The sequence below is a fragment of the Ostrea edulis genome, chromosome 1 (assembly GCF_947568905.1).
Source record: "Ostrea edulis chromosome 1, xbOstEdul1.1, whole genome shotgun sequence".
Classification (NCBI taxonomy): domain Eukaryota; kingdom Metazoa; phylum Mollusca; class Bivalvia; order Ostreida; family Ostreidae; genus Ostrea; species Ostrea edulis.
In genome coordinates this window covers 101900977-101973065 of record NC_079164.1, presented here as the reverse complement: position 1 = coordinate 101973065, position 72089 = coordinate 101900977, and the positions used below count along the sequence as shown (strand labels likewise).

General features: G+C 36.3%; 4 protein-coding genes across 7 annotated transcripts in view; 2 read left to right on the top strand and 2 right to left on the bottom strand.

Annotated features, from left to right (window-relative positions):
• LOC125669292 (Krueppel homolog 1-like) overlaps positions 1-13213 on the top strand; it is a 39394-nt gene extending 26181 nt beyond the window's left edge. For both annotated transcript variants that reach the window (XM_048903787.2, XM_048903763.2), the window contains 3 exons: positions 6959-7231; positions 7816-8000; positions 9775-13213. In XM_048903787.2, the coding sequence (XP_048759744.1) occupies positions 6959-7231; positions 7816-8000; positions 9775-10491 (1175 nt within the window). In that variant the 3' untranslated portion in view covers positions 10492-13213. The remainder of the gene's footprint in view (positions 1-6958; positions 7232-7815; positions 8001-9774) is intronic.
• Positions 13214-21756: 8543 nt separating this feature from the next.
• On the bottom strand, positions 21757-40539 carry LOC125669368 (uncharacterized). 2 transcript variants are annotated; one of them, XM_048903837.2, is made up of 6 exons: positions 39885-40539; positions 36775-36828; positions 35546-36067; positions 25855-25901; positions 25550-25696; positions 21757-24050 (listed from the first exon to the last, which is right to left on the bottom strand). In XM_048903837.2, exons 1-6 carry the CDS (start codon positions 40345-40347, stop codon positions 23964-23966), a joined length of 1320 nt encoding a protein of 439 aa, XP_048759794.2. In that variant the 5' UTR covers positions 40348-40539; the 3' UTR covers positions 21757-23963. The 2 variants fall into 2 exon arrangements, with proteins under 2 accessions (XP_048759794.2, XP_048759795.2); XM_048903838.2 differs by lacking the exon at positions 36775-36828.
• On the top strand, positions 40532-44129 carry LOC125669458 (60S ribosome subunit biogenesis protein NIP7 homolog). Its single transcript, XM_048903960.2, has 5 exons — positions 40532-40641; positions 42050-42136; positions 42892-43030; positions 43328-43468; positions 43696-44129. Exons 1-5 carry the CDS (start codon positions 40586-40588, stop codon positions 43813-43815), a joined length of 543 nt encoding a protein of 180 aa, XP_048759917.1. The 5' UTR covers positions 40532-40585; the 3' UTR covers positions 43816-44129.
• Positions 44070-67745, bottom strand: LOC125669322 (DDB1- and CUL4-associated factor 17-like). 2 transcript variants are annotated; one of them, XM_048903829.2, is made up of 14 exons: positions 67613-67745; positions 66640-66701; positions 65177-65218; positions 64753-64846; positions 62631-62773; positions 58770-58845; positions 56331-56423; positions 53823-53930; positions 53450-53549; positions 50760-50896; positions 50436-50545; positions 46903-47086; positions 45406-45570; positions 44070-45023 (listed from the first exon to the last, which is right to left on the bottom strand). In XM_048903829.2, the coding sequence occupies exons 1-14, from the start codon at positions 67718-67720 to the stop codon at positions 44637-44639; spliced, it is 1809 nt and encodes a 602-aa protein (XP_048759786.2). In that variant the 5' UTR covers positions 67721-67745; the 3' UTR covers positions 44070-44636. The 2 variants fall into 2 exon arrangements, with proteins under 2 accessions (XP_048759786.2, XP_055997457.1); XM_056141482.1 differs by lacking the exons at positions 44070-45023; positions 45406-45570 and adding an exon at positions 45586-46040.
• Between the last annotated feature and the right edge of the window lie 4344 nt (positions 67746-72089).

Genomic DNA, 72089 nt, shown 5'->3' with positions numbered 1-72089 from the left:
CAGTTGATGCATCTTGAGTCTTTGGAGTGTGTCAACCAAAAAGTAGGTCACTGTGGCCTTCTTTTGGAATTTGATGGCTATATTTGAATACTATTTGACTTGTCAGTTGATGCATCTTGAGTCTTCAGTGTGTCAACCAAAAGTAGGTCACCGTGACCTATGTTTGGACAGTTACATTTAAATTTTCAGGTACTATTTGACTTAACATCATCAAACTTTGTTAATTGATGAATCTTGGTTAGTGAGAATATTTGCCTGTTCTACAATGTATCAGAAGAGCGATTCTAGGCCCATGGGCCTCTTGTTTTGTCAGTACCATAACTTTAGTTTTTTGACATAGGCCTTTGATATTTGGTATGTGGATATACCATGATAAAACAATGTATTACATGCCAATTTTGATGATCTTTGAACTTGACATTTTATTTAAAAGTCAAATAATAGAATTTTTTGGGCAAAAAAACTATGGAAAATGTACGTGGTAAAACATTTAGTTTCTTTAGAAATTGACATTGGTTTCATCATAGACAATTAATGTGTTTGTTGCAAACTAGTTTGATCCATTGTTTTAGTACCACATATTCATTACCAAGTATGGAGTGTCGTCAAGATGAAAAGGTGTATTGGCTGTTCCATTTACGTAAATAGTAACAAATGGGTCGATGATATGATATTTCAGTACTTAAGTCGAGTTTATATTTTTGAAAAATACATTAAAATATGAAAAATAAAATGTCTTTCTTTGTTGTTTAATCAGGTGATGAAGGTAACTTACAATCATTGCAGAAAAAATAGCATTCCCCACTAATGCTTCATCACCCAATGAAACAACAAAGAAAGCATTTTTATTGTTTAAATCATGAGAATATGCATATATATAAATCTGGGTGGATGGCTTTTGGCAGAGTTATGGCCCTTAGGCAGGGGCATTTGTTTTTGCTTAGACACATCCACTTTCATATTTTAAAAATAGCATATTTTCATTAATGAACTGATCTTGATGGTGAAAAAATAATTGTCTACCTCGTAAGAATGTGTATTGAATGCATGACATCATGTATAACAAGATGTCAAAACAGTAATGTTATTTAAGGTATTCCATGTATAATGAAAGGATAATGAACAATTTTGAAGGATTTAGATCAACATAAATGTTTATTGTTAAATAATGATGAAAGTGAAGCAGATGAAATTCACATGACTGGTAAATGATTAGAAGCTGACCTTTTTGCACTGACCTTTTTGCACTTAAGACTTTTTGGAAGAGTTGTCTGCCCTTTGTAAAAATAAGAAAAATCTAATTTTCTAAAAATGTGTGTGGTCAATGATTAATTTTATTTCATATTTTCATTAAGAGAAAGTGTATGTAACTTTCTACCAAGAGATTGGTATGAAAATATAATTTCTTTTTAAAATATTGTAATAAAACATGCTTTTCCCATATACTTCAATGTTAAATTCTAGGTGAAATAAATCAAGCAGTAAACAAAATTTTGAAAATTCCTATGGTGGATTATTTTTATTCGATGAACCCTTCAAAATGATACCATGATTACAAAAATTCCACCATCCATTTATTAGATATGAAATATGGTCATTATACATTGAATACCTCAGAGTCTTTAATCACAACTAACAATAATAAAATCAAATTATATACCATGCTGAATTAGTCACATCAATGTTATTATAGTTAGTTGTTTTTTCTGACGGTATGTAAATTCCAAAAATTAAATTGATTCCATGATTTAATAATATACAGTTATGAAGATTATTTTGAACACTTCAGATGATAAAGATTTCCCGAAAGGGAACAAACATTTTAAAGTGAAAAATAAATAAAAAACCAGTAATGTTTGCTTTCAAGGCCAACTATGACCAAAATTGCACCATGTCCTTTAAGCAGTTACCATAGTGATATGTGCTGTTGTTTTGAATTAGTGTTTGAAATGAAATTCTGTCTCGTGTCAATGATGTAAGAATAGGGAACTTTAGTATTGAATTTTATATTGCACTTTGTATTATGCAAATACAGATATTTGATTTTTTTCTTGTGTTGGTGAAATAGAATTAGATTTGTGGAATGAAAATGGATCAGTGCACATACTTCACACATTAAAAAGCATTTCAATATTTTGTCATTGTATTCCCTTACTTAAACAACTGTAACCATAGTAACATTGATATGATGACAATTTTTATCTCAATTGAGCTTTGTCTGATTAAACTTTGCCCATATAGTCTGTCATCGGTAACTTTTCACATTTTCATTTTCTTGAGCAAAATATGATCAATTTTATCCATTGGGAGATCAGTGAGTGAAAGTAAGATGGGGTGCTTAAAAATCTTCTCAAGAACTACTGAGGCATTGAAGGCAGAACTTGTAATGTGTAAAAGATTCCATATAATGAAGATTGGAGTTTGTTCAAGCCGTGGCATCCGAGGCTAAGGAGGGGCACCAAAGGGGAACAATGTATAGGATTATATATAGGAACATTCTTAAAAAAAATATTCTCAGGAACCACAGTGGTAGAATATGTCAAATCAACGAAAATCCTCACTTAGAGAAAGTTCAAATTTGTTCAGGGTCAGGGCAGGGCCACAAATGAGGTGAAACTATTTCACAAGAATTTTTTATAAAGAGTGAATCTTCAATTTTATCGAAAACCACAGAGGGCAATTTTTGAAATTGATTTAGGTTTCAGGTTTGTTCACAGCATAACCCTAGGCATTATAATAAGAAGGGGTACAATTGAAATTTGATGTTTTATGTGGGAATAGTAGTAGCTGAGGTTAGCAAAGTGCTCCGTGTAGTAGTTGAGGTTAGCAATGTGCTGTGTAGTAGCTGAGGTTAGCAGTGTGCTATGTGTAGTAGCTGAGTGTAGTAGCTGAGGTTAGCAATGTGCTATATGTAGTAGCTGAGGTTAGCAATGTGCTCCGTGTAGTAGCTGAGGTTAGCAATGTGCTCCGTGTAGTAGCTGAGGTTAGCAGTGTGCTCCGTGTAGTAGCTGAGTGTAGTAGCTGAGGTTAGCAATGTGCTCCGTGTAATAGCTGAGGTTAGCAGTGTGCTCTGTGTAGTAGTTGAGGTTAGCAGTGTGCTCCGTGTAATAGCTGAGGTTAGCAGTGTGCTCTGTGTAGTAGTTGAGGTTAGCAGTGTGCTCCGTGTAGTAGCTGAGGTTAGCAATGTCTGTGTAGTAGCTGAGTGTAGTAGCTGAGGTTAGCAATGTTCTCCGTGTAGTAGTTGAGGTTAGCAATGTGCTCCGTGTAGTAGCTGAGGTTAGCAATGTGCTCCGTGTAGTAGCTGAGGTTAGCAGTGTGCTCCGTGTAGTAGCTGAGGTTAGCAATGTGCTATGTGTAGTAGCTGAGTGTAGTAGCTGAGGTTAGCAGTGTGCTCCGTGTAGTAGATGAGGTTAGCAATGTGCTCCGTGTAGTAGCTGAGGTTAGCAATGTCTGTGTAGTAGCTGAGGTTAGCAGTGTGCTCCGTGTAGTAGCTGAGGTTAACAGTGTGCTATGTGTAGTAGCTGAGTGTAGTAGCTGAGGTTAGCAATGTGCTATGTGTAGTAGCTGAGTGTAGTAGCTGAGGTTAGCAGTGTGCTATGTGTAGTAGCTGAGTGTAGTAGCTGAGGTTAGCAATGTGCTCCGTGTAGTAGCTGAGTGTAGTAGCTGAGGTTAGCAATGTGCTATGTGTAGTAGCTGAGTGTAGTAGCTGAGGTTAGCAATGTGCTCCGTGTAGTAGCTGAGTGTAGTAGCTGAGGTTAGCAATGTGCTATGTGTAGTAGCTGAGTGTAGTAGCTGAGGTTAGCAATGTGCTCCGTGTAGTAGCTGAGTGTAGTAACTGAGGTTAGTAGTGTGCTCCGTGTAGTAGCTGAGGTTAGCAATGTCTGTGTAGTAGCTGAGGTTAGCAATGTCTGTGTAGTAGCTGAGGTTAGCAATGTCCTCCGTGTAGTAGCTGAGATTAGCAGTGTGCTATGTGTAGTAGCTGAGGTTAGCAATGTGCTCCGTGTAGTAGCTGAGTGTAGTAGTTGAGGTTAGCAATGTGCTATGTGTAGTAGCTGAGGTTAGCAGTGTGCTATATGTAGTAGCTGAGGTTAGCAGTGTGCTATGTGTAGTAGCTGAGGTTAGCAGTGTGCTATGTGTAGTAGCTGAGGTTAGCAGTGTGCTATGTGTAGTAACTGAGGTTAGCAGTGTGCTATGTGTAGTAGCTGAGGTTAGCAATGTGCTATGTGTAGTAGCTGAGGTTAGCAGTGTGCTATGTGTAGTAGCTGAGGTTAGCAGTGTGCTATGTGTAGTAGCTGAGGTTAGCAGTGTGCTATGTGTAGTAGCTGAGGTTAGCAGTGTGCTATGTGTAGTAGCTGAGGTTAGCAATGTGCTATATGTAGTAGCTGAGGTTAGCAATGTGCTATGTGTAGTAGCTGAGGTTAGCAATGTGCTCCGTGTAGTAGCTGAGTGTAGTAGCTGAGGTTAGCAATGTGCTATATGTAGTAGCTGAGTGTAGTAGCTGAGGTTAGCAGTGTGCTATGTGTAGTAGCTGAGGTTAGCAATGTGCTCCGTGTAGTAGCTGAGGTTAGCAATGTGCTATATGTAGTAGCTGAGGTTAGCAATGTGCTATGTGTAGTAGCTGAGGTTAGCAGTGTGCTCCGTGTAGTAGCTGAGGTTAGCAATGTGCTGTGTAGTAGCTGAGGTTAGCAGTGTGCTATGTGTAGTAGCTGAGTGTAGTAGCTGAGGTTAGCAATGTGCTATATGTAGTAACTGAGGTTAGCAATGTGCTCCATGTAGTAGCTGAGGTTAGCAGTGTGCTCCGTGTAGTAGCTGAGGTTAGCAATGTGCTATGTGTAGTAGGTGAGTGTAGTAGCAGAGGTTAGCAATGTGCTCCGTGTAGTAGCTGAGGTTAGTAATGTGCTATGTGTAGTAGCTGAGGTTAGTAGTGTGCTATGTGTAGTAGCTGAGGTTAGCAATGTGCTCCATGTAGTAGCTGAGATTAGCAATGTGCTATGTGTAGTAGCTGAGGTTAGCAGTGTGCTATGTGTAGTAGCTGAGGTTAGTAATGTGCTGTGTAGTAGCTGAGGTTAGTAATGTGCTATGTGTAGTAGCTGAGGTTAGTAATGTGCTATGTGTAGTAGCTGAGGTTAGCAGTGTGCTATGTGTAGTAGCTGAGGTTAGCAATGTGCTATGTGTAGTAGCTGAGGTTAGCAATGTCTGTGTAGTAGCTGAGGTTAGTAATGTGCTATGTGTAGTAGCTGAGGTTAGTAATGTGCTATGTGTAGTAGCTGAGGTTAGCAGTGTGCTATGTGTAGTAGCTGAGGTTAGCAATGTGCTCTGTGTAGTAGCTGAGGTTAGCAATGTCTGTGTAGTAGCTGAGGTTAGCAATGTGCTATGTGTAGTAGCTGAGGTTAGTAATGTGCTATGTGTAGTAGCTGAGGTTAGCAGTGTGCTATGTGTAGTAGCTGAGGTTAGCAATGTGCTATGTGTAGTAGCTGAGTGTAGTAGCTGAGGTTAGCAGTGTGCTCCGTGTAGTAGCTGAGGTTAGCAATGTCTGTGTAGTAGCTGAGGTTAGCAGTGTGCTCCGTGTAGTAGCTGAGGTTAGCAATGTCCTCCGTGTAGTAGCTGAGATTAGCAATGTCTGTGTAGTAGCTGAGGTTAGCAATGTGCTGTGTAGTAGCTGAGGTTAGCAGTGTGCTATGTGTAGTAGCTGAGTGTAGTAGCTGAGGTTAGCAATGTGCTATATGTAGTAGCTGAGGTTAGCAATGTGCTCCGTGTAGTAGCTGAGGTTAGCAGTGTGCTCCGTGTAGTAGCTGAGGTTAGCAATGTGCTATGTGTAGTAGCTGAGTGTAGTAGCAGAGGTTAGCAATGTGCTCCGTGTAGTAGCTGAGGTTAACAGTGTGCTATGTGTAGTAGCTGAGGTTAGTAATGTGCTCCGTAGAGCTCTTGTACTCAGTTTATCTGTCCTTAATGACATCTGCTACAAACAGAATTTTATTTCTGAAATGATGGAATTGAAAACTAGAATTATGCTTTTATAAGTAAATGAATATATAGAATGTAATTTATTCCCATGATTTCTCAATTAGTCCAAAACATTGGGGACAATTTGTACAGAGTGAAATTATGTATATTCAGGAGGGGTGATATATTTCAACTTTTGAACATTATTGAAAATTCAAAAATGCCTTAATTCTTAGAAATTTTACATTTGTACTTATTACAACCAAAATAAGCCAAAATTTATATATAGAGCCATGCCTCAATTATTTTATTTTTTTTATTTTGTATCAATTTCCTTTTAGAAGAGGTTAGATTTTCTGTGAGCCTAATTTAAAAATTATACACACAATTGATGAATGAAGACTGTAGAATGAGCTATCCATAAGCCTGCAGTGACCTTGTCCTTGAACCTTTGAACAGAAAAAAAATCAACAGAAACCACAGATCTTTGTGTTAAGAGTATTCTGAAAGTTTTTATTTAAATCAGATATTTACTGTGGAATCATCATTGTGGGTGGGGGGATTGATGTTCCTGGATTTCATGGGTCACTCTTACCCACGAATTTATGTGTACTCGAACATTTTTTTAAACCAAGTAGAGTTATCTCTCCTAGTGACATCACATCGTTTACCCATGAAATTACGTCCCCATGAACCAGCAATATTTTGCTTATCCATGAACATTGGCCCGCACGAATTAAAATGATTTCACGGTAACTCCTTAAAAATCTTGCCAAAATCTTCTTCATTAAACTTGAAGTTTTACCATGATAATATTACATATCTTTGTGCTAGGTTAGGTAGCTTTTCCCCAAGTTTCATAAAGAAATAGAGGAGAATTCTGGCTTGAGTCAAGTTCAGAAGGATAAACCAGAAAGTATGGTCGATATTCCCATTTGTAGTAAAAATTACTTCCAGAGTTTGTTTGACATTTTGATCTCACCTGAATGATAGGCATCCTGTCCTAATCTTGTAGACCTGAGCCTGCGTCACCCTGCGGACAGCTCTGATATGGCCACAGACAACCATCAGCTGACCTCAAATGACCAGCAATATATGGAGGTCAATTCCAGCATCCATCCTGACCGGACACACATCTGTCCTAACTGTAGCAAGGGCTTTAAGAGCAAGCAGCAGTTGGCTCAGCATACATTGGTGCACAGTGGGATACGCAAACACATATGTTCCTTCTGTGATAAAGGATTCAAGCAGCTCTGTCACTTGCAGCAACACCTAAGGATACACACAGGTAACCCATAGCAATGTTTATATACCATGGCAACGTAAAGGTTACCTATAGCAACAGAAAAGTAACCCTTAGCAACATAAAGGTTATCTATAGCAACAGAAAAGTAAGCCATAGCAATAGCAAAGTAACCCTTAGCAACATAAATGTTACCTATAGCAACAGAAAAGTAAGCCATAGCAACAATAAAGTAACCCATAGCAACATTAAGGTTACCTATAGCAACAGAAAAGTAAGCCATAGCAGTAAAGTAACCCTTAGCAACATAAAGGTCATCTATAGCAACAGAAAAGTAAGCCATAGCAACAGCAAAGTAACCCATAGCAACATTAAGGTTACCTACAGCAACAGAAAAGTAAGCCATAGCAACAGTAAAGTAACCCATAGCAACATTAAGGTTACCTACAGCAACAGAAAAGTAAGCCATAGCAACAGTAAATTGACCCCTAGCAACATAAAGATTACATATAGCAAAAATAAAGTAACCCCAAGCAACATAAAAGTTAACTATTAGCAACAGAAAAATAAGCCCTAGCTTAAGTTATTGATGGGTGTGAGTAGGTATTAGTGTATTGTATGTGTTGTAGGTGAGAAGCCGTATCGGTGTTGTTTTGATGGTTGTGAGCGGGCCTTTGCTCAGATGGCCAATCTCCATCACCACATGAGGAACCATGAGGACCATGTGAAAAAAGCAGCTAACAAACAGTACCAGTGTTCTGTCTGTAGCCGAGCCTACACCAATGAAAGCAGTCTAAAAAACCACACCATTAAGGTACATTTACTAAAGGGGAGGGCTCAAAAACCACATCATTAAAGTATATTTACTAAGGGGGAGGGCTCAAAATAAAAAACCACACCTTTAAAGTATATTTACTATGATGGGGGGGGGGGGGGGGGGAGCTGAAAAACCGCACCAATAAAGTATATTTACTGTTATTGGGGGGGGGCCTCAAAAACCACACCATTAAAGTATATTTACTGTTGTGGGGGGTGGGGTGGGGTGGGGTGGGGGGCTCAAAAACCACACCATTAAAGTATATTTACTGTTGTGGGGGTGGGGTGGGGTGGGGGGCTCAAAAACCACACCATTAAAATATATTTACTAAGGGGGAGGGCTCAAAATAAAGAACCACATCTTTAAAGTATGTTTACTGTTAGGGGGGGGTGGGGTGAAAAACCACACCATTAAAGTATATTTACTGTTACTGGGGAGGGGCGGGGGGCTTAAAAACCACACCATTATAGTATATTTACTGTTAATGGGGAGGGGGGCCTTAAAAACCACACCATTAAAGTATATGTACTGTTACTGGGGAGGGGGGGGGGGGGGCTCAAAAACCACACCGTTAAAGTATATTTACTGTTACTGGGGAGGAGGGGGGGGGGCTTAAAAACCACACCACTAAAGTATATTTACTGTTACTGGGGAGGGGGGGGGGCTAAAAACCACACCATTAAGGTACATTTATTAAGGGGTGGGCTTAAAAACCACACCACTAAAGTATATTTACTGTTACTGGGGAATGGGGAGGAGGGGCTCAAAAACCACACCATTAAGGTACATTTATTAAAGGGTGGGCTCAAAAACCACAACATTAAAGTATATTTACTATTACGGGGGGGGGGGGGGGGGGGGGGGGTTAAAAACCACACCATTAAAGTATAGTTACTGGGGAGGGGGTGGGGCTTAGAAACCACACCATTAAGGTACATTTTCTAGTGGGGGGGGGTGTAAAAAAAAAAAACCCACACTATTAAGGTAATAATACTAAGTCCTTTTAGAAACCACACCATTAAGATATGAAGGCAGATTTACTACAGTCTTATTTAAACCAGATCTTTGATCCACTCCAATATTCTGATGTCGGTAATACAAAGATCCGAAGATTTCCTGTATAGGGTTCTGTCTGCATGCACTTTGATGACCTAAGGTCATCCAATCTACAAGAACCAATCAAATTTATTCTTACATGTTGAATTCAGCATTTATGGTTCCTTCCCAAGTCATTATCCGGAACACTTGGGGATTCACTGTCACTTGTTCCTACCTCTGATGATTTCGCCAGCAATGATTTGATTGGTTTATCTAAAGTTCATTCTGATGTGACCCTATATGGAATGTCTTCAGATCTTTATGTTAGTGACATCAGAATATCAGAGTGGATCAAAGATCTGGTTTTAATCAGACTGCATTTACTAGGATGGGGGCCTCAAAATTGCTTACCAGTAACATAGTTTACTAGGGTTGGGCCTCAGATATTTACTAAAGGTAGTGAGGGGAGGACTAGCTGGCTGGCAAACTAATCCCCTATTGAAGGCATGAATATGTGTAAGTTAGTCTAAGAATGTGTTTTGTTCCCTCCAAGTTTTGCACCCTCAGAGGCCTCTAGGCATTCCGCTTTGAAATGACTTCCAACAGAATAGCAAATCTTGTAAGATACTAGTATATATCTGGAAAAGCAAGGTAACTCTGATGAACGATGTGTCACTTCATTATCTTGAATTTATTGTTTCATGTCTTTGTCAGTGAATGTTTCTGCTTGTAGATGCATGTAAATGTGCGTCCCTTTGAAGGCCCCTATCCACTTCCATACAAACCACGGAAACCACGCCAGTCCAGTACTAATAATTCCAAAGCAGATCTGACCAAGGACAAGGGAAGCTCTGTACCACTGTCCTTCATTAGTGACCCAAGGACATCAAACTTTAGTCGTTTTATTGACCTTCACAAGGACACTTTGTCAAGGCCACTTGAATCAAATCAACTTTCGCCCAACATGTCCTCTGAACAATCTAGCAATATATCGTCCACTACACTTCTGTCCTCGTCTCCTCATGTGCAGACGTCGCTGATGCCACCACATTCTCTCCCCCCGCTGTCTCTCATATCTTCCACCATGTCCCCCTCCCTGATGTCACCATCATTTATATCTCATCTTCAACATAATGCACAGAACAGTGCAGGACATCTGAACCACCTGCTGCCATCAACGAGACCCACCCCACAAGAACACCACCAGTCCTCGCCACATCTACCGCACACCAGCAGTAGTTCTCGTGTTACACCCACCTCTCAAGACCAGAGATCCACTCCCCAACAATCACCATCTTCATTGGCCAATAGTGAATCGACCTTACCACGTAAGGAAGCAGCAGAACCATCCTCCAGTCACAGTGTTCACTATCACTCTCCCCTACCCCACCCCCTCCCCTTACAACAAAACTCCCTCCTAACTCTGTCCACACGACTAAACATGTACTAGCTTCTGATGACCCGCATACCATTACAGGTCAGCTTGATGGTCTATCAATAGAACAAATTTTAGTCTGTTAATTTTGAATTTTTTTTGTATTGTGAACCATTGCTATGTACATACATATATATATATCAGCTTTGTAATTTTTACTTAGAAATTGGATTTATTTTTATGCTACTGGGTAGCATAGATTTGTGTGTTTACAAGTGTAACAGGGTTCAGAGTTTTGTATGCATTTGAATAGTGATTGTCAAATAACATAAATGTGATTGCGAACATGTTCGTTTGAGATTTGCAATTAAGCTTGTTTGTAAACATAATTTTTAAATGAAATTTGGTGCAGATGTTTCAGTAGTGCTGTTGTGTATTATTAATATTGTAGATAATCATGTTGGATGAAGAAAAATCTTAATATATTTGTATTTTCTATAGGAGAGGTGTGTACGGTTCTAAGGCTTGTAACGATCTTAAAATGATTAACGTATGAATTTTGCCTATTTTATATATCTAATAGCATATAAAATCAGCAATGACTTAAATACATCTTTTTCTTACAATCATCTTTCAGTGATTACATATATACATAACATTTTAATGTGGTCTAAACTAATGCAATTTTACTTAATCATGCCGTGAAGTCTTTTCATGTTCGAACGATGATGGAGACGAAGACTGAGCTCATTCTCGGTGTCCAGATGTTCACACAAGTTTTTGTCCGCATGTTTGTAAGTTTGGATAACATTTTGTATTTTGTGTTTTAGGAACCACTTCTATGCAAGACTTCTATAATTTCCACTTCTCTGTCGTTGAAAACATGATCCAAAATGTATATCAAAGAAGAGGTTTTTAATGTACACTGGGTTACTTCATCGTCATAATGGCCGACTTCCTTCTGAAACTTGAATGAAAATATAAATATCAGCAATACATGTATATTCCTTTTTTAAATCAAATAGCCTAGCTGGGTAGCTCAGTAGGGTTGTGTGATTTTTTTGTTTAGAAAAAGTACAATTATAGGTTGCATCCCATTCCAAATTTTCTGGACACCTCCCCCCTCCCTCCCAAAAATCACTAATTTAAAAGTATAGTATAAAATTTTTATGAATTTTGATTATATAAAAATTATGAATATGTTCCAGTCCTCAACTTTTTGAACAATGAACTTCTTATTTTCACTTAGTATCTATTTGGGGGAGGGGTGGGGGGTGAGGGGTGCTCAATATTTTATCAATAAACTTGATAAAAAATGGTTTAATCTGATCAGCTGGTACATTTTATGCGGACTGTATTTCAGGTTCTAACAACAGACCATCAGTCTCTATGATACACTATATGTACAGATGATGTGTGATGTGTTGTTTTATCGTTGTAGATTTTTATTGATGTTTTATTTATTCTAAATTGTTGACAACATTTTTGTTTTATAGAATCTCCTTGTTTTCATAATTGTCTGGATCAGATAGATCTAGTCGGCTCTGAGAGAGGTTTTCCTTTGTCTGGATCAGACAGATCTAGTCGGCTCAGAGAGGTTGTCCTTTGTCTGGATCAGACGGATCTAGTCGGCTATGAGAGAGGTTTTCCTTTGTCTAGATCAGATGGATCTAGTCGGCTCTGAGAGAGGTTGTCCTTTGTCTGGATCAGACAGATCTAGTTGGCTCAGAGAGGTTGTCCTTTGTCTGGATCAGACGGATCTAGTCGGCTCTGAGAGAGGTTGTCCTTTGTCTGGATCAGATGGATCTAGTCGGCTCTGAGAGAGGTTTTCCTTTGTCTGGAACAGATGGATCTAGTCGGCTCAGAGAGGTTGTCCTTTGTCTGGATCAGACGGATCTAGTCGGCTATGAGAGAGGTTTTCCTTTGTCTAGATCAGATGGATCTAGTCGGCTCTGAGAGAGGTTTTCCTTTGTCTGGAAAATCTTTTTTGGAACCACTGTTTAATTTTAGATAGAGACTTACTACATTTTAGGATGATTCACCAAACTAGGAAGGCTGGAATACTTACATTTCAAATCTCAGTAAAATGAAACAAAAACATGCTATGGTGAATCAGTTGTAGGGTTGTTTTTCCCTGGTCCCTTTGGGGTGGAAGAAATGCCGTCTTTAGTCACACAGCTCCATTGTTTTTGAATATGAATCCACCCAGAAGAAGAGTAAAGTTATAATAACATAAATACAGTTGGGTATACAAACACTATTCACTTTTCTGACTAGGTATATAGCTTTCTTAAGGACACACTGTTAAAATGTTAGTGACCCCCCCCCATACACACACACACAAATATACAAGTAATTCATTTTTTTAAAAACTCAGTAGCTTCAGTGGATTTCGTCCCTTTGGGCCCCCACCAGGGTTTTGAACAAAGCCCCCTAAATCCCTTATCTTTTACTGCAGCCCTCCTCAACCTTCCCATCAAACAGAAATTTCTGGATTCGCCTCTGATGTGCATCTGTCTGGTGAGCTATGCGAGCCTGTGATGTGTATCTGTCAGGTGAGCTATGCGAGCCTGTGATGTGTATCTGTCGGGTGAGCTTTGCGAGCCTGTGATGTGTATCTGTCGGGTGAGCTTTGCGAGCCTGTGATGTGTATCTGCCGGGTGAGCTATGCGAGCCTGTGATGTGTATCTGTCAGGTGAGCTTTGCGAGCCTGTGGCCTTGTGTCTCTTGTCTCAGCTGATTACCAGACTGCTTCATTCTTTCATAATATGTGTTATGAAATAAAAACAAAAAGACGCATTGTGTTGAATTGTTTATATTTGATTTTTATGCCCCCGAGATCGAAGATGGGGGGCATATTGTTTTGTCCTGTCTGTCATTCTGTCTGAAACTTTAACCTTGCTAATAACTTTTGAACATTAAGTGCTAGAGCTTTGATATTTCACAAGGGTATTCCTTGTGTAAAAACCTTTCCGTGGGTACAAAAAATTGTGACCCTTGACCTTGGAGTTTGACCTAAATTATGAAAACTTGAACCTTGCTAATAACTTTTCAACAGCAAGTGCTAGAGCTTTGATATTCCACATGGGTGTTCCTTGTGTCAAGACATTTTCGGGGGTACCAAAAGTTTTGACCTTGGAGTTTGACCTACTTTTTTAAAAACTAACCTTGCTAATAACTTTTGAACAGTGAGTGCTAGGGCTTTGATATTTCACATGAGTATTCCCTGTGACAAGACCTTTCCGTTGGTACTAACCCTTTTGACCTTGACATTTGACTCACTTTAAAAAAAATTGACATTGGTCATAACTAAATGGTAGATGTTAGAGCTTTCATCTTGCTCATGAGCATTTCTTGTGACAAGATCTTTCTACTGGTACCAAAATATTTGTCCTTGTGACCTTGGCCATCTTTGGAACTGGTCATTATTGGGGGCATTTGTTTTACAAACATCTTGTTGCTATGAGTATTCTAGGGGTAAAGAACTTGATAGGATAGGAGCCTAATTTGGCCTCCCTAAAACATGAAATCTGAGCTCTCAATACTTGTGCTGCTACACCACAATTCTTGTAAATGTAGTATTTTTATGCCCCCCTTTGAAAAAGAGGGGGCATATTGTTTTGCAACTTTCAGTTGGTCAGTCTGTAGACCACATGTTGTCCGCTCAATATCTTGAGAACCATTCACTTGATGATGATGATATTTCATATGTGGGTTGGTTATGAGTGGAAGATGACCCCTATTGTTTTTCAGGTCAAGGGTCAATCTACTCTGGACATAGGAATATAATGTCTGCTCAATATCTCAAGAACCCTTTGCTTGAAAGACATCAAGCTTGGCACACTGGTACATCATAAGGAGTAGATGACCCCTATTGATTTTGAGGTCATATGGTCAAGGGTCAAACTGGACATAGGAATATACTGACCATTCAATGTCTAGAGAACCCTTTGCTTGACAGACATCAAACTTGGTACACCAGTACATCTTCAGAAGAAGATGATCCCTATTGATTTTGAAGTCAAAGGTCAAGGGTCAAACTGGACATAGGAATATACTCTCCGTTCAATATCTTGAGAATCCTTTGCTTGACAGACATCAAATTTGGTACACTAATACGTCTTCAGGAGAAGATGACCCCTATTGATTTTGAGGTCACATGGTCAAGGGTCACACTGGACATAGGAATATACTGTCCGTTCAATATCTTGAGAACCCTTTGCCTAACAGACATCAAACTTGTTACACTGGTATGTCTTCAAGAAAAGTTGACCCATATTGATTTTGAGGTCACATGGTCAAGGGTCAAACTCGACATTGGAATATACTGTCCGTTCAATATCTTGAAAACCCTTTGCTTGACAGACATCAAACTTAGTACACTGGTAGATCTACAGGAGAAGATGACTCTTATTGATTTTGAGGTCACATGGTCAAGGGTCAAACTAGACGTGGGAATATACTGTCTGCTCAGTATCTTGAGAACCCTCTTCTTGACAGACATCAAACTTGGTACACTGATGCGTCTTCAGGAGAAGATGACCCCTATAGATTTTGAGGTCACATGGTCAAGGGTCAAACTGGAGATAGGAATATACTGTCCGTTCAATATCTTGAGAACCCTTTGCTTGACAGACATCAAACTTTTTACACTGGTACGTCTTCAGGAGAAGATGACCCCTAATGATTTTGAGGTCACATGAGCAAGGGTCAAACTGGACATAGGAATATACTGTCCATTCAATATCTTGAGAACCCTTTGCTTGACAGACATCAAACTTGGTACACTGGTACATCTTCAGGAGAAGATGATCCGTATTGATTTTGAGGTCACATGTTTAAAGGTCAAGGGTCAACCTGGACATTGGAATATACTGTCTGCTCAATATCTTCAGAACCCTTTGCTTGACAGACATCAGACTTTAAATAGTACACTGGTGTATATTCAGGAGAAGATGACTCCTATTGATTTTGAGGTCACATGGTCAAGGGTCAAACTGGACATAGTAATATACTGTCCACTCACTACATGTATCTTGATAACCCTTTTACTTGACAGACATCAAACTTAGTACACTGGTACATCTTCAGGAGAGGATGACCCATATTGATTTTAAGGTCAAATGTCAATAGTTGAACTGGACATAGTAATATATTGTCTCCTATATTTTAAGAATTATTTGCTTGATTGACACGTACCAAACTTGGTACACTGGTACAGCATAAGAAGTAGATGACCCCTATTGAATTTAGGTCACATGGTCAATTCACTCTTGACATAGGAAGATATTGTCTGCTCAATATTTTGAATTGATGATAATACTATCAATTAAATGAGGTGTGTGTATAACCCTTTTCAATTTTGCACCATGGGGGGCATATGTGTTTTACAAACATCTCTTGTTATACTTACTCCCTGCAAACGAAGTTTGGTGGGTTATAATATTGGAATTAGCATGTCTGTCGGTAGACATGATTTTGTCCATGCATGTTCTGAGAATCTAGTGCATAGATTTTTCTGAAAATTTGTACACTTGTTACTCGCCATATGAAAATGTGCACTTGGTATTTTCATTTAGATTGAACAATTTTTCTTCAATTTACAGGTTTTTTAGCTCACCTGAGACAAAAGCTCAAGTGAGCTTTTCTGATCAAAATTTGACTGTTGGCATCGTCGTTGTAAACTTCTCACATTTTCATCATCTTCTCCAGAACCACTGGGCCAATTTCAATCAAACTTGGCCAAAAGCATCCTTGGGTGAAGGGTTTTCCAGTTTCTTCAAATAAAGGGCCATGCCCCCTTCAAAGGGGAGATAATCACATAAATGCAAAATTAGGGTAGGGTCATTTAAAAATCTTTAGAACCACTGGGCCAGAGGAGCTGACATTTACATAAAAGCTTCCTGACATGGTGCAGATTCAAGTTTGTTCAAATCATGGCCCCATGGGGTAGGATGGGCCACAAGAGGGGATCAAAGTTTTAAATAGAAATATATAGAGAAAATCTTCTCAAGAACCATTGGGCCAAAGAAATTTACATTAAAGCTTTCTGACATAGTGCAGATTCAAGTATGTAAAATCATGGTTTCCAGGGGTAGGTTGGGGCCACAATAGGGACTAAGATTTTACATGCAAATATATATATGGAAAGTCTTCTGATAAGGGCCAAGGTGACTCAGGTGAGCGATGCGGCCCATGGGCCTCTTGATAGTTTTTAGGTCACCTGAGTAAACTCGGATGACCTATTGCGATTATTTGTCGTGTGTTAACAATTGAACATTTTTAACTTGTTTTTGATAACTAGTATTCCAATTCAAATTTGGTTTGAAGCATCTTTGGGACAAAAATTGACCAATTTTAAAAAATCTTCTCTACACCTGCATATCTTTCAGAAAAACTAAATGCATAGTGATAATAGAACTCGGGGTAGAGGTTCGGACTCCAGAGTGGATGATCCCTGGGGTAGAGGTTCTGACCCCAGAGTGGATGATCCCCGAGGTAGAGGTTCTGACCCCAGAGTGGATGATCCCCGGGGTAGAGGTTCTGACCCCAGAGTGGATGATCTCCGGGGTAGAGGTTCTGACCCCAGAGTGGATGATCCCCGAGGTAGAGGTTCTGACCCCAGAGTGGATGATCCCCGGAGTAGAGGTTCTGACCCCAGAGTGGATGATCCCCGGAGTAGAGGTTCTGACCCCAGAGTGGATGATCCCCGGGGTAGAGGTTCTGACCCCAGAGTGGGTGATCCCCGGGGTAGAGGTTCTGACCCCAGAGTGGATGATCCCTGGGGTAGAGGTTCTGACCCCAGAGTGGATGATCCCCGGGGTAGAGGTTCTGACCCCAGAGTAGGTGATCCCCGGGGTAGAGGTTCTGACCCCAGAGTGGATGATCCCCGGGGTAGAGGTTCTGACCCCAGAGTGGATGATCCCCGGGGTAGAGACATAATAGTATCCTATTACATGTATATGTTTTCTGTAGAATTTAAAAATTCAAATAATGACTTCATTTGTGATGTCCAGTTAGACTTATTATATCGATTTACACATGTTTAGTAATGTTGTCCATTGATAAGTAGACAATTCCAGTATCGTATAGTTTATACAGTGTCAGTGGTAAGGAATCTTCCATCCGAATTCGCCATGAATATTATGAGTGCAGGTAAAGGAATGAATCTGATAATGACGAAGTGCGCGATTCTGAACCATCTCAGTGGTAGTTTCGGAGACCCCATACTTCACTACAATAGTTCAAAACACGAGCTACACAAATTAAGAAAAGTTTTTCGAAAGTTGAAATTCCTATGTCTTTGTAAAAACGAATTTTCGAGACCATCCTTCCCAATGCACGACCACCAGCTTTCGATAGAATATACAAGTTATGATGGAGTCATTTCTGACGACACTCGTCCTGTTCACACTTATCATCCCCTTTTCTCTTAGTTGCACAATATCTTAACTATCACCGTGAGATGTATAGCAAGATCAAGTGTTCTATCACTACCTGAAAATTAAAAAGTCGATGCAATTCACATGTGAGGGACAAATACCTAATGATTGGAAAACATTTGATTTTACTAAATCAGCTGGAAATATTTCTCATATATGTAAAATTAGAAGCTAAGTTCAAGGCCGCTCGTGCCATGGACGCATCAAACCTAAGATGCGATTACACTTTTACCAAACGCTCGACATTTCAAAGTCAAAATCACGGGTCTTTCGGATAATGAGCCTTAAAACGTAGATCCTGTGTCACGGCAGACGTTGGCACGTTAAAAACTCAATACAAGTGATATTTCACCTACAACTGGCGATGTCTCAATATTACACACACACACACTATATATATATCGCGGGCTTACTACACTTTTAGAAGTATTGAAAATACTACTATGCAATTTTTACCATAACGGCGTTCCGTACTTTCTTTTTACGTGATAGAATTCCTTCCAATCCCAGGGTTTTGACTCTTGGATGGGTCCAAATTAGTCATAAGTTCATTGTTGAACTTAATACATATATGTAAAGCCTTTCATTATTGTATGCACTTTTGAGGGCATTGAAGTTTTAAGAACACATCTTGTTTTATACTGTTGCTGAAAATTAGAATTTAGCTTAGATATTCAGAACAGGAATTTTTTTTCCAGATTTCATAGCCCTTAGGAGTAGTGATACTTTTAACTAGCACTCGGGTGACCGATAAGGCCTGTGGGTCTCTTGTTTCTAGCGATGGACTTCGTCATTTTTTAAACTAAAAAGAGTACGTTTATCTTAAAAATTCATGAAGAAATATTTTAAATTAGAATATTTAAAGTATTAGAAAGTTATGCTAATTAATTTCTATTTTAATTGTTTAAATTAAAGTGTCTTGTCTGGAGAATATTTCAAAAACAAATTTAAAGGTTTGAATCAGACCTTTACATAATTTCTGTGGAAACGAGGGGGTTATTAATTTATATTCGGTCTTTCCTAAAGATCAAATATAAATACCCCCTCGTTTCCACAGAAATTAGTGGGTGGGGGCTTTTGCATAATTTTTTTTTAATTTAACCCATTCTCTATTTGGGTGGGTGGGGGCTTTCACATACATTTTTTTAAATTTAACCCATTCTCTATGTGGGTGGGTGGGGGCTTTTACATACATTTTATTTTAAAAAATTTAACCCATTCTCTATGTGGGTGGGTGGGGGCTTTTACATACATTTTTTAAATTTAACCCATTCTCTATGTGGGTGGGTGGGGGCTTTCACATACATTTTTTTAATTTAACCCATTCTCTATGTGGGTGGGTGGGGGTTTTCACATACTGTACATTTTTTTTAATTTAACCCATTCTCTATGTGGGTGGGTAGGGGCTTTTACATACATTTTTGATTTACAGTGTATGGGTATTTCCACTCTCTATATCTCCATGTCCTTTGTGTTTTTAAACCATGTACCAAATTAAGAGAAAAGATGATAATTAATTGAATTCCCTGAACATCCTATTTATTGGTATAGTGTTTATATTGAGCATCACTGGAAATATTTTGATATTTCAATGATTCATTTTTAAAGCAACATTTTCAATAAAACAAAAATAATATAGCAAATGACCATTTGATTAGACAACTTCTGGTTTGATCTGAGGAAGTCTGTTTTTATCCATTATATAGTGTGCCCCGTGGGGGTATTGGTCCCAAACGGAGAGTTCTAGGGTTTTTTGTATTCTAAAGTTACTTGATTTTCCAGTTATCAGTATATCACAAATTATGTGACAATTCCTTTCAGGATCCTTTGTTTCATATAATTTTAAACATATAATTAAAAAAAATTTTTTTTTTCTGCAATGATTGCTTACCTTAAATTCATCAGCCGATGAAACAACAAAGATCGAAAGACATTTTATTGTTTATAGTTATATGTATTGTTTTAAAATATAAACTAGATTTAAGTACTAAAATACCATATGGTTTACCCATTCATTAGCTAAACAAAACATGAGGCAGTGCACCCTTTGACCTTGACGCTCCATAGTCAACAATGATTACACAGACAAGTTGTACTAAAAGACCGGATCAAACTAGTTTGCAACAAACATGCATTCATTGTCCTAGATGAAAGCAATGTCAATTTCAATGGAAATATAAGAGAAAAGATTCAATGAATGTCAATATATAGTTGGTTTTAAATAAACGACCTGAAGAACAAGAAACAATACTGTCGTTAATCAAAGAAATAATCTACGGAGTAAAAGAAGTCATACTTTATTAAAAGTATTCAAATTCTTTCCATTGGTTCAGTAGAAAAAAATTCCCAAATAAACATGGAATGTTATTATTTCTTTATCCTGCATCAATATAAATGGACCAGTAGTCATAATTTGGGGGGAGGAGGCAAGGTTGACATGCTTTTGGCTAATTAAAGTACAAACATGTAAAAGGAATCTTCTTGGCATGTTCTTCCCCGATCCATACGGGTTAGAATAGGTCTTCAGTACCCCTTGCTTATCGATAATAGGTGGCTAAATGGGGTGGTCCTTTGGATGAGACTGCAAAATCGAGGTCCCGTGTTACGGCAGGAGTGGCATGATAAAGATCCCTCCCTGCTCAAAGGCCGTTAGCGTCGAGCATAGACCTAATTTTTATAACCCTTTACCGGCAATGGTGACGTCTCCACATGATTGAAATATTCTCAATACAGGGACGTTGAACAATATACACTCAATCAATCTTGGCATGTTCTTGGAAAGTTTGATACACGTTTTTGTCACAAGGAATATATATATGAAAGCCCGGTCACTCAACATTTAGAAGTTTAAAGTTTGGAAATTTGGGTAAAACTCCAAAGTCAAAGATCATGTATTAAATGCAAGACCCTACCATAAGGAATCGCAGAGTATGAAAGCCCTAGCTAACGTTCAGGAGATATTCTGAATCCAAGTCAATTAATTGTCATTTTGACTGTGTTGCATTAGGATTCTTGTGCAAAAACTTGAAAATTTTTGAAACAAATGTACAATTGTCAATTGGGGTGGGCATATGGAGACCTCATGAATTGCTCTTGTGAAAATGTTTTTCTTTTATACTGAAAACAAATCATCACCAGGTACCAGGATCATAAAACTGATATCAGCTTTTGTGATACAACTTTTGTGGTCAAATATAGACCTATACAATCTACAGTCCTACGGTGGGCCAATATAGACCTTTTAATCTACAGTCCTTTAGTGGGCCAATAAGGACCTCATCATATACAGTCCTTTAGTGGGTCAATAAGGACCTTATCATCTACAGTCCTATGGTGAGCCAATATAGACTTTATAATCTACAGTCCTATAGTGGGTCAATAAGGACCTTATAATCTAGTCCTTTAGTGGGTCAATAAGAACCTTATCATCTACAGTCCTTTGGTGGGCCAATATAGACCTTATAATCTACAGTCCTTTAGTAGGTCAATAAGGACTTTATTATCTACAGTCCTTTGGTGAGCCAATATAGACTTTATAATCTACAGTCCTTTAGTGGGTCAATAACGACCTTATAATCTAGTCCTTTAGTGGATCAATAAGGACCTTATCATCTACAGTCCTATGGTGAGCCAATATAGACCTTATAATCTACAGTCATTTAGTGGGTCAATAAGGACCTTATCATCTACAATCCTTTGGTGAGCCAATATAGACCTTATAATCTACAGTCCTTTAGTGGGTCAATAAGGACAGTCTTTTCCCCAATGTAAAACAGCTAATACTAACAAGAAACCTGTTAAACCAGAATAGAATATTTGCTCTTACAAAATTGCATTTGAAGTGCATCTTCCAAAACTATTAAGAGAGATGGAAGTAAAAAGATAACAAACACTGGTGTAAAATATCCCTCACTTTATATCACAGTGTACTTATCACAGGATACAAAACTCGTTGATGTTATGCTTTAAACATCTAGATATATCTCTACAGAAGTCTGTAAAATAGTTCTGTAAAAGACAACATCAAAATATTTTCAAGATTGGATAAAACAGTAGTCTTAGAATGTTTCAAATTTTTTTCTCAAAACATGCTTACAAAATATAAATAATGATATGGTTAAGTCACCTGCCTTCATATCTTACATATTTGAAATATGCTTTAGATAAACATGAGCTATTAAAGCAACTTATAATTACAAGATAAGTTCCAAACTTAACATAGTTTTAATTAAAAACATGATATACATTGTAACAACAGGTTTTTTTTTTGGTAATTATGTTTTAAGTGGTACAATAAAACAAGTTTATAATGAAAATTACTTCGCTATAAGCATGAATTCATTATAAGCATGTTTACTGTAACTGTGTTTTACTGTGTATGGTAACAATACAAATTTACAGTACAACAAGTGAGTCAGTGTTCACAGAATGAAAGACAATGGCACATTGAAACATTTGTATTCAGAATCTCAATTCATGATCTATATCAAATTTTCGCATTCATCACACAAACAGACATTTATAAACACAATTCACACAGCCATGAAATGACAAGCACCTAAAATACATCAGCTATTTACAGGACATGATAGCCATTTTAATTTACCCCATGCAATGAGGAACAAACCTTACAAAATGGCCACCATAAGATCGGCAAGAGTCTCTCTATTCCTTGCTCATTGATGAGATTCAACCTATATCACTTTGTTGTGATCATTAAGACATTGGTATGGTTTTGTAAAGAATAATCTGAACATTTCATGAATCTGCGAAATAAATGCATCAATTGTTCCATGTGATAAAAATAAAAATCACATATTGTTTGCTGCTTTCTTTGATGGAACCTGACCATGGCAGCATTACCAGCAGCTTGAGTTGACATCTGAGATGACAGTTGACAGTGTGAGTTAACATCTGAGATGACAGTTGACAATGTGATTTAACATCTGAGATGACAGTTGACAGTGTGATTTAACATCTGAGATGACAGTTGACAGTGTGAGTTAACATCTGAGATGACAGTTGACAGTGTGATTTAACATCTGAGATGACAGTTGACAATGTGATTTAACATCTGAGATGACAGTTGACAATGTGATTTAACATCTGAGATGACAGTTGACAATGTGATTTAACATCTGAGACGACAGTTGACAGTGTGAGTTGACATCTGAGATGACAGTTGACAGTGTGAGTTGACAATCTGTGTTGACAATGCATGAAGAGATAATCCTCCAAGCTACCATTTTAGTTTGACTGACTAGCTGTAGATTGAAGATGTCATGGGTTCTTTGTCCATTATACAACACAATGAGGTTATACACAAATAGAACACACAAAGTCAGAGCTGATCACACCACAAACTGAGACATCATATACCTGGTGTGTAAGTGTTGCTATGGAGACCTGTGATTTGGTATGTAAGTGTTGCTATAGGAACATCACCTGGGCTGCGTTCAAGATCATAGCAGCTACGTAGGGCTCGGTAGCGCTACAATCTTGAGCAATGTGCTAGGCTAGCCCTATGTAGGGATAACAAGCGTTAATTCATACAGTGCGTTCAATATACCTAGATATCTAGCCTAGCAGCTAACCCTACGATCTTGAACACAGCCCAGGTATGTAAGTGTTGCTGTGGTAAAACTTTGACATGTTATTTAAGTGTTGCTATGGGAACATACATGTATCACCTAGGCTGTGTTCGAGATCGTTGTGGCTAGCCTAACTGCTAGGCTAGATATCTAGGTCTATAAACGCACTGTATGAATTAGCTACGTAGGGGCTAGCCTAGATGTACATTCAATTTTATAGCTCTATCTAGCACTATGTAGCCACTACAATCTTGGAACGCAGCCCTGGTATGTAAGTGTTGCTATGGGAACCTTTGACCTGGTATGTAAGTGTTGCTATGGGAACTTTGACCTGGTATGCAAGTGTTGATATGGGAACCTTTGACCTGGTATGTAAGTGTTGCTATGGGAATTGTGACCTGTTCTGTGTTACATGAGATCAGCAGTATAATGCCTTTGTTATAACTCCTATAACTAACTGATGAAAGAGGGGTACCCCATACACATTCACAAAATGACACTCTATAGGCCGGTGTTATGTTGTACTAATTCCTTTCTTCTCACAGAATTCCATAAACCTCTTGTTCTCAAGGTCTGTCATGATTTTGTTGAGGGCATAAATCTGAAGATGAAATAGTAAAATAAATTACTGTCCAAGGATTTATCTTATTACAATTATTTTAAGAACATGTTGCTTAAAATGGTCATATACAATGTCTATGTGCAAATTCGATGGTTTAACTGTACAATGACAATCATATACAGTAAAACATGCTTATAATGAATCCATGTTTATCGTGAAGTGATGTTTTTTCCCCTATGAGAGGGAAATAATAAATATTTTATTGAATTTAATGAAGTTTGGCTATAATGAATTGTTTTTTGCTGGCCCTGGAGATTTGCTATAATTGTGTTTTACTGTATCTTGTCAATGCCATTTGCATTATCAACAATCTACATATATAATTCCATAAAGCAAATTTTTCATAAAGTTTGTCCATCATTTACTTGTTCACCATTATCTCTCACTTCCTCTCTCCAATGAAAACTATCAATATCTGATACCAGCAATAACTCAGATTATGTTATAAATGTCAACTTTATTTGTAATAAAGGGATAGGTTCAAGCTAGGTTTAAAGGGCCAAAATCAAGTTTACTCATTTCTTCAACCACTAATCTTTATCTGTGATATACGATGTATATTACGTACAATATAAAATTTTACAGATATACCCAAATACTACAAAGGAAAACAATGGAATTATGGGTAATTTTCATAATCAGCGAAGATTATTACAATGAAATCACTTAGTACCCCCTCCCTCTATTGTTTTCATAATACAAATGTAATAGAGGAAAGAATAAAATTTAAGGCTGGACCGGGAATTGAACCTGGGACCCCTTTATTACTAGTCTGGTGGTCTACTGAGATCCATATAGCTCTAACTGCTATACAAACAATTTAGACAGTTATTTTAAAATAAATCTTCATAATATAATTTGCCTTGTTATTTTTTATACATATACATGTATAGGGATTTATGTCATACTGAAAATAAATTTAAATCACAAAATACATAAAGTAGCAAAGGCTTATTACTGACAAACATTCAAAGGACTGTGTGTGATGATGGCCTTTCTGTGTTAACGCTCAAAATGTCAAATCTTTAAAGAAAGACTAAATCGTTCCTTTATTTCACAAAATGTCCTCAGCAGTTTGACGTAATTTGTCTCTAATATTTACAATTATATGAAGTACACAGCATCAAAAGTGGCACATAATTTCTCATTTCTATGGAACTTTAGATAAACAACTTCCTACTACTGACAAGTGTCTGCTGACCCCTACTGACAAGTGTCTGCTGACTACTGACCACTACTGACAAGTGTCTGCTGATCACTACTGACAAGTGACCACTGACCACTACTGACAAGTGTCTGCTGACCACTACTGACAAGTGTCTGCTGACCACTACTGACAAGTGTCTGCTGACCACTAATGCTCAACTCCCATTGATTACATTTTCTTGTTGACCTCCTTTTAAAACAACTTTACCCAAATTTTTACTCCTCTCCCATCCAGTATGAGGTTCAAACAAGGTCATGACCTTTATGCTTACCTCTATCCTCTGTTTGACTCTGAGATCCTTTTCCCGCTCCTTCAGCTGGTGTTTTTCCTGCTTGGCCTGGTCTTCTCTGCGTTTTGCTGATTTTTTCTGGGCTTCCTTCTCCAAAACTTGTAGTTTTACTTTCACTGCTCTCTGTGCCTAATACAAAACCATGATTTTATATAGTCAGTTTTGATGACTTTGGTAAAGATCTTTCTTAATGTGTACATATTTTGTACATTAGAATATTTAAGACTATGGATATTTTATGATGTTTAAAGCAAGCGTTATGGCTGTGCTTGGGGTTGAAGACTTACCCTTATGTCATTCATACTTGGTATATATTCGACTTTTTTGGATGGGTCTGAAAAAACAAAAATATGATTTAAATTTTGAATATAAGACTGCTATCCAAAATATCTTTTGAATTTTGAAAGAAGAAATGGATTTTCTATTATAAAAATACACTCTTTTTGGAAATGAAATTTCAATATCCATGTATTCAACAAGAATTTATGAGATAACTGTAGTTTTTAAGTGATTTCAACCATTATATCAATCAATTGAAACATAAAACATTCAGGAAATCTTGCCCAAAAGCGCATGCAAAATTTAACAGAAAAGAGTTTGGACAGTCAGTGATATCCCAAAGTAATTTCTTGTGTGCATGTGTAATTTCTTGTGTGCATAATTATGTTGACTTTACCTTGTACCTTAAAGGAGAAGTCTTATATATTTGATGCCTGCTGCCTAATCCTTATTATGTTATTCATAATAAAATACTGTTTAAATAGATATCCCGAGGTCAGATGGACAGTGATATCCTGAGGTCAGATGGACAATGATATCTTGAGGTCAAATGAACAGTGATATATTGAGGTTGGATGGAAAGTGGTATTCTGAGGTCAGATGGACAATGATATCTTGAGGTCAAATGAACAGTGATATATTGAGGTTGGATGGAAAGTGGTATTCTGAGGTCAGATGGACAGTGATACCCTGAGGTCAGATGGACAATGATATCCGGAGGTCAGATAAAGAGTGAGGTCAGATGGACAGTGATATCCTGAGGTCAGATAAATAGTGAGGTCAGATGGACAATGATATCCTAAGGTCAGATAAATAGTGAGGTCAGATGGATGGTGATAGACATGGACAGTAAACATTTACCAGTTTACCTTGATCTTTGAGACATATAAAGATTATAAACTAGTAATAAGATATCCATGCAAATTTGAACCACATCAAAGTTACTCTTGCTGAAGAATCTACACCACAAACTGTAAACTGGTCCCTAATCTGGACTAAGGAATAAACCTACTTCACAAACTGTAAACTGGTCCCTAATCTGGACTAAGGAATAAACCTACTTCACAAACTGTAAACTGTAGGTCACTAATCTGGACCATGGAATAAACCTACTTCACAAACTGTAAACTGGTCACTAATCTGGACTATGGAATAAACCTACTTCACAAATTGTAAACTGGTCACTAATCTGGACTAAGGAATAAACCTACATCACAAACTGTAAACTGTAGGTCACTAATCTGGACCATGGAATAAACCTACTTCACAAACTGTAAACTGGTCACTAATCTGGACTATGGAATAAACCTACTTCACAAATTGTAAACTGGTCACTAATCTGGACTAAGGAATAAACCTACATCACAAATTGTAAACTGGTCACTAATCTGGACTAAGGAATAAACCTACATCACAAATTGTAAACTGGTCACTAATCTGGACTAAGGAATAAACCTACATCACAAACTGTAAACTGGTCCCTAATCTGGACTATGGAATAAACCTACTTCACAAACTGTAAACTGCATGGTCTCTAATCTGGACCAAGGAATACACCTACATCACAAACTGTAAACTGGTCCCTAATCTGGACTATGGAATAAACCTACTTCACAAACTGTAAACTGCATGGTCTCTAATCTGGACCAAGGAATAAACCTACTTCACAAACTGTAAACTGGTCACTAATCTGGACCATGGAATAAGCCTACTTCACAAACTATAAACTGGTCTCTAATCTGAACTATGAAATAAACCTACTTCACAAACTGTAAACTGCTCACTAATCTGGACTAAGGAATAAGCCTACTTCACAAACTATAAACTGGTCTCTAATCTGGACTATGGAATAAACCTATTTCACAAACTGTAAACTGGTCACTAATAAAACACAGTCCAGATGCAGCATCCAAATCATAATAGACTGTGTGCATCCAGAGATGCATCATCCATACAAGATGGAAACATGGCGAGATGATGGTTTCTTGGTGTATAATATACCTGACTGTGGAGCAACACTAAGGACCTCACTGTGTTGTCTGCTGTTCAGAAGGCCACACATCACAGAAATACGTCACAATCGAACTTAAAACCCAGACTGCTACATACATCACAGTATCACCGTATAAATTTTGAACTTCGAACAAGGAATGCTAATTGAGTTGTTTTAAGATTCTGATTAACACGGACACCTTGCAACACACATTTTTTATACTGCATAAATTTACAAAATAGGACATCCACCTCTCCAAACAATAACACTTTGTTTAAACACTGATTGAAAATCTGCCTAATGTTCATCCCCCACAAGACTTAAGTGAGGTTGTGTGCACTGATTGCTTGTAAATGTATGCAGTTTAAAAGACTAATTTAAATATTTTCTCTCTCGGTAAAGTTCCCTGTCTGTTAGAACTTTAAACTTTACTTCAAATCTACCTAAGAAAGCCATGAGAAAAAAATGTTTTGGTACCGAGCAACGACCCAGCTTACAGATGATCTGTTTATTAGCTCCCGTTCAACTTGTTATTTAAAATATTTTCTGCATGTACTAATGCATTTCACTTTAACATTAAAACATAACTAAAAGTAAAAAAACCCAACATAATTATTCCAGTAATAGAGATTTCTGCTGTAAGATTCGGTTCTCAGGCTGTGAAAGTTAAGTATATATTAGACTGAGTATGTTGTATGACATTTGTCAGCTAAAATCTAATCTTGTCACTGCAGGTGTGATCAATATGTTCAGTCAGATGAATTAGATTTAATAAATATAAATTCAAGTAATGAATGAAGTGCTTTCATGAGAATTTGGGAGTTTAGAATAATGTCTTGTTTAACAGACACTGATAGCACAATGGCAATGCAGTAAAACTATCTCAGGGAAGGAGATTGATGCTGACAAGGGAAAGAACTCTTGCCTATCATCCCTTTAATTTTTGATCAATTTCAACATAACTTCTCCTACCTCAGTATATGGAGGAAGAAGATTGAAGCACAACAGCTACAATGATTTTCTACTATATACTGGTTCATAGTTCTTTGACTACCTTAGATAATCTACGTTTAACCTCTGATCATGTGATGACCCAATGACTTTGATATCTGACCTTCTGAACTCAACACTCTAAAGTCATGAAGAATAATTTATGTGAAGTTTTATTTCTGAAGCTTATACAGGACTAAAATATCATTATCATCCAGAGATCAAACCACATCTTACCATGTGACCCAATGACCTCGACCTTCTGATTTAAAAAACAATGATAGTATTCCGTATCTGCCTCTGATTCAATAACATGAAATTGATTTACTGGACCTGCACACTATGAATTTTACTTGATTCAAATTTTTTAAATTTTAGAAAATATATAGCTAGGTTGGGGACAAAACAATAGGGGCATTCTTAAGGAATGAAGACTCATTAATTAAGCCCCATTAATTAAAGATCAAATGTCACAAGAAGCCATCTGCCTCTCACCTTCCATCTATTTAACATGTTTAAGGGCTGTGTGCAACTTATAGGCTAAAAATATTTATTGCTATAAAAAAGTTAGCTCCTCAGCCAATCTTATTAAAATCAGATCCTTTGATTTGCTCATGTAGTTCACTACACCAGTGTAGCAGATCTATGCGAGCGAATCATAGGATCTGATTTTAATCAGATTGTTCCTCTGCTTTTGAGCACAACTGTGCAAGATGTTAAAACTGTAGGTACTATAGTCAAATACTTATTTCAGTGGTCCAAACATATCATACATTTATTTGATACCTTCACCTATCCAGATGAAATTTTTTATGTTGATTCTTTTGAAAGGGTTTGGAAAGGAGTACACTTTGTGGCAGAAGGAATGTTCAATCAAAAAGTTCTAAATCTGCTCAATTCCACAGTTTCTGTTTTATCGAATATGTTGTCAATATCTATACCCCTAGATGTGACCCTACCGGTATTTCAATTTTGTCATTTATAATTAATGCAACTAGTAGAGACTTGGAACTTATCCAAATGTTGTAAAGAACTATGCATGCTAACTCTGGATTCCTGCCTACATTTTCAACTCGTATATATTTTAAAAATTAAGCTTTGCAATTTTGCTAATGGTTTTTAAATGCAAAGTAGAATCCATTAGTAACTTATTATTAACTTAATACCAGTGTTAATTAATTAATTGCTCTTATTTCTTTTTAAAATATATTTCAAATCTCTGATACATCTTTTTTCTAACTGACATGTTTTTTTTGAAGATTTTAACGGATCCGTAGATTTAATAAATATTAGCAAATAACGTTTTTAATTTTTATAAATATTTTTTATTAAAAAAATTAGAGCATCTATCTGAGTCGTTTAGGCATGTTTTCTTAAATATTCATATTATGAATCAAATCACAGCAAAATTTGGACTCTAGAGTGTCTTATTTGCAAACAAATACATGTACCTTTTTTATCATTCTGGGATAAATCGCAAAAAAAATCATATGAAATAATTGAGAGCTTGTATCTTTCGGTGGTGAAATCATACTTCATAAGTCTTAGGTGTTTTAACAAGCCATTAAATAAAAATTTAGTGCAATGAGCTACCTTAATCTAACATCTACAACTCCAAATTTTTAAAGTTTCATTTTAGATTTTAAAGCAAGAATTTATAACATATGTACAATTTTAAAATTGACAATACTCTATATGCAGTATATTTTTTATTTATTTTTTTTTTTTTTTTTAAATCTTTCAGTATATATCAATCAAGTAAAAAAAGGTCACAATTTCCAATCTACTAGAATAAAACTTTTTTTTATATTTCTATTGACCATTATAAGACATGAGTATATATTTGATGTAATGATTTGTGTTGCTTATCATTGTTTTGGAAGTATATTTTTGATTCCCTTTCCATGCAGAAATCAAAAGTATACTTTCAAAAATGTTGATTCTGCTCCTATTTAGGTGTGAACCTCTCTAAGGAGTTAGAATTATTAAGGGTGCATAAAACAAATCTGCCAGAGACAATTACACAAAGCTATTTTCTGACTAAAATCTATTTTTAGCAATAAATATAAGTGTAAAAGTCATAAATAGGATTCAAATCCTCTCGAACAAGCTGAGATTCTCTGTCATTACTCATCCCTGGTTATAGTAATACCTCTTGACTACCTTGAAGCATATACTACTAGGCATTAAAGAAAACAAGAGGCCCAAGAGCCTAGAATCGCTCTTCTGATAAATTGTACAACCCCACCATTTCTATTCTTAGCCTCTTAGTATTCTAAATCTTTAGTTAAATCCTAAGAATTCAAAAAAGTAGGTCAATGTGACCTACTTTTTGGTTTACACATTTTGAGAACCCAAGAAATATCAACTGACAAAGTTTGATGATTTTAAGCCAATTAGTATCTGAATATTGAAATATAGCTGTCAAATTCCAATCGTAGGTCATGGTGACCCACTTTTTGGTCAGCGAACTCCGAACATGCAAGACCCATCAACTGACAAAGTTTGATGACTGTAGGTCAAATAGTATCTGAAATATATAAATATAGGTGTCCAATTCCAAAAGTAGGTCAAGTTGACCTACTTTTTGGTCGAAACCCTTCGAACATGCAAGACCCATCAACTGACAAAGCTTGATGACTGTAGGTCAAATAGTATCTGAAATATATAAATACAGCCGTCAAATTCCAAAAGTAGGTCAAGGTGACCTACTTTTTGGTCGACACACTCCGTAGACTCAAGATGCATCAACTGTCAAAGTTTGATGATTGTAGGTCAATTAGTGACTGAAATATATAAATGTAACTGTCAAATGCCAAAAGTAGGTCACAGTGATCTACTTTTTGGTCGATACACTCCGAAGACTCAAGATGCATCAACTGACAAAGTTTGATGATCCTAGGTTTTACAGTGCCCAAAATATGCATCTAAAATTGAAAATGTGAAATTTGAATATCTGCAAAATTCAAAAAGTAGGTCACTGTGACCTACTTTTTTTATAAATATGTTTCAAGGCCTCAAGATGCATCAACTTACAAGATTTGATGATTCTAAACCTCTCGGTATTTGAAATAACAACTTAAAATAGATCTATAAATGATAGGCCATAAAATTCAGAAAGTAGGTCACGGTGACCTATTTTTCAGTTGACGCATTTCAAGGTCCCATGATCCACCAACTGACAAGTTTTGATGATCATAGGCTTCAAAGTGTCCAAGATATGCATCAAAATTAATTTTAAAATAAATACCTGCAAAATTCAAAAAGTAGGTCACCATGACCTACTTTTGAGACAACTTGACACAAGGTCCTAAGATGCATCAATTGTCAAAATTTGATGATCCTAGTCCTTATAATGACTAAAATATCTAAGATTTAAGGAATTTAAAAATTTTATAAATTTAGGTCAACTTTGAAGTGACCTTGAGACCACGCCCTTTGCCCCAGGGTAATGCCTTGAACAATTTTTAATCTACAACATATCCTCATCCTTATGTGTAAGTTTGGTGATAATCTGCCCTGTGGTTCTTGAGAAGAAGATTTTTTAGCAACCACTACTTTTGTTTGTATTTTCCTGATTATCTCCCCTTGTTAAAGGGTCACATCCCTCTATTTAGTATGTATGAAAGCCCTTGGGCCAATGATACCCTGTAACAAATTTGAAAAAAATTGGCCAAGGGGTTCTTGAGTTATAGCCCTTTTTCTAAAAAGTTTACGCACACCGCACAAATGGCCATAGCATTAGCTCTTTGAGCCTTTGGCTCAGAAGAGCTAACAAAAGACCACAAAATGTGAATAAGGGGCAAATCAACCAAACTGCTAAAACCTCTTCTGCATATCCAAGGAGCAGTGTAATGGAAGTCATCAAGTGTAGACCATTTTCTGTTAGATTGATTGAACTCTGATAGAATGTATCCATACATAAATTTTTATAGTGTGTGTGAACTTGAGAGTGGTGTATTGTGTGTGTGAACTCACCAGGGAGTGATATATCGTGGGTGTGAACTCATCAGAGAGTGGTGTAGAGTGAGTGTGAACTCATCAGAGAGTGGTGTAAAGTGAGTGTGAACTCACCAGGGAGTGATGTATAGTGAGTGTGAACTCACCAGGGAGTGGTGTATAGTGAGTTTGAACTCACCAGAGAGTGATGTATAGTAAGTGTGAACTTGAGAGTGATGTATAGTGAGTGTGAACTCACCCGGGAGTGATGTATAGTGAGTGTGAACTCACCGGGGAGTGATGTATAGTGAGTGTGAACTCACCAGGGAGTGGTGTATAGTGAGTGTAAACTCATCAGGGAGTGATGTATAGTGAGTGTGAACTCACCAGGGAGTGATGTATAGTGAGTGTGAACTCACCAGGGAGTGATGTATAGTGAGTGTGAACTCACCGGGGAGTGATGTATAGTGAGTGTGAACTCACCAGGGAGTGATGTATAGTGAGTGTGAACTCACCAGGGAGTGGTGTATAGTGAGTGTGAACTCACCAGGGAGTGATGTATATTGAGTGTGAACTCACCAGGGAGTGGTGTATAGTGAGTGTGAACTCACCAAGGAGTGATGTATAGTGAGTGTGAACTCACCAGGGAGTGATGTATAGTGAGTATGAACTCACCAGGGAGTGATGTATAGTTAGTGTGAACTCACCAGGGAGTGATGTATAGTGAGTGTGAACTCACCTGGGAGTGGTGTATAGTGTGTGTGAACTCATCAGAGTGGTGTATAGTGAGTGTGAACTCACCAGGGAGTGATGTATAGTGAGTGTGAACTCACCAGGGAGTGATGTATAGTGTGTGTAAACTTGAGAGTGATGTATAGTGTATGTGAACTCACCAGGGAGTGGTGTATAGTGAGTGTGAACTCACCAGGGAATGATGTATAGTGAGTGTGAACTCATCAGAGTGGTGTATAGTGGGTGTGAACTCGAGAGTGGTGTATAGTGAGTGTGAACTCACCAGGGAGTGGTGTATAGTGTATGTGAACTCACCAGGGAGTGGTGTATAGTGAGTGTGAACTCACCAGGGAGTGGTGTATATTGAGTGTGAACTCACCAGGGAGTGATGTATAGTGGGTGTGAACTCATCAGAGAGTCTTGAATAGTGTGTGTACACTCGAGAGTGGTGTAGAGTGAGTGTGAACTCACCAGGGAGTGATGTATAGTGAGTTTGAACTCACCAGAGAGTGATGTATAGTGAGTGTGAACTTGAGAGTGATGTAGAGTGAGTGTGAACTCACCAAGGAGTGATGTATAGTGAGTGTGAACTCACCAGGAAGTGGTGTATAGTGAGTGTGAACTCACCAGGTAGTGATGTATAGTGAGTGTGAACTCACCGGGGAGTGATGTATAGTGAGTGTGAACTCACCCGGGAGTGATGTATAGTGAGTGTGAACTCACCAGGGAGTGATGTATAGTGAGTGTGAACTCACCAGGGAGTGATGTATAGTGAGTGTGAACTCACCAGGAAGTGGTGTATAGTGAGTGTGAACTCACCAGGTAGTGATGTATAGTGAGTGTGAACTCACCAGGGAGTGATGTATAGTGAGTGTGAACTCACCAGGGAGTGATGTATAGTGAGTGTGAACTCACCAGGGAGTGATGTATAGTGTGTGTAAACTTGAGAGTGATGTATAGTGTATGTGAACTCACCAGGGAGTGGTGTATAGTGAGTGTGAACTCACCAGGGAATGATGTATAGTGAGTGTGAACTCATCAGAGTGGTGTATAGTGGGTGTGAACTCGAGAGTGGTGTATAGTGAGTGTGAACTCACCAGGGAGTGGTGTATAGTGTATGTGAACTCACCAGGGAGTGGTGTATAGTGAGTGTGAACTCACCAGGGAGTGGTGTATATTGAGTGTGAACTCACCAGGGAGTGATGTATAGTGGGTGTGAACTCATCAGAGAGTCTTGAATAGTGTGTGTACACTCGAGAGTGGTGTAGAGTGAGTGTGAACTCACCAGGGAGTGATGTATAGTGAGTTTGAACTCACCAGAGAGTGATGTATAGTGAGTGTGAACTTGAGAGTGATGTAGAGTGAGTGTGAACTCACCAAGGAGTGATGTATAGTGAGTGTGAACTCACCAGGAAGTGGTGTATAGTGAGTGTAAACTCACCAGGTAGTGATGTATAGTGAGTGTGAACTCACCGGGGAGTGATGTATAGTGAGTGTGAACTCACCCGGGAGTGATGTATAGTGAGTGTGAACTCACCAGGGAGTGATGTATAGTGAGTGTGAACTCACCAGGGAGTGATGTATAGTGAGTGTGAACTCACCAGGAAGTGGTGTATAGTGAGTGTGAACTCACCAGGTAGTGATGTATAGTGAGTGTGAACTCACCAGGGAGTGATGTATAGTGAGTGTGAACTCACCAGGGAGTGATGTATAGTGAGTGTGAACTCATCAGGGAGTGATGTATAGTGAGTGTGAACTCACCAAGGAGTGGTGTATAGTGTGAACTCATCAGGGAGTGGTGTATAGTGAATGTGAACTCATCAGGGAGTGGTGTATAGTGTGAACTCACCAGGGAGTGATGTATAGTGAGTGTGAACTCACCAGGGAGTGATGTATAGTGAGTGTGAACTCACCAAGGAGTGGTGTATAGTGAGTGTGAACTCACCAGGGACTGAAGAATAACGTGTGTGTGTGAACTCATCAGGGAGTGTTATATAGCGAGTGTGAACTCATCAGGGAGTGGTGTATAGTGAGTGTGAACTTACCTGGAAGTGGTGTTGCAGGTGGTGCACAAGGAACTTCCATTCCACAGTCCTTCACTATGCCTGACTGCTTCTCTGATAAATAAATCTTTGTAATCCGTGCAATCTCTGCATGGTTGATTCGACTAGATGGGTACACAAAAGACTTGGAATTTTGAAAGTTTTCTGAGTTAGAAGTCCTCACAGAGGAATCCGTTTTGACCATGAAGTTATTGGTCATTTGTGGAAGTGATAGATGTTTTGTGTTGGTCAGGGAACGATTTCCTGAGCTGACTGTCTTTGTTGTCTCTCGTTTCTCCGAGTTCTTGCGCTCTGACGTCTTATGGAGAACCATAGGTTTACACATGGATTCCAGGACACCCAGTCCAGCAGCACCAGTGGTCATATTCTGAGTATCATTCTGTTTCACACCAGTCTTAACAGTTGTTGCCGTGGGAATGCGTTGTTTAGATGCTCCACCATCTTTCCCCTGGGTGGATTTGCTCCGTAAGCCGCGACTGGACTTTGCCCTCTTCTTTCTCTTTCCTGAAATTTACATCATTGAGATAAATAAACAGTGCGAGAAACAGATTGTTATATCTAAAACTGTTTCTTACATTAGTAATTTATCAAACAGCTTCTCAGCTAGGGTGTAAATCAATTTGATAAAATGGTGGTCACAAAAAACCCAAACAATTCACATACATGTACATGTTTTTGTCAATAACTGGGTAGAAGTTTGGCTGTGTTGTGCTTAAGCTAGTATAATGTCTGATTATCCTTTAACACATGCATTTCATTTCTCAGATGCAATTAACATTACATTGACAAAGAAATGAATGTTTTAGGCTGACAGAAGGCTTTGAAGTAACTTTAATTTCCTGTTGTCTATTTCTATTCCTTTACCATGTTTACTTGCACAATCTGGTATGATTAATCAAATCCCCCCAGTTATAACAAAATTGTTGTATGTATATAGATGAGTGAACTCGATGTTTTGCATCAGTGCAAGATGTGGATTAGAAATTTGATATCAAATGCCAATTGAAATGAATATATATATATATATATATATATATATATATATATATATATATATATATATATATGAATATATATATATATATATAACTCCCCAAACCAGAGCAAACAATCTTTAGGTAAAATGGTACAAAAAATAAAATTTCAAAAAACAGCATGCAGTTATAATGAATGAACAGCACACTGTTACAGCAATCTCTGATCTTTATCACCTCGTTTCCTCTTTTTTGTAACTTTATGCAGCAATTTTGGAATATTTTTCTCTTCTGAAAATTAGCAGAAATTACTTGCCATATTATGACTTAGTTATAATTCATATCTAATCATTCGTTTAAGCAATAAGACATGGTTAAACCTGAATTCTTTCCACTGCAGCCCTTTGGGATCTATTTTTGGTTCATGACCTTTTTAAGGATTCTCTGTAGGTATTTTTTCAAGGTGAGCCCTGGACTCATGGTTTTCAAAAAAAGTCTGACTGCATCCTAGAAACGTTCGGGCTTGTTGTATTGCACTATTCGTTGGGAAGTTAAAATGCATATGGATGCATTTTATGCATTTGTATTTAAATTATGCTGATTAATCAAGATTGATGATTATTGATTTATTAATTGTCAATGGTAATTAAAATCTCATACAATGAACTCCCCTTATTTGAAATTACTGCATATACCTTAATTTTCACTGTACGGTTATATGAGTAATCCTGTGAATTTAAAACTGCGAAAAAATCAAACCATAAACAGGAACAAATACAGTAATACTCTTAAGATCTATAGGAAATTTCAAAGGTAGATTTCCTTCTTTTTGTTTTTTTTCTTCTTTCTAATAATTTTTTTTTTTTGGTGGTGCATTAACTGCAGCTGCAATGTCGCATTATTGCAGCTACAATTGTCTCACCCTCAAAACTGTGACCTTGATGACTAAACAAATCTAATGCATAAATCAATTACAACATCTAGGCCTAAGTAAATATTTCCATTTCCATTATTTTAGCCTTTGAAATCTTTACAAATTGTAATAATAGCCATTTCCTTGTGAGTGTGCAGCAGTTGTAAACAATTCTAATGCACTTCATGAAGTACGGTGGTATGAAGTGTGACAGTCCATACTCTCATGGACTTTCAAAAATGAAATTTATTTCTTAAATAGATAAAAAATTTCATTTGACAATGTAATAATAAATTGCATTATTAATATATTTAACCAATAATGACAAACTATAAATAATTCTAAGCATTTGAGTTACTTGCATTCTTGACAATATTTATTTATAAACTGACAATCAATTCAAATCAGAGCCCTCAATCTAAAATAGTGTAGCAAATATGCAAGCATTTGAATCTAACACCTAATTCTAATTAGGTTGTAAAATTTAGTGACATGAATGGTGAACTATTGATTAAACAAAAACCTAATCAAAAGCGGTCTTAAACACACAGGTGTGCCCCAGGCAGACAACTACCCCAATGTATCAGGTCACCACAGTGTGGCATTGTTCTTCAGATTTCTGAGTGTGTAGTTACCAGGATCAATGTGATAAGTTAGGCAAATATATAAATTTTTTGTTTCTGCTAACATCCCCAAGACAAAATTAGTTTCTAAAGTAGAAAATAAATTCTAATCACATAAGTTTACTTTTCTTACATCTGGAATAATTTCACATCCAGGACACAGGTTCTTGTGTTACAGAGAACCCTGGTTATTTCTATTTTTCATTTTTTGAATAGTTTTAAAGCAAACACTTCCTGGACATGAACCCTCTCTTTTGTAAAACCTTTAGTGGATTGACTCAGCTTGCAAAAGAGTGGTACAAGAATTGACACTGACAATTTATATTATTATATGATTGAATAATTCCTAGCTCTAATTGGCTGAGATCCAACAATGTAGAAATCATACTACGTTATGTTTACCTGCACGTGACCTTCCAGGTTATTTTTTCCACATAGGACCAAAAATAGACCTTCCTGGTGAACATAAGGAATTATTTTTTCCACATAGGACCAAAAATAGATCGTTGAAACTTACAATTAAAGCAAAGAACAATCTTGAAGGGTTTTTTAATCATTTAATTATATAATAAAACAATTACTGCTGTTTTTGAGGTCAATACGATGATTTAGCCACCTTCGAAGTACAATATTCACCTCGCCTGAATCGGTGAATATTGTACTCCTCAGGTGTCTAAATCATCGTATTGACCTCAAAAACAGCAATAATTGTATAATATCAATGGAAACTTCTCATGCAATTACACTGTTGTAATGGCCAATGTTGCCTAAATCAAAACTACATCTCTGACAGGGTTCGAAATTAACTTTTTCAAGCACTAATCCGTATGGACTAGTCACTATTGATGTTCTGAATCACTAGTCCACAAAACATTTCACTAGTCCGTCCAGTATATCATATTAAATGATCATTTTATTCAACAGTATTTAATGAAACCAAACACATCACAGTTGCAAGCAATTAATTTTCTGACACTTACAGAAGAAAAAGACCACCATACTTTATTTTGCATTCAAGATTTTCAGAAGCATACAGTAACCTCTGAGTTAATCCTTTTATAAACGTCCACAAGTGCGGTCGAGATCGACGTTCCTGTTGTTTTCGTGCTCAGTTCTTAGAGTCACAGGAGTTCGAAATTTTATCAATAAAGTCAATAAAATTCACTTGATTGACCAAGCCATGAGCTATAGTGTTACAAACTCCTGTGTTTGAGTCGCGAATGACGACAACATGTGCGCACAAACGTGCTTGTTCTTAGATCACACTACTTGCAGTTCTTGCACCTTGAATCCGTTCTCGTGATGCGTACTTGGAGTTCGGAATCGGCAGGAATTTGTGCTCGTTCGAAGAATGACGATCTCGAACGCACTCCATATGTGGAAGATCAGGATGTCATAGTCACGCAAACACTTAATCATGCAGGTAATCAACCATAAGTTCAAACAACTAAGAGACTCAGACAAATCTTGCTAAAATCTTAACCAATTCAAGATTGGTTTATGGATTTTCACTAGTCCGTACGGACTAGTGCTATAGAGAGTTTACTTGTCGGATACGTTTTTTACTAGTCTCGGACTTACGGACATGAGGTAATTTCGAACCCTGCCTGAAACCTCGATGATCTGGATTAAAGAGTCTGAAGCTCTATTGGGTTCATACACAAGCTAGCACATCAAGGGTATATGCTTGTAAAAATGCTGCCCAGTGCATTCATACAATACCAATGCTAATATATTTACATGTACCATATAACTTGACTAAAACTCTGAGGAGTGTCTTAATGTACTTGGGATGAGAGACATCTAGTTACCTTTTCTGCTGGAAGACTTGGAGTTGATGTTGTAACTATCTAACTGTTCATTCTGCAGTTGGGGTGCAGCGTCTGGCCCTTCTTCCCCGACCTCAGCATTTGGAGTGGTGGGCTGACTGACGATGGGATTTGTAACCCCAAGGTCGATCCTGTCACTTATATTGCTAGATGTGGGGCGTACATTCGACTCTGCTGTGAGTAATCTGAAATGAGAGTCTTTGAGGCTATTGATGACAATGTTGTCCGTTTCAGATTTATAAACCGTGTTCTCTCGACTCTGGATTTTTTTCTCGTTCAGCAACAGGTTGTTATTATGTGTGAGTTTGATGACAGCCGTGTTATCAAGGTACATCGACATGCGATCGCTCATAACCCCTCCGAATTTCCTCGAATCTGTTTGGTTTTGACCTGTGTCGAAAGTAACCGTACCAAAGCCCTCTCTCATGTATGCATGGGTTGTCATGCTGCATTTTTATTTTCCCCCTTACATAGTAGTATTTACGTGAAATTTGCCTGTATGTCCTAATATTTATACTAAGACACCGCTTTTTATCATCTTGTTTGCGCGCCCATAGCAACCGTTCGGAACCCTTCGGAATTATTATCTGACTTTCGACCTCGATCAAAATAAAAATTATTCGGGTTCGGAAATCATTTTATTTTTGAGTAAATGTAAACACGTGTTAATTTACTGTGATGAGATGAGACCTCTTACTGACGAAGAAACGAAGACTTTCTTTGATAAACTTTCAAAATAGTAAGTTGTGAATTTCATAGTACACAGGTCATAAACTAACTCTAAAATGCGTCAAGCATAATTATATAGCTGGCAATGTAGCATTCACATTATAGGCATTTAAAAAAATAAACCATTTCATTAAAACCCTTATCCTACTCATACATGTACGTAAAGGGGAGAATGTGCTCCCCTTACCCTCTGCTCGTGGTATTGTAACATAAATTAAAGTATTAATGGTTCAGGAAATATTTCAAATATTTTTGATTGAACAGGTTGGGAACACTTCTCCTACACTGGGCTACAGCGAGATATTCTCACGAAAATGCGATTATCCCTCTTTAGTGAGAGTAAATATATCCCGTACAACCGAGAAAAACACTCATGGATTACATCTCTTCGTGCTTCACGTGAAAAGAAGAAAAAGTGCTAAAATCCCTGATACTTTAGTATGCAAATATATCAATCTAAAACAAAAACACTCATGATGTGCATTGGATTTCAGACTGCTACCCTCTTACACAACAACTTTGATATGCAATTTGTTGACCATGTTGTCAATTTTATAGAGATAATTCACGTCATGCTGAGTGTGTGTTGCATATATTCAGCGTTGCACGGGATTTGCCATTATTTTCAATGTTTTCATTATTACGCCAAAACACCTGTTTATGGTAATGTTTACTTTCTTGCTAAAGATGGATAATCACGTTTTAGTGAGAATATCTTGCTATAGAGGAAGTGTTCCCAACCAGATATAGTGAGATATTCTCGCGAAAACGTGATTATCCCATACAACCGAGAAAAACATCGGAGGAGTACATCTCTTCATGTTTCACGTGAAAAGAAGAAAAAGTGCTAAAATGTCTGATACTTCTGCAAATGTATTAATCAAAACAAAAACACTCATGATGTGCATTGGATTTCAGACTGCTTTCCTCTTCGTCTTGTGCAGCAACGTTGATATGAAATTTCTTGACTGTGTTGTCAATTTTATAAAGACAATTTGCGTTATGTATCACACTTATTCAGCATTGCACGGAGTTTACCATTATTTTTAATCAAGACAACAAACACAGGTCTGTTTATGGTTATGTTTACTTTCTCACTAGAGAGGGATAATCATGTTTTAGCAAGGAGATCTCGCTATATGGGAAATGTTCCCAACTTGTTGAAATGCCTATGACACTTATCACCTAAAGTTTGCTTAACTTACGTAGCTTATTTACTTGCATTGCCTTATCATCATTACATTCCATATCAAGATTTTATTGTACAATTTTGATCCGAAGTCGAAATACCAACTCTTTAGAGCCTAAGTATCGACTTTCATAAAATAAATTTCTGTCAATGCCCGATTGAACGTACAAATGAATATACTGGACCAGAATATGTCACATTTACTAATTGTTCAAATTTCTTAACGTAGCATTGGGGAGAATATAAAGCTGTTATTGGACAGACCAGATGGATCTTACTGTTTTAGACTTCACCGAGACAGAATATTTTACGTCAGGTTAGTGAACACATTCTGCACAAAGTTGGTGAACATTTGCAGACACTTCACCGAGATTTGTTTGAGAACATCTACTCTACATATATATACTTACTGGGTCAGAGGTTGTGAATATCTTTGAAATTTTAGATGTATATACTTACTGAGTCAAAGGTTGTAAATATCTGTGAAATTTTACATGTATATACTTAGTCAGAGGTTGTGAATATGGACACAGAGTGGGATAGGGAATATATACACACAAGTTTTACTGAGATAGATGTCATTTCAAAGTTAATTTAATAGTTATCTTCACTGAGAAAAAATATTTAACAGATGTAATCGTGATACATATATATAATTGTATCTATATAGATTATAGAGATATACACACACACAGGTTGGTGTCCAAATGATGAATGATTCAACTGGAAAAATATTTTAAATGTGTCTTTTTCCAGTAAATGTTCAGATATTATAAACCATGCTACTTGTGTGCTCATTACACTGTACAGATATATTGCTACTAAATCAAATCTCATCACGATTCCTAGAATGACAAGTCCTATCTACTGATAGCAGATGTACAGTTTTGTGAATGACAGACAGATTTCAAACATTTTGAACATGTTCAATTTAAAATGATGAGAAAGCTACTGGATGAAAGTCAGAGTAAATGTGTGTATTGAGCACTGATCTTGTTAATGTTACAAAATATCCCCGTCCCACTAGCTCTGTGTCTCATTCTGACATTGATTCTGTACATATCATCGCAGGGAGGACTTAATGAAGAAAGCCGGCAATGTTTCCAGAAAAAACCTTCTTAGTATGGGCACCTGTTTTGGGAAAATGACAAAATCTGGAAAATTTCACCTACAAATAACAGCCTTGGATTTCATGGCTCCCTATGCAAAGGTAAGGACAGAAACCAAAGACATACACTGCCAGACGATATAAATCATTTCTATGTTTGTGCATGGTATTCTGTTTACATTCACTGATATTTATACACAGAATATGGACTGTTTATGTTGTGTTTACTGTAGCACAAGATCTGGCTGAAGCCCAGCGCCAAAAAGTCTGATATTTATACACAGAGTATGGACTGTTTATGTTGTGTTTATTGTAGCACAAGATCTGGCTGAAGCCCAGCGCCGAGCAGTCTGATATTTATACACAGAATATGGACTGTTTATGTTGTGTTTATTGTAGCATAAGATCTGGCTGAAGCCCAGCGCCGAGCAGCAGTTTGTATACGGCCATCACGTCATGAAGTCTGGTCTGGGCCGAATCACAGAGAGCACTTCACAGTATGAGGGAGTGGTGGTCTACAGCATGAATGATCTCCCCTTGGTAATTATCTCTTTTGTATCTAGTGCAACAGTCAATTCAGCTACAGTGTATAATTAGTGTATTTCTAATTGATTTTTGGGACAGACAGAACAAAAACTATATGCCCCCAAATCTCCCGATTACAGGGGCATAAAAACGTCCAACCTCTATGCTCTATTAACACACATACATGCACACTCACATCCATGACAATATGATTTGTTTTGAATCTTACACTCTGTTTGCAGGGTTTTGGAGTGGCAGCTAAATCCACACAGGACTGCCGCCATGCTGACCCCATGACCTTGGTGGCATTTCATCAGGCGGACATCGGAGAATACATCAGAAATGAGGAGGCTTTATTATAGAAACAAGAATTCCCTTTGGATTTCAGACATGTGATACTGGTGTTGGAAGCGAACCTAATGCAGTGTGCAGCTGATGAAGGAAAATTCCTGGATCACAATTTCACTCTGTTCAGCTGAATAAGACATTGTTTGGATCAGGATTTATTTCGATCCAAGGGCTGGATTGATGTGATTCTACTGATATAAGGAAACTTTACAACTTTAGAATGTGTTTTTTACTGTATGACTACTGAACATCATATATACACACAAGAAAAAATTGATGTTTTATTTCCAGCATTTAATATAAAAATAAAACGGTATATAAAACATAATATGACTTCATTCACATGTCAAGCTAAAATTTCTTAACCAATTCTACCATTGCATAAAAGTAGGTCATGAAGACCTTAGTTTGATATTGCACAGCTACACAAAGTGAGATATTCATGCAAGAAAGCAGTCAATATTTTTCTAACAGTAAAATTAGCGACTTTCAGTTTAAAAACACCAACTCCAACACAGTTCCTTGCATTCTGTCAATATGTTTAAAACTAGCAACATCCTTCACTACAATCTTGGTACCTGTCAAAAAATAGGTGTCTCTGTGGGTTGCAATTCCTTGGGACCTTTTCATTTCTGCCCTGACTGTCTCTACGTAAGACCTGTTCATTTATGCCCTCGAGTCCATAGACACGGAAGCATTCTCTGTTGCAATTATCTCCACGGTAACACTGATTGGACACCAGGATTGTTTCGGTCACTCCTTTGTCCAGAGCTTGCCTGGGGATCTGTCGGTGATTACTCGCTTACTAGCATCCTTTTCTTTGTCTGGACTGTTTCTATTTCTCCTTTGTCATTGGTCTTCCTTTTCGTCTGGGGGTCTGTTGCTGGTCATGTGACCTCTTCTCCCTAGCCCCGCTCTGTCTCCTTTGCCTAGAGGAAATGCTGGGGTCACTCCAATCCTCGTCCAACTCTCCACTGCCTCGGCGTCGCTGGCGTCGATAATGCTGGGATGTAGATGAGCTGGTGTCTGCCTGTGTGTTTTCAGAATTTCCAGATTGATCCAACCGAATGCTTCTCCGTGGCTTATGCCCATTGTCTGCCTGCCCATCCCGATCTTCCTCTTTTGCATGCAGTCTGTATACCACGCACGCAAACTCTCCATTAAAGGACTTTACAGTCTGCACCACTGTGTCAAGGTCAACATGTATATGATTTTCGTCGTACTGTAAAAAGAAATTGCCCACAATATATGCCCATCCTTGACTAATACCGTATAATTGGAATTTTTAATGAGACACAAATTTAGCGATTTTTCCATTAAAATGGGTATATATATTTTGTGAGAGCTAATCTTGGCGACTTTATAATTCCAGGAAAGACAACTATTACCCCTGACATGGAATAATTTGTTACTACGTTTCAATTTTAGCAATCTCATCACTCTTGCTAATTATGCCAAAATTTTAAATCCTTGGTAAAAAATTCTGCTTATACAGTTTCAAACACTTTGCAAGTTACCCCCCTACCCCCCCCTTTAAATAATGCAGTCTGACACAATCGAATATTTCTTACATTTATCCTAAGTACAGAAACATACCGCCTTACCATTGACTCATTGAAAGGCTGTTTTAATTGAACTTCCTTCACATTTTTTCCTGTACTGTTGTCGTGGAATCGAAGATAGCTTTCTGTGGAATCGTCCGATATTGAATAGTCAGCACTTGTCCAGAGAAGGTCTAATTCATTCTCATAATCCACATTATGTATACACTGAAACATATATATAATCCACATTATGTATACACTAAAACACGTGCATAATCCACATTATGTATACATAAAAACACATATACATGTATAATCCACATTATGTATACCCTGAAACACATACATAATCCACATTATGTATACACTGAAACAAATATTATCCACATTATGTATACACTAAAACACATATATAATCCACATTATGTATACTCTAAAACACATATAATCCACATTATGTATACACTGAAACACATATAATCCACATTATGTATACACTGAAACACATATATAATCCACATTATGTATACACTGAAACAGATATAATCCACATTATGTATACACTAAAACACATATGTAATCCACATTATGTATACACTAAAACATATATAATCCACATTATGTATACACTGAAACAGATATAATCCACATTATGTATACACTAAAACACATATGTAATCCACATTATGTATACACTAAAACACATATATAATCCACATTATGTATACAATAAAACACATAGAAAACTCATTCTCATAATTCACATTACATATATACTGAAACACATATATAAAAAAAAGAAATAAAATTACATAAGAAGTGAACCAATCTAACGGAAATTAAATTCTTTGATCCACTCACCTGCGATCGCTAAACATAGGGCCTATGTGTAGCGATCATAAGTGATCGGATCAAAGGATCTAATTTTAATTAGATTGAGAAGTGAACTAACATCTGATTATGGTACCGTTTCTCTATTTGTAGATCGGGGGAGGGGGGGGGGGCAGGAATGTAGTCCATCAAATTATACAGTAAAATACAGTTATAATTTATAAAAATTCCAGGGCTAGCGAAAAAACAATTCATTATCATCAAACTTCACTATACAGTAAAATACGGTTATAGTGAACCTCCAGAACCAGCGAAACACAGTTTCTTCTAACCTAACTTTGTTATATCCAATAAAATTTTTAGCATTTTTCTCTCATATGGGGAATTATCACTTTTTAATAAGCTTGAATTCTTTATAAGAGTGTTCAATATAAGGAGAAACAATTTTGAAATGAGATGAATCCAATGACAATCAAGTCCTTGGATCCACCTCCAAGTTCACAAGTTCGATTCTGTGACAGGCTGTAGGCTTAATATTTCATGAGGTAAAATATTTGTATTTTGAGGAAAAATCACATGTCCATGTCATCTGGAAGCATTACCATTCTTTCATTGGTTAGTTCAGTTTGTGGGGAATTTCAATTTGCGGGAATATACATTAACAATGACTACATTAACCCACAGGACACAACGTAGACATTGAATAATCTGAACATTTAAATGTACCATGTTTGGGAGTTCGAAGTCCATGAGTAGCATCGACCCGAAGGCGATGCTCCTAATGTGTCGCCCTGACGATGAGTAATTGTCGTAGGGAATGGGCCGGCCTTGCTCCTCTTTCTTTAGGTCAATCGTAAAACACTTTTCTATCATGCACTCTGTGACATTTTTCTCCTGAATCCTATACACACTGAAAACAAAATTCAAAACGTAAATCAATTGTTTTGGAAGTACATATCCTATCTATCAATCTCTCTGTCTGTCTATCACCCTTTTCCAATTCCAAGGCAATAAAAAATATTTACATGTACCCTACAGTTCAAACTTCCGCCAGAGTTCGTTTGCTTACAAACCAAACTCTTCCACTTAGGCATTATGGGATAGCGATTTCTTAGGCCGTGTATACTGTGACGTCACTATAGAATGACGGAAAAACATAACGTCAAACGTGAACAACTTTCAAAACAAGAACGTAAACATCAAGTTCATTACTTTACACAATAATTTGAACAGAGTCTCCCTACTTTTTAATGATCTTTTGATCATTTTATGTTTAAAATAAAATCCATACTTTTATATTAATGCTCTTAATATCAATATCTTCAAACTTTTAACAGCGAGCTACTTCTTTAGTGTTACTTGCCTGCGTGATAATCGCGGACTCGCAATATACAAATCTGTATATTGTGCTGCATCACATAGGAGAGGTCTATTCGTAGGTGACGTAATGAGGCCTCGACGGGGAGTTTGCCCTACAGTTATGATATCTATATGTGCAGTACCTGAACCGGTCTACTTTCCCACTTGAACGGTGAATGCACCGGAGAGAACAATGAACATATGGGAGTGAACGGTGAGCGCATGATGAACGCACGCAGAGCAAACGGTGAGCGCATGATGAACGCACGCAGAGCAAATGGTGAGCGCATGATGAAGGCACGCAGAGCAAACGGTGAATGCAATTTGGTGAACAGTGAGCACACAGTGAACGCAAAAAAAGTCTACTCATTCGGTATAAATATATTTTGGATTTTTCTCTTGGATTGTACTGATTTTATAAGCAGGTAGGGGATATATATATGAATATATCTGTTTGTTCATTTTTGTGCATGTATTGGATGTATATTTCTCATCAACTGATCGTAACTTTCACATCAACGCACGCAGCAATCATGCACAAACAAAAGAAATTTTTTTAAGTACATTGTTTACAGTTTTACATTTACAGACACAAGTATACATGAAAAGTAGAAAAAAAATATAATATTTAGAATTCTTGATGTTTTCATAAATCATGAATATTGGTGCGTTATCTCGGTATACTACATGTATTGCATTTAGACTTAAAATATATAGTATTTAATTTTTTAATACAAGAGTATAAACAGTGTATATGAAGTAAAGATAGTCTAGTAATTAGCGCCAAGAATTTACAGGTGTACATTCAAGATTTAGGAGCGCGGTCGTTGGGATTACACATGCAATTAAAAGCATCTCCGAAAGGAGTCAAGATAAATGCATTAAAGGGACTGGTTCACGATTTTTGATAAAAATATTTTTCATTTTTGATGGTAAACATTAAAAATATAACTCATATAATATTGACAGCCAAAATTTTGACCTTCTGAATGCAAGAATAAAAGAAATATTTTAGCCTTAAATCTGTGTTATGTAAACAAAGACTCAAGTCTTTTTATGTATACAAACAAACAAGTGAAATGTTGATTTGGTAATATAAAGCATCTTAATTTTGCATAGTCACAAATTTTAACTTTTAGATTACACATTTACCCCAAAAATGCTTGAAATGTGAAAGATATAATAAACTTAGATTGATATCCATTTCTTTTGAACATTTCATAAACAATAACATACCGCAATCTTTGTTTACAAACCAAATAATACACTCTCTAAAATGAGTTTCTGTGATAATGTATAACCTTAATTTTTATGTGAACTCTGAAACACATTAGACAGTAGATTTTGATCATCAAAAGTGAAAAAGAAAATTTTGGGGAAAATCGTGAATCAGTCCCTTTAAACAAACAACATGAGTAGTATAGGTATCGCGTGTTGACACCTGAATGCTTCTAAATAGTATAAAGGGTTTATTCCCACATAGATTTTTAAGTAATTCACTTTATTGCAAATATATGTATACAGGTGTAGTATATCGACCTGGGGAAATAATCCAAGATATACATATGTAATGTACATACAAAATAAATAGTATGACCATGAATTTACATTTAGATTGTGCAATACATTTATTTGTATATTTTTGATGCAGATAAAACTGTTTATTGTACTGAACTATACATATATTATATGTGGGACAGAAGTGTACGAGAAAACTTGCGTCTTTATATCAGAGACAAACAATACAAAAGTTTCAAATTTGGGGAAAGGAGTAAATACATTTACAAACTGAAACTGCCTCATTTTTTACCTTCACCACATGTACATTTGTAAACATGTGTAAGGGTTGAATTCATAACTGCAGGCTCTTACAATTTTCTCTCATTCAGAACTTCTCCCCACTTTTTAACCAAAGAATATTTATGTTTTGTAATAATAAAAATGATTTATTCTATTCTTTAATACATGTATTGGTGAGTGATCTGCAATTTTCCTAGAATTTTCACAGTTGATAATCCTTACATTTGTACTATATGTATATGAATTAAATTTCTGATATAATAAAAGTTTACTTCACTCTTTCGCACATGTTCCTTTTTCCTTTTTGCCTTGCTGTGAAAATTGATCCTTTAATTTTGGAGTTCCGAATGACAATGAATGGTGAACGCACAGTGAATGATTTGTGAACACGTGGTTAACACAAAACTGTACTAAACAGAGAGTGCACGGTAAGCAAACGGGAAAATGGTAAAGTAGAACGTTTCAAGGACTGTACCTGAGAGTTATGATATCTACAGACCTGAGAGTTATGATATCTACATGTACCTGAGAGTTATGATATCTACAGACCTGAGAGTTATGATATCTACATGTACCTGACAGTTATGATATCTACATGTATCTGACAGTTATGATATCTAGAGACCTGAGTTATGATATCTACATGTACCTGACAGAGTTATGATATCTATAGTACCTGAGTTATGATATCTACAGATATGAGAGTTATGATATCTACATGTACCTGACAGTTATGATATCTACATGTATCTGAGAGTTATGATATCTACATGTACCTGACAGTTATGATATCTACAGACCTGACAGTTATGAAATCTACATGTACCTGAGGGTTATGATATCTACAGACCAGAGAGTTATGATATCTACATGTACCTGAGAGTTATGATATCTACAGACCTGAGAGTTATGATATCTACATGTATCTGAGAGTTATGATATATATAGTGCCTGACAGTTATGATATCTACAGACCTGAGAGTTATAATATCTACATGTACCTGACAGTTATGATATCTACAGACCTGAGAGTTATGATATCTACATGTACCTGAGAGTTATGATATCTACAGACCAGAGAGTTATGATATCTATAGTACCTGACAGAGTTACTATCTATATGTAAAATCCTTCCAGATTCATCAGTACAAAACATTGCCCGGTCCTCTTCCATTCCTAGAGTTTTAGAGTGCAGTATCCCATTGTCTGCCTGTTGATATTAAAAAGATTTTTCAAACTTTAGAAGATATGAAATACTTTTACTTATTTTGAATATATCTACTTTTGAAAAATTGCACATGTCAAATCCAACCTATTCTTATTCCAGGCTGTCTGTGAACACACTACTAGTTGTCCTGAGGACAAAGACTTTATGAACACACTACTAGTTGTCCTGAGGACAGAGACTCTGTGAACACACTTACTAGTTGTCCTGAGGACAGAGATTTGACATGAAATGATCCGTCCTTGCGTTTGGGTGTGTACATGTAGTGCCAAGGGTAGCCCCCCACCTCCAGACTGCTCTGATGACAATGGACCTGGAAAAGCACAGGCGGTTCCTCTACAAATACAAATAATTTTACCACAGTTATTGCAAAGATCAAAGGAATGCCGCGGTCATTATCTTACGATATACCTTCATACGTATTAACTGATAATGAGAAAATTGATATACAGTGGAGCCTCATTAATCCGGACACTTTGGTTCCCAGCTAAATCGTCCGGATAAATGAAGCATCCGGATAACTGAATCGCATATTTTCTATCTTTACCTAAGTAACCAATATGCTTACTTTATTGATGCGTAGTGAATTAAACACATTCTATCATTGGATTTAACCATTTGTATTAGTAAATAAATTATGATAATGTTAACATTGAAATATACGCGTACAATGTATTTGCCTATGCTTATATTGTACATGTATATTAACACTACAAATAAATACCGGTATACAAATCTGTGTACTGTATGCACTAAAACAAATAATGAAGCACTATATGTAACTATAAATAAATCGTTAGTAACTGACATAATCATTTACACTTGAAACATTTCACCAGTTTTACTTCTTATAAATGCCGGTCATTTCCATCCGTCATGATTCACGGGTTCGGAGGTCTGTTAAAACAATCTTCATCGTCCAAAGTTGATTTAAGAAGTTCGTGTTTATCATGTCAGTGGACAACATTCTCTAACCAAAATTCCATCTGCCAGAGTTTATATTTCTTATTCTATAATTATCCAAGCCAATATCGGGAGAACAAAATCATTTAAGCTCGGAATATTAAGACCGCCTACTGCTTTGATCTAGCCATGCACACCTATTATTATCATGATGCGATAATAACGGAACAATACATGGGTAAAACCATGCAACATTACGGGTATATACAAAATTTTCATTTTCATTTTCCTTAAAATGGAAATTTTCTCACTTCTACCGAAAGTTTAAAAAATTGAAAGCAATAAAGCTCTACAACATCGTAACAAGAATCAATCGTAGACAAGTACATTCTACATGCGTGACATTCTAAACATTAAAAACTTACTACAGATGTACATGTGCATGGACATACATGTATATTTCACGCCAATCTACATTATAAAATCCAGAATCTATAAGTATAATCTACACTCTTTAGATTTGAATAAGCCGATATCAATTTACGAATCAGTACAACTGATATATGTAGCAGTTCGATAAAACATACCATTACGGTATGATGTTTAATTCATTAATACTATTAGACTATTGATTAAGACTATAAAATTATATGTTACAGATTTATTTACAAAATTCAAAACTACATGCGATACAGATCTTATGTGCAAAAAATGGCAATACAATGTCTCAATCGGCACGTGCTATCTAACTGACATATCATCACACACCAACTAATTAAAGGGATGCGTTGACAAGGTACAGGTAATTGCTTCAATTAGACAGTTTGGATTGTTTTCTTTACAATTTAAGCCTTGCTAAAATTGTCCGACACAGACCTTCCCTCAATAAAATTACCGTCCGGATTAACGGTATAATTTTCAATGCATTTTAAGGTTTTGTAGTAAAAAATGACCGTCCGGATCCGGAACACGAATTTCCAGATTAAAGATGCAAAATAACGTATAAAAATTCCGTTCCCTAGAAAAATCGTCCGGAAGGTGAAGCGTCCGGATTACCGAGGCTCCACTGTACATCTCGCTTGCTCTTTGAGTTTTGCTACTGCAACAATAAAGTCAATGACTGATTATTCAGTTTTATAATCATAAAGTCAATCAATACACTGTATATGGTGTAAAACAACATCGTAAGTGACTGAAGAACATTTGTCATTCAGTATAAACCAATCATCTGCATTCCGAGAGTGATACACATGTAAACTGTGCACAGATAAGTTTTTCTTGAACCGTTTTGGAAACTGCCATGATGTCAGTGACCTAATTCGTAGCTATGTAGGAAACGATCGGCTGTACATTTCTAAGCCGTAGTAGAATAGAAATAAAGTTCTTGTTTTCGTGTATGTTGCAGGATAACTTCCTTGGTCTCGAAATGTTGTGTGAAATATAAAAGTCTCGGCTAACGTCTCAGCTTTTATATTTCAAAACAACATTTCTTGACTTCAGATTGATTGATTGATTGAATATTGTTTAAAGTCCCTCTCGAGAATAATTCACTCATATGGAGACATCACCAATGCCGGTGAAGAGCTGCAAAATTTAGGCCTATGCTCGGCGCTTTTGGCCTTTGAGCAGGGAGGGATCTTTATCGTGCCACACCTGCTGTGACACAAGACCTCGCTTTTTATGGTCTCATCTGAAGGACTGCCCTTTAGTCGCCTCTTACGACAAGCATGGGGGTACTGAGGACCTATTCTAACCCAGATCCCCACGGGACTCTTGACTTCAGAGGTTATTCTGCAACATACCTGAAAACGCGATAATTATTTCTTAATTCAACAACTACTGCAATATCACAATAAAAGAAAATTAACACTTCATTTTCAACAGTTTCCTTAAATATGACTGAAAATAAATATCATGTCCAATATCTCAAAACTTTCTTTGTTAAAAAGTAAAAAAAAAAATGCTGCAAGAGGGAACAGCCATTACCTTTGATGATAATGTTCAGTGGTAGACCAAAAGGTTGATTTCCACAGATCTCATTCTGGTCTGGAAGCTCTGTGTAAAGTTCAGCTTCATACTGCATGTACTGTACAAAGAAATCCAGAATCAATCCGGAGCCACAACCATTTTATCTGTTACTGGGCAACTCATTACTGTCAGGTTTCAGGTGGTAGATAAAATTACAAGATACCTCCTGTAGGACTCATTACTGTCAGGTTTCAGGTGGTAGATAAAATTACAAGATACCTCCTGTAGGACTCATTACTGTCAGGTTTCAGGCGGTAGATAAAATTACAAGATACCTCCTGTAGGACTCATTACTGTCAGGTTTCAGGTGGTAGATAAAATTACAAGATACCTCCTGCAGGACATACTCCATACTGTGGAGTTTGACTAATCCAGACGTGTGCATGGTGGTCAAAAAACCGCAAGAAGCCATCGCATCCACTGTGTCCTTCCCAAATACCTGCAAAAACCCAACATCCAAAATCCAACATTCAAAAATAGCCAACATCCACAAACAGACAAAAGTCAATCAGAATCGTGCATTGTAAAGCAGTATTGGCCTATTTAAGTTATCAGCAAATGAATATAATTTGTTTATTCTACATATCAGCAGTTATGAGCAATATTTGTGGATTCAAGTTATCGGTGATATTTATCTATACGAGTTATTAGCAGTGTTTGTCTATTTGAGATATCTGCAGTGTTACTCTATTTGAGATATCTGCAGTGTTTGTCTATTTGAGATATCTGGAGTATTAGTATATTTGAGATATCTGCAGTATTAGTATATTTGAGATATCTGCAGTGTTGGTCTATTTGAGATATCAACAGTGTTGGTCTATTTGATAAATCTGCAGTATTGGTATATTTGATATATTAGTAGTGTTAATCTATTTGAGATATCTGCAGTGTTTGTCTATTTGAGATATCTGCAGTGTTGGTTCTATTTGAGATATCTGCAGTGTTGGTCTATTTGAGATATCTGCAGTATTTGTTTATTTGAGATATCTGCAGTGTTGGTTCTATTTGAGATATCTGCAGTGTTGGTTCTATTTGAGATATCAGCAGTGTTGGTTCTATTTGAGATATCTGCAGTGTTGGTTCTATTTGAGATATCAGCAGTGTTGGTCTATTTGAGATATCAGCAATGTTGGTATACTTTAGATATCTGCAGTGTTGGTTCTATTTGAGATATCTGCAGTGTTTGTTTATTTGAGATATCTGCAGTGTTGATTCTATTTGAGATATCTGCAGTGTTGGTTCTATTTGAGATATCTGCTGTTTGTCTATTTGAGATATCTACAGTGTTTGTCTATTTGAGATATCTGCAGTGTTGGTGTATTTGAGATATCTGCAGTGTTGGTGTATTTGATATATTTGCAGTGTTGATCTATTTGAGATATCTGCAGTGTTACTCTATTTGAGATATCAGCAGTGTTGGTTCTATTTGAGATATCTGCAGTGTTGGTGTATTTGAGATATCAGCAGTGTTGGTCTATTTGAGATATCAGCAGTGTTGGTCTATTTAAGATATCTGCAGTGTTGGTGTATTTGAGATATCTGCAGTGTTGGTTCTATTTGAGATATCAGCAGTGTTGGTCTATTTGAGATATCAGCAATGTTGGTATACTTTAGATATCTGCAGTGTTGGTTCTATTTGAGATATCTGCAGTGTTACTCTATTTGAGATATCTGCAGTGTTGATTCTATTTGAGATATCTGCAGTGTTGGTTCTATTTGAGATATCTGCTGTTTGTCTATTTGAGATATCTACAGTGTTTGTCTATTTGAGATATCTGCAGTGTTACTCTATTTGAGATATCTGCAGTGTTGGTGTATTTGATATATTTGCAGTGTTGATCTATTTGAGATATGTGCAGTGTTACTCTATTTGAGATATCAGCAGTGTTGGTTCTATTTGAGATATCTGCAGTGTTGGTGTATTTGAGATATCAGCAGTGTTGGTCTATTTGAGATATCAGCAGTGTTGGTCTATTTAAGATATCTGCAGTGTTGGTGTATTTGAGATATCAGCAGTGTTGGTCTATTTGAGATATCAGCAGTGTTAATCTATTTGAGATATCAACAGTGTTTGTCTAATTTTTTTTTTAGATGTCTGCAGTATTAGTCTATTTGAGATATCTGCTGTGTTTTTCTATTTGAGATATCAGCAGTGTTTTTCTATTTGAGATATCAGCAGTGTTGATCTATTTGAGATATCAGCAGTGTTGATCTATTTGAGATATCAGCAGTGTTAGTCTATTTGAAATATCAGCAATGTTAATCTATTTGAGATATCTGCAGTATTAATTTAGTTGAGATATCAGCAGTACTTGTCTATTTGAGATATATGTTGTGTTCGTCTTTTTGAGATATCAGCGGAGTTGGTCTTTTTGAGATATCAGCAGTGTTGGTCTATTTGAGATATCAGCAGTATTTGTGTATTTGAAATATCTGTAGTGTTGGTGTATTTGAGATATCAACAGTGTTGGTCTATTTGAGATATCTGCAGTATTGGTCTATTTGATATATCAGTAGTGTTAATCTATTTGAAATTTCTGCAGTGTTGGTTCTATTTGAAATATCTGCAGTATTGGTCTATTTAATACATCAGTTGTGTTAATCTATTAAAGATATCTGCTATGTTGGTGTATTTGAGATATCAGTAGTGTTGGTCTATTTGAGATATCTAAAGTGTTTGTCTATTTGAAATATCATCAGTGTTATCAGCAGTATTTGAGATATCAGCATTGTTTATTTGAGATATCTGCAGTGTTGGTCTATTTGAGATATTAGCAGTGTTGATTGTATTTGAGATATCAGCAGTATTTGAGATATCGGCCTATCTTGGTACACTTACTGTTTTCGTAATTTCGAACATCCCAGTGAACTTGAGAGGAAACACATCAAACAATGCCAGGACTTTGACGACAGTCGGGTGACCGGATTCAACCTACGTATACACAGAAAGAGTTAAATTGTTGTAAAGACAGAGTGGCTAGTATACTCACAGAATGGTATTACAGAAGAACATGCTTATAACATGTGATGAGGATTCGTTATAATCATAATTTCCTGTATTTAATATGTTCATAATATGTTTTAAAACTACAAAGACTGAAAATCACTTCGCTGTAAATGTAAAGTCAATATAACTATGATCACTGAAACTGTGTTTTACTGTATAGAATTTTCCTAAGGCAACAGTGGACACAAAATCATAAATCAAGGGTATAGAGGTTACATTGTAAAGTGATTTTGTGTCAACCAGACGGGTTTGATTACCAGTGGCCAGAGATCAGGTGATAGAGCACCTGACTAAAGATTCTGGGGACCCGGGTTCAAATCCTGGTCTGCTCCGTTGCATTTCACCCTTCCTGTTACAATTTCAAGAATTCAAATTCCAACAATCATTCAGGTAAATTATGTTTGTCATTAAATGAAGGCTAAATGCCCCTATTCGTGTTCTCATGAGGAGAAATATCGTGCAAGTAAGATTTCTGAGTTATTCAAATCAGCTCCGAGAACTATAAAGACAACTCTTACATATCAGTCTATGGGGAGATAACTCTTAAATATCAGTCTATGATTGGTTGGATCTTTGTTTTACGCCCTGTCGAGAATTTTTCACTCATGCTGAGATGTCACCAGCTGTAGGTGAAGTACCACAAATTTAGACCTACGTATAGCACTTAAAGACCAGCAGTTGGGTATAAAAGCAGCCAATCGGTGAAAATGGTGGAATATATGAATTTTCTGGTCACATTCAGATTGCAGCACTTATTTTGCAAAAATAAAGATTAAGCTGTTGTACTGAAATCTTAAAATGGGTATGCTTGTTCCCCTCATAACTGTGCATATATTGGTCATATCTATTTTAGATATAAATTCTCATGAAGTCATGAAGAGATTGGCAGTTTGTGGGTGTGATTATCTTCTGTCATTGTTTACACCGGATGTTGACTCACATATTGCACGAGCATGCTTGTCTAGTTCTAGATAAGAGGGATTGCACCAAAGGAAACATGTAATCAAATCACTGTACAACGTGGAAAAAAGTACTTACTCATATATCATTGGTAAATCCAGATTTTATTTTTTAATTGTATATAATCACATTCCTTTAAAAAAAAAATGGTTAACTTTATAAAATTAACTCGTTAGGACTGTTCAGTCTGATCGCTATTTCAGAGTTTTGCAGGATTGCTGGTAACTTTTCTCGAAAAATGTCAAGCATGGTGTTTGTCTGATTAAGCAACAATCTCCTAGGCCAGTTGTGTAACTCCCATTGTCTCTCATCAATGATGACAAATATGTCCAATTGTTCAACCATCGCTCTAAAATTACTCTCAATCTGGACTCTTACGTGTGGACATTACAATGTCAAAAGAGACAATCACAGATAGTAGGTCTCCAAATATCATAATGGACAAAGTGTTTCATAATAATCCTTCAATGCACATGTCCTCCATTGCACAGCTACAATTTCCCCCCAAATTCTTCTCATAATTGAAAGGTACCAAGAGGAAAATCATAAGTATTAGTATATCAAATATACCAATATTTGTGTATATTATCAAAAAAATACATGTTTTAAAAGACATGGATAAAACAATGATGAATTCATCTTGTAGTTCCTAGGGTGAAGTTTTGTTTAAGTAAACACATATCCTTTCAGTGCCTCACAGATCGAGCAGAGTGGTAGAAAAATGTGGGAAAACTTTAGTTTATTTTGATAAATCATGCCAGTCTCCCTGTTCAAAATATCGTCTGCTACAGAGTACGTGTAGAGTCAAGCATCAGACTGCTGCTTATTCTGATAACACTGCTAAGCCCTGCCCTCTTGCCATATATGCTTAATTACTGTAGGGGTGTAAATTTTTCTAGGTTACTCCCGGCCTTTAAGGGTGTAGCAGTAAGGGTTCTTTATCGTGCCAACGCCTGCCATGATACAGGACCTCTGTTTTTCAGGTCATTAGAAAGACCCATCATTCTCAATTCCAATTGTCAAGCGTTTGGTGATGGAGCAATCACTACCCTTACAACCTTCTGGTTACGAAGCTCTACCACTGAGCTACCATAACTGGTTACCAGTCTAAGGGAAGATAACTCTTACTAATAAGTCTATGGGAAGATAACTCTTATATAATCAGTCTATGGGAAGATAACTCTTACATAATCAATCTATGGGAAGATAACTCTTACATAGTCAGTCTATGGGAAGATAACTCTTACATAATCAGTCTATGGGAAGATAACTCTTACATAATCAGTCTATGGAAAGATAACTCTTACATACCAGTCTAACACAGCCTGATAATTTGTGTGTTGATTTCACAACAATGGAACATCCAGGTTCATTCCAGCTTAAATCTCTGAAGGGAAAAAATAGAACCATCAAGATGAGATATTGTGATAGTGTTAGCAATAGATGGACCGAGCTTGCGAGGTCCGTCCGTGACAAAAAATGAGGTCGTCATATTTTCCCAAACAAAGTCTATAACTTTTTTATTATATACTTTCAATTTCATTTAGAAGCTAACAATAATTTTATTTTTAACAATTTATTTATTGGTTTAACTGAGTAAAAGATGAAAAACACGAAAAATGTGAATATTATCGGCGTAGAAATTTGATTGTGACGTAATGTTTGCGGGTCGGAATGTTTCCGAGCATATATCGTGTGATATATGCCCGCAAACTTTTAAAGCAAAAAGAAGAGATGAAATTGAAAGTATATAATAAGATAAAATATGACATGATTAATAAATTCATCAGGATGACATATTGTGATAGTGTTAGCAATACCATAAAACTTGATTAATATATTCATCAGGACGACATACTGTGATAGTGTTAGCAATACGATAAAACATGATTAACACATTCATCAGGACGACATACTGTGATAGTGTTAGCAATACGATAAAACATGATTAATATATTCATCAGGACGACATACTGTGATAGTGTTAGCAATACGATAAAACATGATTAACACATTCATCAGGACGACATACTGTGATAGTGTTAGCAATACGATAAAACATGATTAATATATTCATCAGGACGACATACTGTGATAGTGTTAGCAATACGATAAAACATGATTAACACATTCATCAGGACGACATACTGTGATAGTGTTAGCAATACGATAAAACATGATTAACACATTCATCACGACGACATATTGTGATAGTGTTAGCAATACGATAAAACATGATTAATATATTCATCAGGACGACATACTGTGATAGTGTTAGCAATACGATAAAACATGATTAACACATTCATCACGACGACATATTGTGATAGTGTTAGCAATACGATAAAACATGATTAATATATTCATCAGGACGACATATTGTGATAGTGTTAGCAATACGATAAAACATAATTAATACATTCATCAGGACAACATAACGTGATAGTGTTAGCAATAAGATAAACATAACATGATGTACAGGATCATTCTATATATACAGAACCACAAAAGAAATATTGCCCATACATGATGCCGATAAAGTTAAAGTAGATTAAAGATTTTGACTCATTTATCATTCAATATTTATTGTCTTAATGAAATTACGGCAATTTTGATTGGATGAAAAATTTGTTTAATTTCTGCATTAAAGAAAACCTTATTTTGACTTCATGTTGTGTATTGATACATCATATGAATTCGAAAACAAAATCATGTTTTAAAACACTAATTAAATGATAATTAAATAATAAGAAATGATTCTTATAATTCTTTTCTTAATGGTGGTATCATAGGGAAAATTGGACGGAAAACTTCATAGCGCGTTGCTGAGAAAGTTTTCCTCCAATTTTCCCTATGATACCTCCATCAAGAAAAGAATTATAAGATTCATTTCTTGAATAAGATTTTTTTTTTTTGAAATGGAGCATTGAACTTAATATTCATTACTTACTTAATTTCCCCTTCTGAACCATAGACCATTAACATCTAGTCCCCGAACCTGTGTCTTTACATTTATACATTTTCTTATATATTGATATTATATATTATTATACCTCAGAATGTTTTTGCTATATAAATGTTAGGTGAATAAATTTGCTATTTCTTCTGGATAACGCTAGCCATGAAATAGTCTCTGAAGTATCTCACCCTAGGGAAATAGTCTCGAAACTATTTACCGGATGCCATATTTTCCCGCGTTTTCTTTTCTGTGATGTCAAAGTCTGATAACCACTCGGATCACCTCGGTCGATTCCATTTAGGCTAATGCCGAATGTTAGTTTACTTCACTTTGGTATGTCTGACATAAGTAAAGTCTACGTTGGCATAATAAAACACCTATTTACTGACTATTTCAGACAATAGCAAGTTTATTGTCTACCTCGACAGCAACTATTTCCCTCGGCTGCGCCTCGGGAAATAGTTGCTGTCTTGGGGGACAATAAACTTGCTATTGTCCTTATAGCCAGTAAATAGGTGTACACTATTTACCTACCTAATTTCTTAATAAAGCCTTTGATGTACCAGTATAAACATACTCGTAATATCTCCTGAAACGGACGGGAGATTTCCAGAATCTAACGGAAAACTCCAGCATCAAATATGTCTCCCATCAGGAGTCGTAAATCTCATGATATCTCCCGAAACGGACGGAAGAATCCCGGAATAGAGCATCAAAAACGTCTCCAATCAGGAGTAAATCATCTAATCCCATCATTAAGAACCAAATTTAGAATGATAAAGAAAAGCCCCTTCCTGGTGAAATTGAATCCTGTGTTATTTTCAATGATTGGATTACACTAGCATTGATCATCAGCTGACCAGAGGCTTGTGATGGTTCAGTACAAGGCTATGACTAAAATTCTTTGAATGTGCTTTATGCTTTTTCAATGAATCAGTTTTAGGAATTTAGTGTGCCTAGATCTACCTACTCTTAAGTACCTCCAACCAGCTCAACTGCAGTACACAGAATAAACATTTCTGTGACGGAATCCCTTAGTTATGTATTAATACCCAATATATATATATTATTACTACAGTAACTTGATCCGAAGAGTCGGATCACGTCGAGTTGACAGGCGCGGATCATCAGATCACACGAGACGCGAAGCGTCGAGTTTGATCTGGTGATCCGCGCCTGTCAACGAGACGTGATCCAACTCTTCGGATCAAGTTACTGTAGTAATGATAAATTTATTACATACCTCCTATGCATTTTAAATCCACATTTACATGATACTAAATGTAATCCAAATTATCAAAAATACAGACATACAGTGAAATTATGTTTTGTGTATGCAGTTTTGTTTGTGACGCGGCTAATATTTTAAGCAAAAAATGTTGCGTTGATGCATTGTGACGTCATTGTGACGGCATCAGTTTCAGAGGATACTGATATGGAATCAGAAAACCACAGTGTGGTGATCCGGAAAACCGGATCACACACTGTGAAATCCACAGTATTAACAAACGATACATTGATGGGTATATAATAAAAATAAATATCCTAATCATCATAAGGCCAAAAATATCAATTGTGTGCTTCGTACTACATGCTGTGCAGAAATAGGGTAGGTAGGTATGTAGATAGGTAGGATTAAAAAATTCTATTAGGTGGATGAAATATGTGTAGCATTAAAAAGGTCTGTGACAAAAAACACACATGATACTATGATATTGAAATTTTGTGTATACTAAAAACTGCAAAACCATCATTACATTTTGATGTCTTATATTTCCATCAACCAAGAGCAGATAGTTTAATTACGATAATTGGATCCTGATCCTGAATAATTAAGGCTGGGGATAGAAAAATAAGGTCACGAAAACAGAACCACACAATGATTTGTTTATGCCCAAGAGTCAAAATACAATTTATAATGATGGTTGACATTCATGGTATATAAATGTTTTACAATTCCACAGTTGTTTTAATAGCTTCATATGCTGAAAAAATGTAGAAAACAAATCTTCTGGAAATGACCCCCAAGCTCCTGATTTGGATCCAGGACTGTATTTCACGTGTGCGACATTTCTTTTGAGATTCCGTATACTACTACATGAACTAAAGAAATTTCTGTTTTCAAAAGAGGTTGATTACTTTACAGACACAGAAACAGATAATTTCTGAATGCCCCTCAATAGTTAATTAAAACTAAATAATTAAGAACTTACTTGAACTGACAGTGTGACCTTGGTGACAGGTACACCTCCTCCAGTAGATTTCCACTGAACAAATCGTACCTCATCAACCAACATTTACCCACAATGCAGTAGAAAGAGGGTCTTTCACCTTTACAAGGCAAGGATAACGTCTCCTGAAAATAGAGATAGCTTCTCCTTAAAACAAATCACATGGATCCACAGTTTGTATGGTTCTCTGCTGAATTAAATTCTGAGATAAATAGAAAAGCAACCATACTGTACCGAAACTCACTATCAAGTATATGAATGAATTAATCCAGTAGGTTAAACAAGCTTCTTGTCACAGTTGATAAAGACTCATATCAATAATAATAATAATAATAATGTGCGGCATTTATATAACGCATTATATAATTTGTAATTACTCTAAGCACTTTAACAATGTAAAATGTAAAACATGATAAGATTAATCAGAGCATAAAATATAACATCCAAATATAATAAAACAATTTAAACATTACGAGTTCATGTGACAAACCAGCCTTTACTTTAAAAAAGAATATATTACAAAATATGGTTATAAGATTTCCTAAAAAGATATGTTTTGAGGTTTGTCTTAAAACTTTTGACAGTGCCACATGAACGGATGTCTATCAATAATCTCCAACAACCTAATACTGGTCAGTATGTAGAACCAGCCATTAGACACCCACATTATTTCTAACTAGACTAATACTAGTACTTATATATAGAACCACCCTGTAGACATTCTGGTTATTTCTAACTATATAGAACCACCCTGTAGCCACTCTGGTTATTTCTAACTATGTAGAACTACCCTGTAGACACTCGTTTTTTAACTATCTGGTACTTGAATGTAGAACCACCCTGTAGCCACTCTGGTTATTTCTAACTATGTAGAACCACCCTGTAGACACTAGTTTTTTTTAACTATCTGATACTTGAATGTAGAACCACCCTGTAGACATTCGTTTTTTAACTAACTGATACTTGAATGTAGAAACACCCTGTAGACACTCAGCTTATTTCAAACCACTTTATATCAGAATGTGATGTTATAACCAGACTGTAATACTGTTTTAGACATCAACTAAAATTGGCAGACAGCAATCCAATTATACCGACTGGACAGAGTTCTAGTTATACAGAGGTATTACATGTTTTTTATGTTGACCTATTGACTGGACAGAGTTCTAGTTATAAAGAGGTATTACATATTTTTTATGTTGACCTATTGACTGGACAGAATTCTAGTTATATCATACAGAAGTATTACATGTTTTTTATGTTGACCTATTGACTGGACAGAGTTCTAGTTATACAGAGGTATTACATATTTTTTATGTTGACCTATTGACTGGACAGAGTTCTAGTTATATCATACAGAAGTATTACATGTTTTTTATGTTGACCTATTGACTGGACAGAATTCTAGTTATACAGAAGTATTACATGTTTTTTATGTTGACCTATTGACTGGACAGAGTTCTAGTTATACAGAGGTATTACATATTTTTTATGTTGACCTATTGACTGGACAGAGTTCTAGTTATACAGAGGTATTACATATTTTTTATGTTGACCTATTGACTGGACAGAGTTCTAGTTATACAGAGGTATTACATATTTTTTATGTTGACCTATTGACTGGACAGAGTTCTAGTTATACAGAGGTATTACATATTTTTTATGTTGACCTATTGACTGGACAGAGTTCTAGTTATACAGAGGTATTACATATTCTTTATGTTGACCTATTGACTGGACAGAGTTCTAGTTCTATCATACAGAGGCATTACTTTATTACATGTACTTATCAGGTTTGTTCCCGACTGTCTACAGAAATTTGTCAAGTTTAAAGGAGAGACAAAGTGTATAGACATTAACAACCTGTAGACAGTCAGTAATATGACTAAATGTTTCGTTTTGTGAAGGACCAGTATGCTTAATATGTAAATATGTATAGTAAGAAAGAAATACAATTAAAAAGACATTCTGAACGCCATGTTGCCACCTAAATTTTGCTACTCAATGTCTGAAGAAATTTTTACCACAATCACATAACACATTTCATCTAATGACAGAGCATCATTCTATTCCAAGGCAAAACAAATTGTTTATGTCAACTTACGGGTTGTATAGAGGCCTCTAATGCTGTCTCAATCTTCTGGTCCTGGGGGGTTGAAATAGAGTGAAGGTAAACCGGCTTATTCCCCTTCCCGTACCTACAAACAGACAGGTTATACACATCAACTTTTCTTAATTTACACAAATTAAAGATTATGTCTTGTAAATATACATATCGTCTTATTTTCTAGATGTAAGTCATAGGTAAAAATACAACATACATGTAGAGTAGAAACCATTTATACATGTGTTAATACAAACTGCACTGGGTTATCAAATATTACCATCTCAAAAACACCTGTTCACTGGGACCCAAACTAACCTGCCAAAACACTCAATGTAAATCTAAGACGTACACACCATAACACTCAATGTAATTCACAGATTTATCCATCATAAATAACACTCAACATAAATCTCACACTTACCCGCCATAACACTTGGTGTAATTTTCAAAGTACAATCTCCCTCTGGAAAAGAAATAAAAATTCATCAAATAGAACTTAATATGACAATGATTACACAAGATATCAACTACCCAGAACTAGGGGTGCAATGATACGCTTGCCTAACAATACGACACGTATCATGATATAGACCTGATGATACGACACATATCATGATACAGACCTGACAATACAACACGTGTCATGATATAGACCTGACAATATGACACGTATCATGATATAGACCTGACAATACGACACGTATCATGATATAGACCTGACAATACAACACGTATCATGATATAGACCTGACAATACGACACGTATCATGATATAGACCTGACGATACGACACATATCATGATATAGACCTGATGATACAACATGTATCATGATATAGACCTGACGATACGACACATATCATGATATAGACCTGATGATACAATATGTATCATGATATAGACATGATGATACACATATCATGATAGAGACCTGATGATACAACACGTATCATGATATAGACCTGACAATACAACACGTATCATGATATAGACCTGACAATACAACACGTATCATGATATAGACATGATGATACAACACGTATCATGATACAGACCTGACAATACAACACGTGTCATGATATAGACCTGACAATATGACACGTATCATGATATAGACCTGACAATACGACACATATCATGATATAGACCTGATGATACGACACGTATCATAATATAGACCTGATGATACGACACATATCATGATATAGACCTGATGATACAACACGTATCATGATATAGACATGATGATACGACACGTATCATGATATAGACCTGATGATACGACACATATCATGATATAGACCTGATGATACAACATGTATCATGATACTTTTAAGATGCTATGAATACTAATAACTGAACAATGACACTGCTTTTGGTATCATTTAATTTTTGCACCTTACTGTTACAACTGCATGTTTTTCTTTAAAAATTTCAAAACATCAACATGTCAGATCTTCTGTTTTCTTCCATTGCACGGAATCCAAAATGGACCCATAATGGAGATTTATGAGTTGCAGAGGGAGAAATAATTCAGTGGGATGGTCACTGAAAGCTTTTTTCACAACAAAATTTTAAAGCCAAAATCAGGCGGTTCAAATTAGTCCGGTCCGAGAATACCAAACCGTGGTATAGTGTAAAGTATCGTGAATTGAACTGCAGCATAATATATTACTGCGATATACCATCTCACGGTTAATCGTTGCACCCTTACCTAGAACTTGATATGACAATGATGAAATCAGAAATCAATATTGTGATAGCCGTCTCCTAACATCATAGTTATTCCTAGTGGGTAGTTTAATGATGACAACAGAAATCAATATTGTGATAGCTGTCTCCTGACATCATAGATATTCCTAGTGGATAGTTTAGTGAATCTTACCCTTCAGTCCTTATGTCTTTGTTGGAATATTTAGTCCAAACATCTTTGTAGACATAGTTTTCCTGTTACAGAAGAAAAACGTTTATAAATCACAACGATCGTCAAACTGACCAGGGAATTCTGGGTACTTCTATCTAATTCATCTTATTTCCACTGCAATTCTTTCGTTCATTTGTAAGCTTTGAGATGACCACTTGTGAGATACATGTAAAAGCTTACAGAAAGTAGAAACTAACTATTTAAAACGACTTATGAAGGTGATCGGAGAGGAAATAACATATTTTGGATAAATTACAGGTTCTTTATTTTTTCATTAGGTACCAGGTAGAGCGGGTATGTACATAAGATCTATACACACTATCACAGGAGTCAGCAGTTTTATCTGTAAGGGTCTACAATTTAAACAACAACCATTGAGCTTCTCGAACTCGTAAAGCTCAGCTGTGGTTGTTTACACTGTAGACCTTTATACAGATAAAACTGCTGACTTCTGTGACGCTATCCACACTACAGATTCCCGATATAGGTTACATTTCAACATCTCTCATATCAATCTAAAAACTCCCTTGAGCTTATGTTTCCATCGACATGCTGAGTCATCTCATTTTATATCTTAATTAATGAGCAGTATTCTGGTAGGCTCGAATGTATCATGCCGATTTGTACGTCTGAGCACGGGGGCTCGTCACGAAATTTTTGTCATATTAAAATTTGACATCGTCCATTCTATATATTTACACGTGTAAATTTATATAGAATAGAGACTAGAGAGGGTCAATTCGTGACGAGCCCGTGGTCTAAGCATGTATCCACGGGCATTGGAAGTTAATGTAAATATATAGTATGTGCATGTATAAAAAAAAAATTATACATGCACATACTATATATTTACATAACTTTCAGTGCCCGTGCATGTATCACTTACTGAGCAGTATTCAAGTGCGTTTGAATATTTGTCATTTTATGAACTTACGTCCAACAAAAGTCTCTTCAATATATTGAATTTCGATCTCGAACTTTGTCTTATGCCATATTCTCTTCTTTTAATCTGTTGATAAGCATTCAAAGATTTCTCCATCATGTCATGTCGGTAAGGAGTGAAAATGAAAGTGAAAGTAGAAGACATAACAAGAATAGCACGGTGACAATAAAATATTCCGGAATTCGACCATCACATTGGTCTGTCCCAATATTATCCCAGAGAGAGAGAGAGAGAGAGAGAGAGAGAGAGAGAGAGAGAGAGAGAAAGAAACAGATCTGCAACTTTTATGAGACAGCTCTTTTGTCTAAAATAAGGACAATGTTTAAGATTAAAAAATATCATTTTCACAAAAGAACCGATGATTTCGATACTTGTAATACATTTATGATAATAATAATAATGTGCGGCATTTATATATTAAAATTACTCTAAGCACTTTAACAATGTAAAATGTAAAATATGATCAGATTAATCAGAGCATAAAATATAACATCCAAATAAAATAAAACAATTTAAACATTACGAGTTCATGCGACAAACCAGCCTTTACTTTAAAAAAGAATATATTACAAAATATGGTTATAAGATTTCCTAAAAAGATATGTTTTGAGGTTTGTCTTAAAACTTTTGACAGTGCCACACGAACGGATGTCTATCGGTAACTGTTCCATAGTGTGGCAGCTGTTACATCAAACCTTCGATCTCCATAGGTCTTCGTACGAAGATTTGCTTTTTGTTAGAATACAAAAAAAATCATAGAATGGATAAAAATATATATGTAATGGGTGTGTATTTTGTATGAACTATAACGTGATTATATAACCGTCGCCGGTGTCACTACCGTTGCCAATCGGATCACGCGCTCGTCCTTTTCCGTAACCGGTCAAACTTCCACCAGAGTTCGTTTGCTCATAGACATATATTATATGTTATATGTCTATGGTTTGCTCACAAACCAAACTCTTCCACTTAGGCATTATGGGATAGCGATTTCTTAGGCCGCGTATACTGTGACGTCACTGTAGAATGACGAAAAAACATAACGTCTGTTTAGTGCGGGAGATCGAGAAACACGTGTGAACAGTCTAACCAAACTTCCACCAGAGTTCGTTTGCTCACAAACCAAACTCTTCCACTTAGGCATTATGGGATAGCGATTTCTTAGGCCGCGTATACTGTGACGTCACTGTAGAATGACGCAAAAACATAACGTCAAACGTAAACAACTTTCAAAACAAGAACGTAAACATCAAGTTCATTACTTTACACAATAATTTGAACAGAGTCTCCCTACTTTTTAATGATATTTTGATCATTTTATGTTTAAAATAAAATCCATACTTTTATATTAATGCTCTTAATATTAATATCTTCAAACTTTTAACTGCGAACTACTTCTTTAGTGTAATTTGTCTGCGTGATAATCGCGGACTCACAATATACAAATCTGTATATTGTGGTGCGTCACACAAACTCCCCGTCGAGGCCTCATTACGTCACCTACGATAGACCTCTCCTATGTGACGCACCACAATATACAGATTTGTATATTGTGAGTCCGCGATTATCACACAGACAAATTACACTAAAGAAGTAGTTCGCAGTTAAAAGTTTGAAGATATTAATATTAAGAGCATTAATATAAAAGTATGGATTTTATTTTAAACATAAAATGATCAAAAGATCATTAAAAAGTAGGGTTACTCTGTTCAAATTATTGTGTAAAGTAATGAATTTGATGTTTACGTTCTTGTTTTGAAAGTTGTTTACGTTTGACGTTATGTTTTTTCGTCATTCTACAGTGACGTCACAGTATACGTGGCCTAAGAAATCGCTATCCCATAATGCCTAAGTGGAAGAGTTTGGTTTGTGAGCAAACGAACTCTGGTGGAAGTTTGGTGCGTCACATAGGAGAGAGACGTAATGAGGCCTCGACGGGGAGTTTGCGTAACCGGTAAGAAGACTCGGACGTGGATCGGCGCAAGAATTGCATCAAATCGATGCATTTCTTCGCCGGAAGCGCACCCGTGGATGAGTGTTAAAAGGCCAGAACCGAATCCCTGAATAATATGTTTCACCACAGATTCAGTTTTGGTATCATTAACTTCTCATTCACTCTAATACATAACATGTAAGTGGAAATTGATAGTGGTACAATACCTTAGATGTGTATAATATCTTAGATGCATTTGAAAGTTAACGTTTCATAGTGTAACGTACGACTGTGACGTCAAAGTTACGTTTATGTATACGTAACAACCAACTCTGATGGCGTCGATCCACATACGAGGTTCATTTGTGGTTACGGAAATAGCCGAGTAGTTACGATTGTACCGTTGCGTCACGCGCGGGGCCAGTGACGTTGCTAAGTAAACGTAAACAAAAACATCACGGAAAATAGAGGGAGTTTTAAAGCCAGTTGTTACATCGTAGGGCTAGGGGTAGGACGTGTTATTGGTAACTGTATATTTTAATGTTAACTTAAGAGAATAAATCGTTTATATTTATATCCAAATCACGGAGACAGCTTGGTTTATCTTTTATTATCCTAAATTGATATTCGGGACTAAAGGAAATATATTTTCCTAATTTACGGGGACTGATGCATGATGTTCTCATGAGAAGGATTTGAAATCCTTGTGCTACATCCATTCCCGTTACAATATATATGTATAACATTTACGTTTAAACCGACGGGGGTTGTGAGAGATTGCAGTTCTGGATTCTTCTTGCCGAAACAACTCTAAGGAAGAATGATTAAGTACTAGATCTAGTCTCTGTAAGAATCATGCAGAAGGTGGCATACTGATAATCTTGGATTTTAACGAAAATTCCCACAACCCTTCGTTACAATGATATATAATAACATATAAAGTAAAAATTCTGTGCGACAACGGTTGCTATGGAAAATTAAATATTTGGGTTTCCATAGCAACCAGCGTATAGTGAATTGCAAAGTGAACAAAAAACACACTTTTTAAATTTTATATATGGAAGAAAATAAAACGTTTCAAAATATAATGACAATTTATTTGGGAGAGGCAAGGGTTACCTCAAAATATACAATAATAATCAAATACTGGTGCGTGTAGAGGATATTGGAATAGGCATGGTTTTTTCAAAATATCTATCAATTTTCTGTAAAATTGACAATTTTAAGGTATTTTAAATACATATTACTAAAATTATCGGAAAAGTGCATAATTTCAAAACAATGAATATTAAGTGTACTCAAAACAAAAATCAAAAGAGTCGGAAACACACACAGTAATGGTTGCTAGGCAACTCTTTTGAACCCATTTGTAACACACCAAAACATGAATATTTACAATGTATGAATTGAAATGATAATATTCACTAAAAATAAATACAATTCATAATGTTCCACAATATTTAAGTGAAATTTCGAACCCATTGAAGACATCAGATTTAACCATATCACCATAGCAACCAATTTTCCTTAGCAACAAACATAAAATTTCAAATTGTAGCATTCAATTGCAATGAAGTGAGAATATAATACGATTATACCAACATATAACTTTCTACAGATATGTCAGGCCTATTGAAGATATCACATATAACTCACGACCTGTGGAACCAAATCTTCTAGCAGCATGTAACCAGCGCGCTAGACCGCTCGACCATCTAGGCAAGTCAATTAAACTTGCTTTCGATGACGATGGAATTCTCGCCACGCAGACTATATATATATATATATATATATATATATATATACATATATATATATACATATACACTGTATATACATGTATACGCGCTGGTTACATGCTGCTAGGAGATTTGGTTCCGCAGGTCGTGAGTTCAACCCCGGGTAGTATCCAAATGAAGTGAAATTTTCTGTGCTTTATATTAAATATTTCTTCACTTAGGGCAGTTATGTTCATTTAAGAGTTCATTGCTATTTCTGTGTTTTATATGAAATATTTCGAATGCAATGTGTATCATGTATGATCCTCTTAAATATACGTTATATATATATATTTATAGGTTATAGACTTTGTATGGGAAAATATGACGACCGAGTTTTTTGGCGCGTAGACGGACCGAGCTTGCGAGGTCCGTTCGCGACAAAAAACGAGGTCGTCATATTTCCCATACAAAGTCTATAACCTTTTTATTATATACTTTCAATTTCATTTAGAAACTAACAATAATTTTATTTTAAACAATAACTTTATCAGTTTAACTGAGTAAAAGATGAAAAACACGAAAAATTTGAAAATTAACGGCGTAGAAATTTGATTGTGACGTAATGTTTGCGGGCCGGAATGTTTGCGGGCATATATCGTGTGATATATGCCCGCAAACTTTTAAAGAAAATAGAAGAGATGAAATTGAAAGTATATAATAAATATATATATATATATATATATATATATATATATATATATATATACATATATATATATATACAAAGCACTAAAATGACCAACGACACGAACAA

Bases quoted from the DNA above. Each gene is read 5' to 3' on its own strand.
- LOC125669368 (XM_048903837.2), bottom strand. From the start codon at position 40,347: ATGACAACCCATGCATACATGAGAGAGGGCTTTGGTACGGTTACTTTC. The intron at 25,902-35,545 runs GTAAGTTCACAC...TTGTTTTTTCAG, and splicing joins ACCTGCAACACCACTTCCAG to ACCCATCCAAAAAAGTCGAA. The intron at 25,697-25,854 runs GTAAGTCTTCAA...GTTTTGTATTAG, and splicing joins CAAGTATGAATGACATAAGG to GCACAGAGAGCAGTGAAAGT.
- LOC125669458 (XM_048903960.2), top strand. From the start codon at position 40,586: ATGAGACCTCTTACTGACGAAGAAACGAAGACTTTCTTTGATAAACTT. The intron at 40,642-42,049 runs GTAAGTTGTGAA...TTCTTAACGTAG, and splicing joins TTTGATAAACTTTCAAAATA to CATTGGGGAGAATATAAAGC. The intron at 43,031-43,327 runs GTAAGGACAGAA...TGTTTATTGTAG, and splicing joins TCATGGCTCCCTATGCAAAG to CATAAGATCTGGCTGAAGCC.
- LOC125669322 (XM_048903829.2), bottom strand. From the start codon at position 67,720: ATGATGGAGAAATCTTTGAATGCTTATCAACAGATTAAAAGAAGAGAA. The intron at 47,087-50,435 runs GTACTATAGATA...TTTTGTTTTCAG, and splicing joins ATAGATAGTAACTCTGTCAG to TGTGTATAGGATTCAGGAGA. The intron at 45,571-46,902 runs GTACATTTAAAT...TATATGTTTCAG, and splicing joins ACTTCGAACTCCCAAACATG to TGTATACATAATGTGGATTA.